At 35.6% G+C, this 72,089-nt stretch overlaps 1 long non-coding RNA gene and 2 other non-coding genes across 3 annotated transcripts; 1 reads left to right on the top strand and 2 right to left on the bottom strand.

The window, feature by feature from the left end:
- Positions 1-9,198: 9,198 nt before the first annotated feature.
- Positions 9,199-9,307, bottom strand: LOC148803556 (small nucleolar RNA R71). Its single transcript, XR_016081675.1, has one exon. It is a non-coding gene; the product is annotated as a small nucleolar RNA R71 (small nucleolar RNA).
- Positions 9,308-32,282: 22,975 nt separating this feature from the next.
- Positions 32,283-35,833, bottom strand: LOC109114150 (uncharacterized). The gene is made up of 4 exons (XR_016081247.1): positions 34,064-35,833; positions 33,838-33,899; positions 32,918-33,023; positions 32,283-32,790 (listed from the first exon to the last, which is right to left on the bottom strand). It is a non-coding gene; the product is annotated as an uncharacterized LOC109114150 (long non-coding RNA).
- A 312-nt stretch (positions 35,834-36,145) lies between these two features.
- Positions 36,146-36,252, top strand: LOC148803557 (small nucleolar RNA R71). The gene has a single exon (XR_016081732.1). It is a non-coding gene; the product is annotated as a small nucleolar RNA R71 (small nucleolar RNA).
- The last annotated feature ends 35,837 nt before the right edge of the window (positions 36,253-72,089 follow it).

Here is a 72,089-nt window from a genome sequence, read left to right on the forward strand (position 1 = left end):
ATATTCACGGCCTTATTTACATCTTTCTTGGGCTTGGTTAGGAGTTCAACAAGGGATACCAATTTAGCGGTGTAGCTCAGGGAATGATACATGGGACCTAGCATTCGAATCAGATACAAAGGTTGCTCATTTATCAGAAAAAATAAAAGAAAAGATATACAGGTTATTCCGTTCCCATTATTGCCGCCACAAAAGGTAACCCTAGTTGCCAGGTGTATCTATGTAAATATGCGGTAGGAGGGAATACTGTCACCAGAATGTGTGATGCAGCTATCCTTCGCAAGATTGAATTTTAGTAGTTTCCTTCAATTTTGATGAAGTTAAAGCATATTCCTCACCCAAACAGCAAAGGAAATCTGAAACATTACGCTAAAGGTGAATGAATTTGTTGAGGAATAATAAATTTCTATTTGTGTTCTTCATCAAAGAGGAGATGCAAAAGCCCATGATAATTTCTCAAAGTTTCGATAAGATGAATCACAAGACCAAACTTGGTGGCGGAAACTGCGAGAGGTGTGCATTGATTTGAGTTTACATAGTCAAGCTGATTCTATGTACTAAGAGCTTTGCCTTTTTTCCTTCTATTTTGAAAAGTAGAAATAGAGAAGTGGTTGTTTCCATTTTGAAAATTGAAAGGTAAAACAATCTTTTCAATATTTTCGTTAACGATAATAAATGATTGTCAAATGTAGCTTAAGGCAATTTGTAAATAGTAGGGGTGAGTAAATCAATTTCTTAAAACTTAGGGTATTACTAAATTTGCCTTAGGGTAATTTAACACAGGGTCATTTACTAAAACATTCCCTATAGTTTCACATATTGCCGAAAACCTATCATATAGTTTACGTTTTACTAAAACTCCCCTTATAGTTTGTAACTAATTTACTTAGTCGACCTTTAATCAAGAATCTTTTATATTGCTATTTGAAAATGGTAACTTGACCGCTTAAATTGAGTGAAAAATATTCAAGGGCATGGACTTATGTTATTTTATTCCAAAATTACCCCTAACACATTATATTGAGTTTTAAAAATGATCCATTGTTATTTTCAAATCTACCACACCATGTTTGATTTCAGTAGAATGAAGAAGAGAGAGCCATGCATACTAGGTTATTAGTTAATTTGCAACAACATGTCTTCCTTCTTCAAATAGAGAATAAAATTGATCAGTTACCCATGCTTTACTAGGGGCAAGAGTGACATTTCCATTTATATTTTCTGTAGATTATATTGGTCCATACAAATCCTAAGGTCCAAATTTTCCTTTTCCATTTCAACCCAATGGAAGGTTGAATAAGTAAATCAGTTGCGAACTATAGGGGTGTTTTAGTAAAACACAAACAATAGGATAGGTTTTAGTAAATCCATAAAACTACAAGGGGTGTTTTAGTAAACGACCCTTTAATATATGATGGATATAAATCATGGTTTTCAAAACTGGACTGGACCAGACGGTCGGACCAGAAAAACCGGGAACCGGTCACATGACCGGTTCCATTTTCCCCCAAAACCGTTGATTTTGGTTAGCAAACCGCTGAACCGGTCGGTTAACTGTTCGAATGGTTTTGACCGTTTTCCAATTTTTTAAATTTCTTTAAATTCTTTTATTTTTTTTTGTCAAAACGGGCTGACCATCTGGGTCGAACAGTCGGACCGTTCGAATCGGTAACTGGACCCCTTACCGGTTTGGTCACCGGTTCGTTTTTAAAAACCATGATATAAACCAATTTGAATTTGAAAATCAAATCTAGGTTTCTTTGGGTGAAATAGGTATATATGGTTTGATCCAATCTATTTGCAACTGCAATAAAATCTTATTCATTTGATTCAAATGGATTAGATTTTCAGTAATAAATTAAGGGCAAATTTCTTAAAATACCCTATGGTTTAGAAATTGACTAACTCTACCTTTACTATTTACGTATTATCTTAAAGTACCTTTAAATTTTTTTACAATTGACATCACCATTAAGTATTAACAAAAAATAAAATATCATATTTACCCTCCACTTTGCGATTCATTTTTTGGTAGGATGCGAGACACTACATCAGCCAATCTAGATTTGTTGTGGTGTAGGACGTGTGTGACATGCTGGTCCTTGCTTTGAGAACTGATTTCTAGATACCTTTCTGATTTTGAATCTTGATCAATCAATCTACACCGTCTAAAACCCAAAAACCACGGAATAGATTGGTGCCTAATGCATTTTGTGTTATTTTTCCCTTCCAATAAAATCTCGGGCATGGTTATTAAAACTGGACCAGATCAGACGGTCAGATCGGAAAAACCGGGAATTGGTCCGTTCCCCCAAAACCACTTTTTTCTCTAAAATCATTGATTTTGATTAACAAACCGCTGAAGCAGCCGATTAATCATTTGAACCATTCAAACAGTTTTAACCATTTTTAAATTTTTTAAATTTTTTTGTCAGAACAGGTTCACCGTTCGGGTCAAACGATCGGACTGTTCAAACCGATAACCAGACGCCTGACCAATTCGATCACCGGTTCGTTTTTAAAAACCATGATCTCTGGTGCCAATCAAATGCAAAAGTTATAAAGAAAGAAATAAAATATGCAACCCCGTATACATGGACATACGTCTCTGCTTTAGTATTGTAAGAAGATAAATAGCAATAGGGAAACACTCCAGGACGCAGACCGGTCGCCACTCGCTCTCTCTAGAGATTAAAAATGAGAAGGGAAAGCATATAAGGAGGGTAAAGAAGTAATGGAGAGAACGGTTTTCTTCAGTCATTATCATATTCTTCGGCCGCCTACAACAGATTCTTCTGTCGGTCGGGTCACTGGTTAACAAGGTGGTCGTCCTCCTCTACTTCCATTTCTCGTAGGCAAAAGTGTTCGTTTTCGTTTGTGAACTACTACCCTGCTCTTCGTCACCCTTGAAGGTTGATTTCCAGCTCTCCTCCCCTCTTCATCTCAATAGATGCTTTTCCTCTCTTACCCCTAGAAATATCGCCACTTCTCCCTAATACGCCTCTCCACACTTTCAATCGAAAATTAGAAGAAAAAAGCTGATTCATTTCTTTTGCCTCTTCTTTTCTTCAAAAGCCCCTTGTGTCTAATGCTCTTTGTATTAGTTCATTTCTATTTTAGACATTGGTGGGAGCCACGATGAAGTCAAAATAAGGGTAAATTACAAAGACCCTCCCTGTGGTCTGTGACAAAAACCCCTCTCTACTATGACTATGAGATGAAGAATCCGCTAGCCTTTCGTCCAAAAAGGCCGTTGTAATATTTTTTAATCCCTATGCTATCTTTGTAAAAACTATTCTGAAGAGAAAAATAATGTTCATTTTCTCCAACCTCACTCTCTCTCCCTGATCTCTCTTTTTCCCTTCGCATTCCGTTCCTTCTACGGGTCTTATTCCTCAGTACCAGGTCAAGACTCAAAATGCTCCACATTTCTCTCGTTTCTCCCCCCTGTTTTCCTCTGAAGTCGTTAACAGTAACAGGAAACAACTGGTTTGGCAGTGACAGAGGTCATGGCAACTGTGGGAAGGAGCTGAAATAGAAAAAGAAAACGAATCCTGAAAATCAGTGACGGGTTTGAAGGCGAAGGCCGTTGTGGAAGTGGAGGAGCCATGGAGGAATCGAAGATCGACATGGGTTGACAGAGGAGTCTTCAAAAGAGGGACGCCACTGCTTTCTACCCTTTGTTTCTACAAGTACAAAAGTAAACAGATACCATACTCACAAGCTGCCGTTGTCGTCACCAACCTTGCATCCATTACCACCTCTACTTCTCTAGGAAAGAAACTCATTTACAGAAAACAAGAGCAGACAAAGAAATGAGAGATTAGTTGAATTGCACAAAAGAGCAGCAGTAGAGTGTGTCTAACATATGGGCGTGGTCGAATGGTCCAAAAGAGGACGTAAGTCTAGTCTAAATAGAGACAGACACTCCTAAGGGCCTCGTGCAAGGCCATCATCCCAACCGCTTCTTTGCTCCTGTCTGATGCTCCTGAACCCACCATCTCTTCCCTCACTACTCCTTTTTTCCCTCGTTCACTTCACAATAACTCCTCTTTTTCTCTTTCTATCTTTCTAATCTTCGAATAATTATAATGTATGTGAATTTCTCTAACCAAGCCGATTTATCTTCTTCAGCAACTCTAACGTAAGAGGGACCACCGTTAGAGCCATGGAGGAATTACAGGGGTTTTCTAGCTGCCACTGCCCAGGAGATGGCAGGGGTTAGAGGGGGAACCGGCAAAGTAATCTTGGGGAAGAGACAAAGACTCGTCGAGGTCGGGGGCATCTCTGTTGAGGAGTTTTCGAGTGTAGGGTTTCTTCATCGGTAATGGCAGACTTACCATTACCGGTTGGGAGCGGGGCAGCAACTGGTTCGGTGGAAGTACAAAGGGGGCAATAACTGGTTCGACGGTGACAGAGGAGTCTTCAAAAGAGGGACGCCGTTGCAATCCTCCGCTAGTGGAAGCGGAGGCGTCGGTGACGGGTTCGAATCCGCCGGCACTACAATCCTCTGATCTCGTGTTTCCTTCCACTCTTACAGCAGAGATTTCTCGCCAAAGTTATCGTTTTACCTCTTCATCGGAGATACTTCTTTTCGGTGTTATTTTCTTAGGGAAAAGAAGAGAAGAAAGGAAAACCATAGGTTAAATAGGTTTTAAGAGAAAAAGGGCAAAAAAGAAAATAGAAAAAGTTTAGTAGGTATTTTGGTAATTTAACGCATTCTGTTATAAGGGGGGTCTTTGTCTCATGGTCATAGTATAGGGGGGTCTTTGTCGCAAAACAAAGTACAGGGGGGTCTTTGTAATTTACCCTAAAAATAATAAGGAAAGTGATAACCCGCATTTTGATGCCTTTAGGTCAGCAAATCAGGGGAACTTTCGGCCTTAGAATAGTTAAAGTGTATCATTTTCTCAGTTAAAATCAATTATATGACCTCTGAGGGTCTTTATAAAAATTATATAGAAAACTGGGAAGTTTTCTAGGCTGAAGTGTAGTTTTTGGAAAATTGGTGTGAAAACCAGCTGAGAGAGGGGGTGTTTTTGTAAAGAACTGAGAACAGGAGGGCGCCTCCTATCTGCTAAACCCAGTTGGCGCCCATCCTACTGTATTACCATGCTCCCCTCTCCTTAACAAACCCTAGGGAGCCTTTTTAACCTAATCTTTTCACTCTTAGCAAACCCTAGCTGCCCCTAGGTGTTTAATCTCCACCCTCCACCTCTTTTGATCTCAACCACTCATTTTAGGGCTCTCCTTTATAGTTTTTAAACCCTAGGGCACCACCTATTCTGCTAATCCTCACCATTCAGCCCCTCACCTCCAAATCTCAGCCACTCCCTCCATCTTATATCCCAACCATTCAATCTAGGGCACCACCTATTCTTTTAATCTTAACTCTTTAACCCTAGATGTTATAACCCTACACCCTCCATTTCTGGGCACCCAAATCTCACCCATACATAATATTGGGTGCCCTCTCCTTCCATTTTCAGCCATAAGATCACCCCAAAACCATCTTAGCCATCCATTAGAAACCCTAGGGCATCCCTAACTTTGTTAAATCCCAGCTGCTGCCTCCCATTTTTCTCCCTATTTCCAGTTGTGTCCACCATTCTCTATAAAAAGAGTCCCAAGGGCCCTGTGGAAGGGGTTGGTCAGTTCACCTAATTAACAAGGCTAAGGTTTCTTGAGGAGTTCAAGAGTTGTAGAAGGGGAGGATGCCTAGATCTTGTCAGGAGGGGTTCCTGCAAGCTGTTCAACCATTTTGCAACTACCGCCATTGGATCTGATCAACCATTTTTTTCTTTTCTGTTATTTTTATTTCTGCAATCTTTTAGATTTAATTCTTATTCGTTTCACTGTTTTGTAGATTTGAATTCGTTCGGTTCAAGGCTAAGGTGTCTCGAGGGGTTCGAGGGTTGTAGAAAGGACGAACGTTCGACTCTTGTTTGGAGAGGTTTCTGCAAGCTATCTGGCCGATCTGCAACTACTGCCACCGGATTCCGATTCTGGATCATTTTTTATTTCTTTTATTATTGTCTTGTTTAAATTTGAAACATTTAATTTCAGCAAAAATAGATTTTATTTTTGCATTTTCTATCATTCTCGATTGCATTCTCTTGTTCGAATCTAAGTATATATTAATTTTTCACTTGTTTTCCTATGGATACGACCCATTCTCACCAATTTACTAGGTTAGTAGTTGTTTCAGAAATAATAAAATTTATAAATGTTTAAACTGGTGTTCCGAGGTGTTTAACGATGCGCTTTCGGACATACCAAGTTTTTGGCGCTTTTGTCGGGGAAGCACGGAGAAAAAATTTTATTTACTTTTTTCGGATCTGTTTCATTATTTTTTCTTTTTAGTTTTATTACTTGATCCATTATCTCAGTTTAATTGTTGTTTCTCTTTGATTCTACAGGACGGAATAGCGAAAGGTGGGGTACCAAAGCGTTGCGGGACTGTGGGACGGAAGAGAAGATAAGAGAAATTTGATTGCATTTCAGGTGTAGTTATTCCGTTTTATTTTTTATTTTCTTATTTTTATTTTCAAACTCCTTTTTTTGGTAGAATAGTGATTTTTGACTTTTTAATTAATTTTTTTTAAATCCGATTTATTTATTTTTAATATTATTTTGCTTCCATTCTGTTTCTAAATCTATTCTTCTTTCCTTATTTTAATTTCTTGTTCGATTTTTTTTGCTTTATTAGGTTTGTGTTTTTCTTTTATTTCAGACTAAAAAAAAAACAAAAAAAAATTTGTTTATTTCATTTTATTTTATTTTTTGCAGCATAATTTTCTTTTGTTTATTTTATTTTCGATTTAAATTTTAGATTTGTTTTTTTCTTTTATTTCAGATAAAAAAACAATAAAAAAAATAAACAAAAAATTTTCTTTTATTTTCTTTTATTGATTTTTTTCCAGCATATTTTTCTTTTCGTACTAACTTTTATATTTGTGTTTTTATTTTAATTAAAAAAAAACGAAAAAAATATAAATAAAAAAATTTCAGCATATTTTTTTCTTTTGTTTATTTTATTTTTGGTTTATTTTTTTAGATTTGTATTTTTCTTTTATTTTATCTATTTCTTACATAATTTTCTTTTTTATCATTTTATTTTCAGTTTAATTTTTAGATTAGCAATTAGTTTGTTAGAATTTATTTTTGGTAGTTGTTAATTCTGTTTAGCATAATTAATTGTTGTTTTATTTTCTGTTTGCAATTATCATTTGTTGCTTTATTTAATTTCTTTTCTTTAAGTTGTTTAATTGAATAATTAATTGCTAAATAGGAAATTGTTGAATTTTTCGAATTTGAGTTTAAATTTCAAATCTGAATTTAAATTTAAATTTTAATTCGAATCTATATCTATATTTGAATTTGAATTTCAAATTTCGAAATTTAAATTTAAAATTTTCGAATTTATAAAAATTGAAAAGAAAAAAATAAAAAGAAAGTTAAATATTTAAAAAAAAATCAAATTTAAATTTTAGGAATTTAAATTTAAAAATCTGAAATTGAATTTAAACTCCCAAAAATTTAAATTTTGAATTAATAAAAAATATAAAAAAATAAAAAAAAAATTGGTTAATATTTTTCTTGCATTTTCATTCCATTATTTAGGGTTTGATATTCTAGAGCATGCATCATAGAGGTTTATTTAATTGCTGGAATTATTTTGTTTATTGTGAATGTGCTAGGTTTCTTTTTATTTTAATTGCTTCTTATGCTTAATTTATTTTATTCTGTTATGTTATATTGCTGAATTGCATTTTAGAAATAATTGTTCATGCATTGTAGTTAGTTGCATTTTCTTTGTTTATTTTGTTTTTTCGTTAATCCACTTAAAGACATCCAACTTAAATAAGATACGGTGGGGATTTCATCACCCTTCCTTGGCCCAAAAATCACCACCCTTCACGTGCGGTTCACACTAACCTTAATTTAAAATTTGGATAAAAAGATCCTTCGGGGAAGCCTTACATATGGTTCAAAGGTGTGTTGAATTTTAGGAGAACTTGAAATTATTTTCCTTAACCGGCAGTTGGTGTCTAAGGAAAGAGGTTAAATGACTAAGCCTAAGTGGGTTTGGTGGTTACATAATTAGGTCCTTGCGAGAGCAAGGGGAGCCTCCCACATCCCCACCTCTTACCTGGCTAACCAAAGGAAGTGGTGTAATTCTAAGTGAACCTAAAAGGATTCACATTTGTTTGCCTTTAAAAAAAAGAAAAATAAATAAAAAATTCAAATTCAAACTTGAATTTAGATTTTAGGAATTTAAATTTCAAAAAAAAAGAGAAAGTTTCAAAAGTTGAGCTCAAATTTCAGAGTTCAAATTTCAAAATCCACATTTGAAATTAAACTCAAAATTTTAATAAGAAGAAAAGGGACTTCTGTGTTGTATGTTGGGAAGGAGATCTCTAAGGAGAGAAACTGTAGAACCTATACCTGAAAAAGAGAGATACCTCCACCATCAACACTGAAATCAAATAGCCGGAAAAAATAATGCCCAACCTAGAAAGTTGAAGGAATACTTCACTCCAACACAATACAACCCTTCATCCTGCATCCAGTTACCTGATACTCAGGCCATACAGTATGAAATTAAGTCAAGTACAATCTAGATGCTCCCATCCTTCTATGGGAACCCAAGTGAGGACCCATACAAGTACATAGATGAGTTTCTGGAAATATGTTCAACTGTAAGGATTCAGAATTTCAATGATGATGCTCTTAGATTGACTCTTTTCCCCTTCTCCTTGAAGGATAAAGCCAAACATTAGTTAGGGACTATAGGGAGATCTATTAGGACTTTGGCAGAAATGCAACAAGAATTCCTTAGGAAATTCTATCATATAGGCAGAACCAATACCATGAAAAGAGCTATCACGGGATTCACCCAAACACCGGGTGAACAAATTCATGAGGCTTGGGAGAGGATGAAAGAGTTAATGAGGAAATGCCCACACTATGAGAACCCAAGTGAGGACCCATACAAGCACATAGATGAGTTTCTGGAAATATGTTCAACTGTAAGGATTCAGAATTTCAATGATGATGCTCTTAGATTGACTCTTTTCCCCTTCTCCTTGAAGGATAAAGCCAAACATTAGTTAGGGACTATAGGGAGATCCATTAGGACTTGGGCAGAAATGCAACAAGAATTCCTTAGGAAATTCTATCATATAGGTAGAACCAATACCATGAAAAGAGCTATCACGGGATTCACCCAAACACCGGGTGAACAAATTCATGAGGCTTGGGAGAGGATGAAAGAGTTAATGAGGAAATGCCCACACCATGGCCTGTCCCAGTGGCAAATTGTCTAGGCCTTCTATGAAGGCCTGACAGATCAATACAGGTAGATGGTAGATGCACCATGCGGGGGGGGGGGGGGGGGGCATTTATGAGCAAGAGCGAGGATGAAGCTTATAATCTTTTCAAAACCTTAAGTGAGAATTCTATCAATAATGCGTCGTTGTAATCCTATGAAAGGTCGGTGGGATCCTCAAAGAGGGCAAGACTCTATGAGGTCAGAAATAATATAGAGCACGAGGCAAAAATGGACTTGAATGCCATTTCTAGAAAGTTGGATAGGGTAGACCTTGCCTAGAAATTCAACCGATTTTTCACTCTTAACCAGCAATCGGGCCCACCTACCTCTTGTCCTGAAGTATGTTCCATTTGTGCCAACCTGGCCCACCAGGTTGATGACTGTCCTACTACGGTCCAATTTCCACCTTTTATCCAAGAACAAGTTCAGGCAGCCCAAAATTTCTTAAGGCCCAATAATGATCTATATTCTAATACCTATAACCCTGGGTAGAGAAACCATCCTAACTTTTCTTGGAGGACACATCAACCCAATGTACAATCCCATCAGCATCCGTCCAACTCCATGGGCCAACAGTTTTAGAGGCCAGTAGTACAAAACCAGTTCCAGCAGGTGTACCCTAGGAGTTAACCGGCCCAACCATATCAGGGCTACCCACAACCCCCTCAATCCCGATCAGTAGATGATCAATTTATACAAGTGCAGTAGTGGATCCTAAGTTAGCAGCAGTTCATTGCTAGGTTAGAAAGCCAAATAGGACAGCTAGCTGAAGCTAATACAAGGAGGGCAATGGGGCAACTACTGAGTCAATCGGTTGCAAACCGTAGGAATCAACCACCGGGTTTTTCTCAACAAATTCAACCACCTCCTCAGAATACCCAATTTGAAATTGCTAAAGTTGTAACAACTTTAAGGAGTGGGAGAATTTTGGAAGACCCGTATGAGAAAGAAAGTAAAGAAGAAGAAAAGGAGTCAGAAAGTCCTAAGTTGGGGGGGGGGGGGCAAGAAGAAGAAAGGGAAAACTTAGAAAAACAACCTAAAGTAAACCAATCTATAGTCCCCTTTCCTATCGCACTCACAACTTAGCTATCACGGAAAAAGAAAGAGATTCGCAATGAGGAGATCAGGGAACTTTTCAAACAAGTATACATTAACATCCCACTCCTCGATGTGATTCAACATGTCCTGGCTTATGCAAAGTTTCTGAAATAGCTATGCACCCAAAAGAGGGAGCCACGATCGGCCCCACAAAAAGTGATGCTCTCGGCAGATGTGAGTGCGATCCAAATGAACCAACTTCCCCGGAAAAAGAAAGACCCGGGTGCTCCTCTTATTAGCTATATAATTTCTAGAATCACCTTTGATAGGGCCCTATTAGATCTAGGGGCTAGTGTGAACCTGCTTCCGTTCATTATTTATGAAAGGTTCAGGGTCGGCGAGTTGAAACCTATCCTAGTAATTCTGCAACTCGCTGATCGATCGGTCAAGACTCCTCAAGGTGTCATCGATGATGTCATTGTCAGGATAGAAAACTGTTATTTCCCTGTAGATTTTGTTGTCTTAGACATGACCCCAACCGAAAAACTGAACCACAACCTGATAATCTTAGGATGACCGTTTTTAGCAACAGCTAATGCAAATATCAATTGTAAATCGGGGGAAATGAACATCTCATTTGAGGAGCAGAAGGTCCAATTGAATGTTTTTAATGCGTCTAAGCATCCAAACCTAGGGGAAGATGAAGGCAGTGTGGACATAGTGGACAATCTTGTGAATGACCTACCTACCCCTTGGTTAGCCCGATCTGGTCCTGGTTGGTATGAAAGTGAGTATGAGAGTTTGGATGAGAGAGATGAATAGTTGCATCTGGATGAAGACGCTAAACTTAGCGCTGGTTGGGAGGCAACCCAACGTAATTTTTTTAGTTAATTTTAGGATTATAGTTTTTTTATTTTATTTTCTTGATTCAAGACAAGGTGGCATACCTTGAACCCCTCAGGAAAACCCTACTCGTTGTTCCCTTTAGCCCAAATCTTCTTTGCATCATTCTAGTTATGCCATTAGGGATAATGGCATTTAAGTTGGGGGGTGAGGAAAGAGAGAAAAATTGAAAAAAAAATTGTGAACCTAAGCCTTTAAAGATGGAGAATTAAAATTTCACTATAATTTTTTAAATTTTCCATTAAAAGAGATTCACAAATAGAAAAAGTTAAGGAAACTGATAAAAGAATATTGAATTCTGAAAAAATTGGTAGCAAGTGATAGGAGTAAAAAATTGGTCTTGTTTGAATATTGTCGAAACCGTTTAGAAATTAGAAAATACTCCCAAGTTTACTCCTATCAAGATAGAAAGAGAAATATTGAGAAATTAGACAAAATTCTTCAAATTGTTAAGAGACAGTGGACTACCCTAAACAGTGTTGCAAAAAGAGAGAGAGAGAGAGAGAGAGAGAGAGAGAGAATAAAAGGTCAATGGACGCCCAAGACTTAGTAACTAGGTCTCTTCACCTAAGTCAAGTGTCGAGATTTGCGTCAAATGCAAAAAGGAATGCCAAAGACACTTACCTAACACTTAGTAACCGGGTCTCTTCACCTAAGTCAAGTGTCGAGATTCGCGTAAAATGGTGAAAGGTAATAACAAAAATAAGTTTAGGGGTAGAAATCTGCTGTCAGAAATAATAAGAATAATACCTGTTTGATTTTAAAAACAATCTCATCTTATCAAGACAGTTTGCAAATGGAAGGGTAAATAAGATTTTTAAGCCATGTTTCGGTAATATTCAAAATAAGACAGTTTTACTCCTAAAGCCCAATACCGATCTATACAGTTTGAGAATGCTAGAATCAGGATGCTTGATTAATTCTGTTAGGGATGACCTTGTAATGGGAATGATCTATATACTCAGTGTAATTTTAAGAATACATTGCTAAGGGACTAGCAATGTTTAAGTTGGGGGTGTGATAATCCTGCATTTTAATGCCTTAAGGTCATCAATTCAGGGGTATTTTTGGCCTTAAAATAGTCAAAGTGTACCCTTTTCCCAGTTAAAATCAATTATGTGACCTTTGAGGGTCTTTGTGCGAATTATGTAGAAAACTGGGAAGTTTTCTAGGCTGAAGTGTAGTTTTTGAGAAGCTGGTATGAAGACTAGCTGAGAGAGGGGGTGTTTTTGTAAAGAATTGAGAACAGGAGGGCACCTCCTATCTGCTAAACCCAGTTGGCGCCCATCCTACTATATTACCATGCTCCCCTCTCCTTAGCAAACCCTAGGGAGCCTTTTTAACCTAATCTTTTCACTCTTAGCAAACCCTAGCCACCCCTAGGTGTTTAATCTCCACCCTCCACCTCTTTTGATCTCAACCACTCATTTTAGGGCTCTCCTTTATAACTTTTAAACCCTAGGGCACCACCTATTCTGCTAGTCCTCACCATTCAGCCCCTCACCTCCAAATCTCAACAACTCTCTCAATCTTATATCCCAACCATTCAATCTAGGGCACCACCTATTCTTTTAATCTTAACCCTTCAACCTTAGATGTTCTAATCTACACCCTCCATTTCTGGGCATCCAAATCTCACCCATACATAATATTGGGTGCCCTCTCCTTTCATTTTCAGCCATAGGATCACCCCAAAACCATCTTAGCCATCCATTAGAAACCCTAAGGCGTCCCTAACTTTGCTAAATCCCAGCTGCCGCCCCCCATCTTTTTCCCTATTTCTAGTTGTGTCCACCCTTCTCTATAAAAAGGGTCCCAGGGGCCCTGTAGAAAGGGTTGTTCAATTCACCCATTTAACAAGGCTAGGTTTCTTGAGGAGTTCAAGGGTTGTAGAAGGGGAGGACGCCCAGATCTTGTTAGGAGAGGTTCCTGCAAGCCGTTCCACCATTCTACAACTACCGCCACTAGATCTGATCAACCATTCTTTTCTTTTCAGTTATCTTTATTTTTGCAATCTTTTAGATTTAATTCTTGTTCGTTTCTTTGTTTTGCATATCTGAATTCATTCGGTTCAAGGATAAGGTGTCTTGAAGTGTTAGAGGGTTGTAGAAAAGACGGACGTCTGGTTCTTGTTTGGAGGGGTTTCTGCAAGCTATCTGGCCGATCTGTAGCTACCGCTACCGGATTCGTATTCTGGATCATTTTTTTTTATTTCTTTTATTTCCTTTGTTGATTCATATACTTTATTAAATTCTGATTTTTATTTATTGTCTTGTTTAAATTTGAAACATTTAATTTCAGCAATAATAGATTTTATTTTCGTATTTTCTGTCATTCCCGATTGCATTCTCGTGTCCGAATCTAAGTATATATTAATTTTTCACTTGCTTTCCTATGGATACGACCCATTCTCATCCATTTACTAGGTTAATAGTTGTTTGAGACATGGTAAAAATTATAAATGTTTAAACTGGTGTTACGAGGTGTTTAACAACGTGCTTCCGGACACAACAGAAGGCAGAATGTATCTTAATAGTAATTGGTTTCCAAACCAAGAAGTTGCAAAATTGTAGTGTTACAGAACTATAAATCTAAGAAATTTTAGAGAGAATGAGGGCTGAGCCATGCCAATTGGTCACTCTCCTTAAAACCACATTTGCCCCTTACGATGCATCCGGGTTAATGCAAATCAATCACCAAGATAAAACAGCCCACAAGCCACTGGTAGGCATGCACTCACTTACTAGACTTCCGCGAACAACAAAGAATGATGCTCGGAGAAGAACAATTGACAAAGAAGAAAAAGACTATGATGAGTGCACTGGTATGTTTTCTGGATCAAACAATACTCTCTTTATAGAGAGTTCTCAGTCCCACGAATGGACACAAAAGTGTCCTTCCAAAGAGATGTTTCTTTAGAATAGTGTACCTGTTCGAAGAGACATAGAGAAGAAGAAGGGACACAAAAAGAAGAAGAAAACATAAAAAAAACTTTGAATTTTTAAAAGTCTAACTATTCAAACCAATCAAAGCCAAAAAGATTTGGTTTAGCATACACGTACACGTACATGACTCGGCTCAGCTCAACTCACGTGTGTGAAAAGCACTCCTAACCCCCTCTCATGCATGTGAACATCTATAGTGTTTTCCTCCTATATGTCCCTACCCAAAGAGAGAGCAAGTATATAGATATACTCAAACCAACTCCTTTCCCATGCAATGTGGGAAAAAGGAGTCTTCCCATGCATTCAAAGGAGGGAAGAGGAAAAGACAAAAACAAAAAACAGAGGGAGGGAGGAGAGATTCTTGAAATTTTGAATCTCCCTCCAATAGGATTTGAGAATATTTCCAAACAAGTGATTCAAGAAGCTGATGATTCAAACCCAGTTTTTATAGATCGAGATCTTGCTCCTATTCTTAGTCTTTCTTTCTGTTCTTCGATCTAATCAACTTTCTTCAACTGGAAACTGGAATGATCTCCCATTTTTTTGTCTATATAGAGTTGCCTTTTCATATTCTTCGGTCTTCCTTGATGATGGGTTTTCATTGAAACAATTTGGGTTGCCAGAGACTGTGTATTTAGCCAATTGGTGAATTAAGTTAAGCAGCTTGGTTTAAGTGGGACAAAAGGCTTGATGACAGGATTTCCATTGAAACAATTTGGGTCACTAGAGATTGTGTATTTAGTTGATTGGTGTATTGGGTTAAGCTGCCTGGTTTAACTGGGATGAAGGGTAATATTAGGTTTTAAAAAAGTTTTATACGTCACGTGGTGTCACATGTGTATGGATTATAACGCTAATGATAGGGGTATAGCTAGCCAATTGTTAGAAAACTTAAGGGTACTTTAGGACAATATGTAAATAGTAAGGGTAGAGCTAGTCAATTTCTTAAACCATAGGGGTACTTTAAGAATTTGCTCTAAACTGAATGAAAAAATTATTAGAAATTATAGGGAATTATGTTGTATTTTGGGGTAGGGACACCTAGACCATCTTTCTTTCTAGGTAAGTTTTTTGTCTATGTTCTTTCTTTAGATAAATTTTGTTATTAGTTTGATCATTTTTTGTTTACAAAACCTATTAAGTCCTTGTTTGGGAGTGCTTAAAAATAAGTGCTTATTTGGGCAAGGACCACACCATTAAGCGCTTATTGGTGTTTGGAAATAAACCCGAACTAAGTGCTTATTTTAAAAATAAGGGCTTATTTTTTAATCCCAAATTTCTAGCTTTTTTTAAGTGCTCATACAATAAGCACTTATTCAAATTTTTACTCCCAAAATTATCCATGGTAAATTTTTAGAATACTAATTTTATCCTTTTACAAAAGCAATTTTACAAAGGCACTTTTATGAAAGTAATTCTATGAAAAGTACTTTTATGAAAGTAAAGTATTTTTGCAAAAGTACTTTTATGAAAACACTTTTAGGAAAGTACTTTTATGAAAGTAGTTTTATAAAAGTGCTTTTACAAAAATACTTTTACGAAAGTACTTTTATAAGAGCACTTTTATAAAAACACTTTTATGAAAGCACTTTTATAAAAGTACTTTTACGGAAGTGCTTTATAAAAACACTTTTATGAAAATACTTTTATAAAAGAACTTCTACAAAAGCACTTTTATAAAAATAATTTTATGGAAGTACTTTTACGAAAGCACTTTTATAAAAGCACTTCTATCAAAGTACTTTTATTCATTCACTATAAAAGAGTCACAATTGCTTATTTAAGTGCTTATTCGAGAAAAAGACCACCAAACGCTCAAGAAGAAATAAGTGCTTATTTTAAAAACTGAGTGCCAAATGCAAATAAATGCTTATTCCAATAAGCACTTATTTTTAATATAAACACTCCCAAACATGGCCTTCATAGATTATTTTGTTAAGTTATTTTTAAAATTTTTCTCTTTCATTACTTGTCTACCTGGGAGATAAAGTTCCACTTTAAATGACATCAGGAATTATCAACATGGTTAATTGTTGAATTGTTCTGCGGTAATCGTCATATGCAACAATTTTATAGTGATATCCTAGGGACATTTATTATGGAACCCACCTTTATTGAAGAAAACTGCAAAAAAATGGCTAATATGACCAACTCCCCCTACTGAAAAATGAATGTGCCCTTAAGGGCCCAAATCTCGCGAATAAATGGAAGGCCCATTTGGTTCACAATTGGAATTGGAACAGTCTATTCCCATAGTATATTTGGTTTAGACAGAAATAAGAATGAAAATTATAATCAATAGGAATGAGATTTCATTCCCAAGAGAGGGGGACGGAATGGCCATTCCCTCAAATGGGGGAATGCTATTCCACCAGAAATGGGAAATTGGGAATGGGATTCCATTATACCCAGCCAAACGGTTGGAATCGAAATAGTCCATTCCGATTCCTATTTTGAACTATTCCCATGAACCAAATGGGGCTTAAATAACTTTAATTGGGACATATGATTGATCCAATTTCAATTAAGGCCAAATGGATACAATTTGCAACTTTATCCACCCCATATAAGAGGAACACCAAATGACCAATTCAAATGGTTTTCTTTACGATTTATACAACAATTAATATTACATTTGGCTTGGTTTTCTTGTTTGACATGAGGGGTGTTGATATTATGGCAGTATTGAGTGTTGTTTATGAATTATGAGCATAGTGGGGCCTATGCTTTGGTGCTTTCTACAGTTTTGAGATAACAAGGCATATTCAATTTCTTTACAAAATTATTATTAAGTGTTTTAAAACTCAAGCTTGAGCTTGAACCATTTTCACTTGTCTTTCATTTTATTATATTCAGTAACGATGATAGTTTGTTATTTATGGAACAAATTTTGTTAGGACTTCAGTGTTGATTGAGCTGTGTTGACTGATTTTAAGAAGCTACCAAAATTAATTTCAGAAAAAGTTGAATTTTTCAATTCAATGTAAGTATTTTTTTTATTTTTTGGCTTTCCATGTAGGGCTTACCTTAGGGGTGCTCACGGTTCGGTTAATCGAACCATATGCCTATTTTTGAAACTGAATCGAGGTTATCGGTTTTTGAAAAACCAGTTACCAAAATTGAACTGAAGCCAATCGGTTAATTGATTGACCGGTTTGGTTAATCGTCAGTTCAATTTGTCAGTTTTTTGGTTTTATATATTTACAATATATATTATAATTTATATATAATAAAAAGCTAGAAATATATAAAATATTATATTTTAAATAGCAAATCACATATTATATTATAAATATATATTTATATATAATGCATATTTATTAATTTATAACATATAGAAATATAATATATATAATATACATAAATATATGTAAAACGTATAGAAATATATGTATACCGACCGATTTAGTTAACCACCGATTTTCTATATTGATTAATTGAAACCGAACCAATACCTTCGATTTTTTAAAAACATCGAACCAAAACCAAACCAACCAATTTGGTTAATCAGATTTTCAGTTCAGTTTTGGTTGGTTTTTTAGTTTTTCTTGCTCACCCCTAGCTTATTTTGTTACACAATATATCACTACGTAAAGCCCTTCCCAAATGGGCACAAAACAGTTGGTGTTGTCCACAAGGTTCTCCCTGCTAGATATGTTACTCAATATACCCATGCCTTTAATATAGATTTGCTATGGCCATGGTTGCAACACTCCTTTGTGAGCTTGCAGTCAAAATAATTAGGGGTAATAATTTTTAGCTTGGCCAAAAAATTTTCGGGTTTGGGCCTATGTTTTTACATATATCATATGTTACATAATATAAAATAGGCAAAATCTATGGTCCATTTGTTACATACAACAAAAGACATGGACCAATGATATCTTTGGTTCATGTCTTGTTAAACCTCAAAATATATCCATGAAAGTACACTTTGTGAAAGGTGAACCAATGTAAATTAAGGTTCTTTTAATGTGATTGGTTGAAATGTGGATTTGATGTGGAGTCAATATTAGAATGCACCATAGGTAAATTGTATCAAATGTTACAAATAGATTTGTTCATGGGCCACGCTCAGGCTTGGCTTTTGCCAAAAGTTGAATGGGCCCGGCCCAAAGCCTGAGCCTGACAAAGTGTAAATTCAGGCTAGAAACCTGACCCGTGAACAAGTCTAATTAGAAATATATCATATTTTATATTTAATGACATTAACCAAAGCCTGACCTAATGCTTATATTTGAGGCCCATGTTTGACCCGACTCCGACTATAGTCACTTAACACCTTAACCTAGTGCTAAGCCTGAACTGGGCCCGGGCCTGCTCTATCAACAACCACTCCAATCAGGGATGTCATTTATGATCCAATCCACTTTGCAAATTTTGGATTTAGGCAACCATATTTCTATCAAGTCCAACTCGGCATTGACCCGCATCAAGACTGCAATACCTGGTTCACCTGATCTAATCCAGAAATTATGTATATATAATATATCTATCGTCATATATTAAAACAAAATTGGCCACATTAGATGATTTCTCTTTTCTCCCCTTCCTCAACCAAGGCTTCTTCTTAATTGTCTCTTTCTCTTTAAAATATCATTCCTAATACTCTCAACTTACCACCTTTTTACCCTTGTTTTCCCCTTCATTAGAGCCCTATAAGACAATTATGCCTTTTAGCTCCCCTTCCTCAACCAAGGCTTCTTCTTAATTGTCTCTTTCTCTTTAAAATACCATTCCTAATACTCTCAACTTACCACCTTTTTACCCTAGTTTTCCCCTTCATTAGAGCCCTATAAGACAATTATGCCCTTTAGCTCCAATCAGATTGATGTACCTTTTTGACATTTACTGTAAATCAATAAAGTAAATAATTGATTCATGTCATTGTGGTGAGTTTCTATGTAATACCCTTAAACTGGACATTTAATGAGACTTGTGTTAGTTTAGAATCTTCACAGCCATTGGATAGATTTAAGGAGATTTATCCTTCCAAGGCTGACACTGATGTGCCGCCAAGTTGGTTGGGGTGGCTTGTCTCAACTTCCAGGGTGAGACCTGAGGTACATGCAGTGTGGGTTTTCTTGAAACCCTGAACTGGACCAAAATTTCAGTATTACCCTGGACCTTGGAGATAGATGAACAAAACTTGAATGTTACACCTGACCCCTAGACTCGACTATGATACTGCACTAGGCGTTGGATTGGCCTGTCTTTGATATGCCAATCAATAAGATCCTTAGAGGGGGTCAAAACCTGGGTATGTTGGGACAGTCCGAGAATTCATCTAAGTGGGAGATCATAGCGATAGGATCAGCCCCTTTGTCGGACAAAGTGAATAATTGGGGATGCACACTCTCTGATGGAAACCTAAACTGCCGGTAGTTGATTTCAACCGTTGAAATTTGTTTTACAAAATATATTTATATAAAGATATATATATATATATATATATATATATATATATATATATTATTGTTTAAAAAGGTTTGCAAAAGGTTTTAATTCCCGAGATCCATGTGAGTAGAGAGTGCAGCACTGTACCTTGCAGCCGAGGGAGAGGTCCTCTCTTGTTGGGTAGTGTTTGATCATTATGGGCTGAGAGGTTAAGTGTAAGACCATTAAGGGTAATACCTGAAGGGCTAATCTTGCATCTGCCCACAGTTCTTAGGTTTTCATAAGGTGGCTAGACCCAAGGACCATTTAGTGTAAATGTTAGGCCCGTTAAGAGCCCATGGTGATGGACTCAGGGGTTCACTGTCTCGTATAGGGAATTCGGCCAGGCCTTGTAACAAAGGCTGGGTTGAACCCATGTGGCTGATGTGTAGATCAATGTTTGCGTCCCACGCCATACAAGGATAGCCAACTGGGCAGCAGGTTAAGAGGTTAAGTGAGCACATAGACGTAATGGGCCTAAAGCCCATTCGAACTGGCTTAATAAGATTAATTAAATAAGGGGCGATTCTGGGATTTGGGTCAGCTAATATGATAAGGGATTATCCCTATCCACTCAAAGAGTCCCGATCCAAATAAAGATTTGGATCAGTAAACTCCTAATTAGATTAGGAAGGCTGATCTTTATCTGTAGATAAGATAAGGGGTTATCCTTATCTCTTAAAGAGAGTCCTGATCCAAATAAAAGATTTGGATTAAGAAACTCCTAAAAGGATTAAGAGAACCTCTCTTTAAGGCTATAAATAGGAGAGAAGGGCGAACCTACAGATACACAAAAGAGACAACAGATAGTCTGCTGAATTAAGAGAGAAGACAATATACAGTTTGATTGCTTCTGTTTTCTACTATTGTTCTTGCTCTTGCCGCCCTACCCAGTTCGATCTTCACCAATGGAAGTGATAAAGAACAGTTCTTGATATTGCCTTTTGCTAGAAGAGGCAACCTGAAGTTGTGCTCACCAGCCCTCCATCATATTCTTGCTAAAGAATTCGGTTCTTGTTGAAGAATCGTCTTGCTGATTCTACTTCACCTCACACCGTGTCATCTTCAGTGGAAGTTGTCTTTGGTTTTCTCCTTGGGCGTGAACACCTTCATTGGGGGTTTACTATTACTCCATATTAGATATATCCCTCTACTCCCTTTTGGTTTCAGATCTGGTCTGGTTTGGCTTCAAGATTGATCCTTGAAAATGCGGTTTTCTAAAATAGGGAATGCGATTCCCACATGTGAGAGAAATTTTTGAAAATTTTCCCAACCTTCCTGTAGGGTTCGGCGATCCATATGATGGATCTCTCATCCCTTCAATCCCCACCTATTTACATTCCTGATTTATAAGAACATTTATATTATCTCCAACCTTTTATTCTCTCCATTTTCCCATAAAAATAGGGCCCTAGCTCAGTAAGATTTGGTTTCCCAAATCAAACAAAATCTATATCTTCTTGATTTGTAACTTTCATTTTCTTACATTCCAAATTTCTATTGATTTTACATCTTTCTTTCTTTCCTAGATTGACCTTCCTCCTGCCATATACTATATCCTTCCAAGTGTTCTTAACAAACCTGCTACACAACTTCTCCTTTGACAATACGACACATGGTTTTCGAGTCACCGTTGATTCAGACGGTTGGATCGTTCGGCCTAGAAACCGTTCATGCAACTGGTTTCGTTTTATCCCAAGCCTGATCCTTGACCAGAAACCATTGAATCAATCAATGACCCGTTGACCTGGGCAGTTGAACCATCAACCCGTTCAACGGTTTTTGCTGTTTTTTAGTTTTAATTTTTTTAATTCTTTGTCTGTAATTAATTTTTTTTAATATTTAGACGGAATGTATAGGAATTTAAATCTGATGTAATATTAATAGAAAATAGGTTTTCTATTTTATTTCATTCGATGATTAAGTAGAAAGCGTAGAGGAGAAATTTTTCGTAGATTTCGGTTCAGCCATCTACGATTTACAGTTTTGGAAACTGCATACTACGATCTAATCTTTGTTTTGTGGGTTAGCAGTCTTACGAACAGCCCTCCTACTGATTCTTGGTTGTCTTTTATCAGTTGTTTAATTTCATATCATCTTCTTGAATTGAATCTTAAATTAAACATCAAACCCTAGACCCATTCGAACTGGATTGGACCAAACTGGTTGGACTGAATATGTGGTTCGATTGGGGCTATTCTCAGCCCTAAAATTTCTTGTATGGGTCGAGGAGTTGATGATTAATTGCAAGATGCAATTCAGCCCACATCTGTAAAACTCAGTTTTAATCTTTTAAAACTGCTTTAGCCCAATTCAGCATAAATGCTATATGGGTTGAACTGCTTTTTGCAGTTCAACCCATATACCTAGATAATATTATTTGATAATGTTATGGGCTTTAATTGTGCTTTTCATATGGGTTTTACAATTATTTAATTGATTGGATCAATTATGGATTTCATGCATGTGATGTATGGATGTGTGATGTGCCACGTTCATGGGCCATAAGTACTTGGCCCATGCTGATTCGGTAGTGGCTCTTGCGCACACCATGGCTAAATGCACATCATTGCCATGGTGTTCTTAAGATCGTTGGATGATCTCCTTTCGTGGTGGGCCCCACACCAGCTTCCTCCCCAAGAGGAACCATGCGGAACCCTAGCTGTTTAGGGCCCATCTAAATCTAGCTTTATGAAAGCCAGTGGGAGCCGCTTTGGTTTGACCTAAACTAAACTAGGGCATAATTATTTGTTCCCCACCTGAAAATATAAGTGCATGTGATAGGGAGATTCATATGATGAACTCCCTGTAGAAGGATGGTCCTTTGGAGATTCATATGATGAACTACCTATAGAAGGATGGTCATTTGTTCCCCCCTGACTTGGCCACATTAATGTAGATCGTATCACAAGGTTGGTAAATGATGGTCCTTTGAATTTTCTAACTGTAGAAGATCTTCCAACTTGTGAACCTTGCCTTCAGGGTAAGATAGAGAAACGGCCATTTACCGGTACGCTTGAAAGATGTACAGGCACACTTGACCTTATACATACTGATGTATGTGGTCTCCTGAATGTTAGGACACGTAACTAGCATGTTTATTTCATAACCTTTACCGATGATTATTCACGGTATGGTTACGTTTACCTAATGAGACATAAGTTTAAATCTTTTGAAAAGTTCAAAGAATTCAAACAAGAGGTCGAGAAACAGTTAGGGAGAGAAATTAAGACCCTTCGATTAGATCGAGATGACGAGTATCTCTCTGACAAATTCGAGGACGACTTAAAGGACAATGAGATAGTATCACAACTAGCTCCTCCTGCTACACCATAGTTAAGCGGTGTGTTAGAAAGGAGGAACCAAACTTTACTGGATATGGTCCGATCACTTCTCGTACACTTGGAGTTACCCACATCCTTTTGGGGTTATGCATTAGAGACTACGACATACATGCTGAACCGGGTTCCAAACAAATCCGTTATGAAAACTACCTATGAGCTTTGGACTGGCAAGAACCCAAGTGTAAGACACTTGAAAAATTGGGGTTGTCCGGCACATTTTAAAAGAACAAGTGCTGATAAATTGGAATCCAAGACCAGTCATTGCCTATTTATAAGCTACTCCAAAGGCTCTGTGGATTACTTATTCTATGATCCAAAAGAGCAAAAGGTGTTTTGTAATCGAAATGCCCACTTCTTAGAAGAAGATTACATCCTGGATAATCATCACCAGGAAGTTGTTCTTGATGAGGACAACCCAGGGGTAGTGGGAGATGTCCCACCAGCTCCAAAAAATAACCAACCTAGGAGATCTACCCGGGTTTCCAAGCCTCTAGTTCGTTTCGGCTATGACCAAGAAAGTTACTTGGTAGAAGCCACGACTAGTGAGGAGGATCTCGTGACTTATACGGAAGCTATGTTGGACATAGATTCCTTGAAGTTCCTTTCAGACATGGAGTGGTGGGTGTCGAATCCAACCAAAGATAAAAAGTCTTGCTCAAAGTGAATAATTTGTATATAGTGATGAGCAAGGTCGTCTCCACAGGGATTGGGTGGATTTATTTCCAAGTATACGAAGCAGGGGGTTGTTGAATTAAGGAAAATAAGATGAAATAAAAAAAAATAATAGAAAGCAATGATCAAATCATGGGAGATAGCTTCCGGTTGAAGGGACAAGTTTAGCTTTGATTCTTATCATTGATCATCGATGCAAGGATGAATTCATATGTTTACGAATAAATTGGTTATAGCCATTAACAAGCTCTAAAGCCAGCCTCTACTCGTATTATTCGACAACCGAAACAAGCACTTTGATTGCTTCTCTTATTAATAGACAATCCTAAACAAACTCTTAGGATTTAATCCATTAATAGCATTAAGAGGGGAGAGAGCCAGTTCTAGTCAGCGATCTCACAAGCTCGGACCGTTTAAACCAGATCATATATCTTCCTAACATAGATCGAAAAATTTTTTGCAATCAATTTATGTTAGTTGCCACCCTGATTAAACCTACCAATCATATACGAAATTGGAGGTTCAGTCGGCCATAGATTATTCTCATTGAATGAACAAGGGGCCCTTCTTGCTTAATCAATAAAAATAATCTTTACAGGAAATCGCAAAAAACATATGAATACCCATAAACAATGAATTGAAATAAAAATCAATTAGATCTCACAATGTTTATAGAATCAAAACTTCCCTAACCCTTCAACCAGAAAATAAAACCTTACAGACACTTCATGATGAAATTGCAGCTTCCAGATGAGAGGAGGTGAACTCTGCTTCTTCCTCCTTGGTTGTTGATTGCTCTCTCTCAAGGCTGAAGCTCTCTTGGAGGATTTGATGATCCCCTTGGGTGCTAGTCTGCCCCCTTTATATAGACTTAGGAGGGAGTTGTCTCCTGCTCCTCTAAGGATTTCTTTCTCCATTGGGAGTTCAGTTCTCTAATAGATAATGCTTAGATTAGATCTAATCCACTCCTATCTCTTAACTGGTAATCTTAATCTCTTTTATCTTTTTAGAAATACAACAGAAAATTGAATCTGATAGAACTCTTTGATGTTTCTTATTCTTGCATGCTAAATTCATATTGGGCTTTCTTAACGAATTGGGCCGCTGCAACACTTCTCTGTGAACTGGGCTTCTGCTGCGAATTGGGCTTCTACTGCTAATTGGGCTTCTCTACGAATTTTCTTGACTTTGGGCCTGATTTTGACATCGATGCAGTTTGAATCTTTCAAAACTCAAAACATGAAAGTTGTATAATTTTTCCCTATCTTTTCAATGCATCTTGAATAATCTCAATCGGAGTCCGGATGGGAGAGTTATACCCAAATTACCACACGGCGCCGAAACTGTGCAAAATTACCCAATTAGCCTTGTTTTTCACCTAACGCCTTGTTTCGTGCCCTAAATTGAAATACAAGAATAGTGAGTCCAATTAGGCACTAAATAAGTATAAAAGACTGAATATTAAGGGATAAAAATATGATATTTTTCATTCTCATCATAGAGTCTCTCTCTCCAAGGGTATGTCTCCCAAGACCCCCAAAGAGATTGAGGGCATAAAAGAGGTTCCCTATGCCTCAGCCGTAGGGAGCATCATGTATGCCATGTTATGCACTCGTCCTGACATTTCTCAGGTAGTGAATGTGGTAAGCAAATACCAATCTAACCCAGGGCATGAACATTGGACCGTTGTGAAAAACATACTAAAATACTTTCGAAGGACAAAAGAGTTTTGTCTGGTATTCGATGGTAGTTCACTACAGACCCAAGGGTATACTGATACCGACTGTCAGTCAGATCCAAATGGTAGAATGACTACATCTGGTTACATCTTCATGATGGGGCCCTGAGTAGTAAGAATAACAGTCCACAACCCAAGCCGAACACATTGTTGTAAATGAGGTTGCCTTTAGAATGAAAGTGTTCATTCTAGAATTTGGAATTCAGCACATCACCCATTCCACTGTTGTGTGACAACACTGGATCTACGGGAGATTGAAAAGGTAGCATCAGCGGAAAATGTAGCAGACCCATTGACTAAGCCACTAACACAGAAAGTGTTCGATAAACACGTGGAAAGTATGGAACTCCGGCTTGTACCCGATTGGACCTAAGTGCAAGTGGGAGCTGTTAGATAGTTATGCCCTTTAGCTCCAATCATATTGATGTACCTTTTTGACATTTATTGTAAATGAATAAAGTACATAATTGATTCATGTCATTATGGTGTGTTTCTATGTAATACCCTTAAACTGGACACTTAATGAGACTTGTGTTAATTTAGAATCTTCACAGCCGTTGGATAGATCTGAGGAGATTTATCCTACCAAGGCTGACACTGATGTGCCGCCAAGTTGGTTGGGGTGGCTTGTCTTAGCTACCAGGGTGAGACCTGAGGTACATGCAGTGTGGGTTTTCTTGAAACCCTGAACCGGACCAAAATTCTAGTATTACCCTGGACCTTGGAGATAGATGGGCAAAATTGGAATGTTACACCTGACCCCTAGACTCGATTATGGTACTAGGTGTCGAATTGGACTATCTTTGATATGCCAATCAGTGAGATCCTTAGAGGGGGTCAAAACCTAGGTATGTTGGGACAGTCCGAGAGTTCATCTAAGTGGAAGATCATAGTGATAGGACCAGCCCCTTTGTCGGACAAAGTGAACGATCGGGGATGCACTCTCTCTAACGGAAACCTAAACTACCGGTAGTTTATTTCAACCGTTGAAATTTGTTTTGCAAAATATATTTATAGATATATATATATATATATATATATATTATGGTTTCAAAATGTTTGCAAAAGGTTTTAATTCTCGAGATCCATGTGAGTAGAGAGTGCAGCACTGTACCTTACAGCCAAGGGAGAGGTCCTCTCTTGTCGGGTAGTGTTTGATCATTATGGGCTGAGAGGTAAAATGTAAGACCATTGAGGGTAATACTTGAAGGGCTAATCTTGCATCTGCCCGCAGTCCTTGGGTTTTTATAAAGTGGCTGGACCCAAGCACCATTTAGTGTAAATGTTGGGCCCGTTAAGAGCCCATGGTGATGGACTCAGGGGTTCACCATCTCCTACAGTGAATTCGGCCAGGCCTTATAACAAAGGCTAGGTTGAACCCATGTGACTGATGTATAGATCAATGTTTGGGTCCCATTCCATACAAAGATAGCCAACTGGGCAGCAGGTTAAGAGGTTAAGTGAGCACATAGACTTAATGGGCCTAAAGCCCATTCGAACTGGCTTAATAAGATTAATTAAATAAGGGGCGGTTCTAGGATTTGGATCAACTAATAGGATAAGGGATTATCCCTATCCACTCAAAGAGTTCAGATCCAAATAAAGATTTGGATCAGGAAACTCCTAATTAGGTTAGGAAGGTTGATATTTATCTGCATATAAGATAAGCGATTATCCTTATATCTTAAAAAAAGTTCAGATCCAAATAAAAGATTTGGATTAGGAAACTCCTAATAAGATTAGGAGAACCTCTCTTTAAGGCTATAAATAGGAGAACAGGGCGAACCTACAGATACACAATAGAGACAACAGATAGTCTGGTGAATTAAGATAGAAGACAATATACAGTTCGCTTAGTTCTGTTTTCTGCTCTTGTTCCTTCTCTTGCCACCCTACCCAGTTCAATCTCCACCAGTGAGAGTGATCAAGAACAGTTCTTAATATTGCCTTTTGCTAGAAGAGGCAACCTGAAATCATGCTCACCAGCCCTCCATCATATTCTTGCTGAAGAATTCGGTTCTTGCTGATGAATCGTCCTACTGATTCTGCTTCACCTCACACCGTGTCATCTTCGGTGGAAGCAGTCTTTGGTTTATTCCTTGGGTGTGAACACCTTCATTGGGGGTTTACTATTACTCCGTATCAGGTATATCATTCTACTCCCTTTTGGTTTCAGATCTGGTCCGGTTTGGTTTCAAGATTGATCCTTGAAAATGTAGTTTTCTAAAATAGGGAATGTGATTCCCACATGGGAAAGAGAGAAATTTTTTAAATTTCGCCCAACCTTCCTGCAGGGTTCGGCCATCCATATGATGGATCTCTTATCCCTTCAATCCCCACCTATTTACATTCCTGATTTATAAGAACATTTATATTATCTCCAACCTTTTATTCTCTCCATTTTCCCATAAAAATAGGGCCTTAGCTTAGTAAGATTTGGTTTCCCAAATCAAACAAAATCTATATCTTCTTGATTTGTAATTTTCATTTTCTTACATTCCAAATTTTTATTGATTTTACATCTTTCTTTCTTCCCTAGATTGACCTTCCTCCTGCCATATATTATATCATTCCAAGTGTTCTTAACAAACCTGCTACACAACTTCTCCGTTGACAATACAACACATGGTTTTCGAGTCACCGTTGATTCAGACGATTGGATCGTTCGGCCCAAAAACCGTTCAGGCAACTAGTTCCATTTTATCCCAAGCCTGATCCTTGACCAGAAACCATTGAATCAGTCAATGACCCGTTGACCTGGGCAGTTGAACCGTCAACCCATTCAACGGTTTTTGTTGTTTTTTAGCTTTAATTTTTTGTCAGAACAGATCATCCTTCGAATCAGACAGTCGAACTGTTGACCCAAAAATCGATGGCCAGAACAGTTCTATTTCCGGATCATTTTTTAAAACCATGATACAGCATTTCTTTCTAAGAAGCCATTCATAAGAGGTGTAGTGTTTTCCTATTGCTTCCTTCGTATCCTTGATTAGATTATTTCTTCTTTTTCTTTCCGAAAAATACTTTAATATTCTTGCGTTCCTTTTACAAATTTCAAGTTTGTGAAGCTTTTACTCACTTGGGCAATGAGCTATAAACAAGCTATGATGCTATAGAGGAACAACTTAATATTCTTTGAAGCACCAACCTTTTGCTCCATTTCCATTTCCGACCATAAGAAGACATGAATCTTTGTAAATATGATCTGAGGTTGAATAAAAAACAATATCCCATAAGAATATGGGTTAAAAAACCATTAAAAAACAAAAGGAATTAGTAATCTGTTACTGAGTAGCACATAACCCATTTTATGCATTCAGAGTGAGAGTGAAGATGATGATTAAAACGGGTGCAAGTTGACTTTGTTTTAGACCATGGTCTGGTATCGAAAAAGTTTTGATCAATCAAAACCAATCCAGAATTTTGATAAATAATTTAGCTATCACATTTATGATTCTAATAGACATTTCTTCAGATATCATATCTTTTCTATATCAAAGATTCATAGTCGAACTCTTAACTGGTTAGCATAATAAACCATTAAAAACCATAACAAAAACACATGATTCAACCGCCAGATTATTACTCAACTAGTATGGCCATGTGGGTCGATGATAATAAGAAAAATGGGAAAAAAAATCACTGGGATGAAGTTTTTGATTTGGTTTATTTCATAAATTAGGTAAGGGTTGAATAGAATAGTAATACATGTAAAAGTTAAAAGTAATTGGTTGTTGCGACTGGATTATCATTACCCAATTATCGGAAAAACTTTGGCTGTTGGGGGCCAACAGTCTTTCCTGTTGAGAGAGTTTTTGGGTTGGGCACGTTATCATGAAAGTAGACAAATTAGTAATTGCCTTCTAATTTATTTTGAGTAAAAACAAAAGCATGCCCCTAAATTGGTGAACTGCCGTGAACGTGCCCAAACCAAAAACTCTCTGAACAGGAAAGGTTGTTGGCCCCCAACCGCCAAAGTTAATTCCCCAATTACCCACTTTTAAATCATTTTCCATAGTCAATTTTACTTTGACCAGCGTATAAATTTGAAATAAATAATATTTATTATTTCTTCTACAACTATTTAATTACACTAACGAAATTTGTAAGAATAATTAGAATATTTTCAATATAATGAATTAAAAATAAATTTAACAATAACTAAATAAATAAAAATAAAATTAGAATAAATCTATCAACTTAAAGAGTTTAACAACTTTAATTAATTTAACTTAATTAATAAAATAATTTAAGTTATTAAATTAATTCAGAAGTAGCGCTTAAGTTGGACATGGATTGGCTTAGTTTAATTAAAAATCTGATAGGGCGTAGCTTCAATTATGCTTAACAAAGTCCATGCATTACACGGGTACCAACTAGTATAGTATTTTTTTATAAGAAACTAGTATAGATTATATCTTATATATTTGGAATAATATATCTTACGTATATGGTATAATCCTATATGACATATATAAATGTAGTATGTATACCATGTATATGTGACATATATGTATATATGGTATTATATGTTTATATTAGTGGAGACCTGTGCAATGCACGGGCTTTGTTAAGCCAAAGTTAAACAATAGAAATACATAGGAATATATAATTGTTTTATATTTTAAATTTTTAATAACCAATTCGATCAAACTCGACCTGAGTTGGTCGGTTTTCTAGTATTTCTGATTGGTTTTAGTTTAGCAATTTTCTAACTCGACCAAGTTAGGTCAGTTTCGATTTGCCCATTAGTAAATCAACCAAAATTGAATCGACTTGACAATAGATATATATTAATATTTTATAAGTTAAATATAATTTTTTAATATGGAAAATTGGGAAATTCTCATATTTCTTATTCTAAAATATTGTATATCATAAATTTAATTTTTTAATAATACCATTGTAATTTATTAAATTTAAATTTTAAGTTAAATCTTTTGAACAAACAAAACAAATAGAAAATAGACACAAACTAATACAACCTGAGTCGATAGGTTTTCACTAATGGTCAATCGTTTCGGGTGACAAATTCCCCACCAACCAGGTCAATTTGGTTGGCGAAACATCCTACAACTAAATTGAACCAATCCTTGAACACTCTTAATTTCAGCTAAATTAATAGTAAAATCTCTAATAAATAACAATAGTTTAATATCCTATAGTTATTAAAAATTTATAGCACAAATACACATTATTGAAATTAAATTTATAATGAAAATACAATAGATATCTAATAAAACTACAATAAATACTTAAAATATATTAAATTAGTTAATAAATAGTATAATCTCAAATAATAGTTTAATCTCTAATAAATATAAAAAACACATAATTACTAAAAATCAATTTATAACAAAAATACAATAAATATGATAAATTAAATTTCAATAGTTAAATAATAGCTATTTAATCTCCAATAATTATTGACAATTTACTTTTAAATAGCAAAACGAAAATAGATTTACAAATAATTATTGAAAACATATTTATCAAAAATATAATAAATAAGTACTGAAAATAAAATAACTATTAATTTTAGTATATATATAAATATATAATGAATGTACACTATTATTGTAAAATTATTACTAATAAATGTCATTTTTTGAAAGTTATTTTCTATAATTATTAATTGACATAAGTAAAATTAGTTATTTACTATATTATTTAGTTATTTAAATAATATTTTTTTTAATTTTTAAAGTATTAATTATTTATTGAATCTAAGAATCTGTAAAATTATAATTGGTACTATTATTACATAATTCATCATTAATTTTGTAAGATATTAAATTATTATTAATGTGAATATTATGAAATCTATTATAATTATTTTTCTACTTTTAAGAAATTTTTTAAATTTATTACATAATTTCGTTATTTTAACTAATTAAAATTTAGTCATGTTATATTTCTACTTTGAACCGTTGTTGACTCAAACAATCGGACTTTTCGACTCGGTAACTATCTAGGCAACCGGTTCTGTTTTACCTAAACCTAGTCCCTAGCCAAAACCGTTGAATCAGTCAATGACCCATTGACCCAGGCGGTCAAACCATTTACCCCTTCGACCCGTTCAATGGTTTTTGGTTGTTTTTATTTTAATTATTTTTTTTAATTTTTTGTTAAAATGGGCTGTTTGTTTGGATCTGATAGGTAAGGAGAGAGAGAAGAAAAAAGAGAGTGAAAGAGAAAGATGGAGGATTCACCATTGCTGATTTGTGTTTGTTCAGAGAAGACAATGAATAATGTTTTTTAACATTCTTCTTTTATTTATTTTTTTATTTTTTTGTTAAGACCCGCAAACTGCTACCTGGGTCAGCATTTCACATTCTATTGTTTTTTAGAAAATAACGGTTCAAGATAAAAAGGAACCGGTGACCTATCCGATTTCCCGGCTGAATGGTTCAAACATCTGGGTCAGCGTTTTTTTACTTTTCAATGCTCTTTTTAGAAAATAACGGTTAAAGACAAAATGGAACCCGGTGAACTGTCTAATTTCCAGATCAAACGGTCCGATCATCTGGATCAGCAGCCTTTTACTTTTCAATGTTTTTTCTTTAGAAAATTGGTTCAGGACAAAATGGAACTAGTGAGTAGTTGTCCGGTTTCCAGGCTGAATGGGTCAAGAATCTGGGACAATAACGACTTTAAAATCTTGTAATATAGATAAAGATAGTCTTAATGGGAGGAAGTATGAATATTTATTTATTTTAGTCAAAATAACTAAGAAATCTGAAACACCATTTGTACTTTTAATAGGTGTATTTTATTTATTTATTTATTAATTTATTGAAAATTAGTAGACTTCAATACTGAAAAATATAAATGTTTTTAAATACAGAATTTAATGAGAAATAATATAATGGCTAATGCATTAATAGGTCTTAATAAAAAGCAATAAGATGAAGTGAAAAGTGGAAATGCAAATTCTATAATATGAAGTGTTAAATTTAAATAGATAAATTGTACAAGCTTTGGAGAAAGATCTATTATCCGTCACTTGAAACCAACTTGGCCATTGTCACACTAAAAGGTCCATCATCTTATTTCTATGGGAAAATTTTCCATCAGTATCTTATATTTGGTTGGAGTGACAATTTTATCTTTAAATTTTAAAATGTGATAATTCAATATTTGAACTTTTAATTTGCGACAATTGGTTACCTGACATTAATTCACATAAAAAGACGTAAATGTCCACGAATGGGTTCTTCTGCTTTAGCTCACAATTAACTTTGTTTTACGTATATACGACATTTGGATTCCTTCATTTCTTTGATCGTCATCAGCTACTCGCCCGGAAATGCCTCCCTCCCATGTCAGATTCCTTACCATTCTTTCTCTCTGTCTTCCATTTCTCACTTCATTTATTCCCTGCACCAATGACAAAATTAATAGATGGAAAAAGATTGAGGGTCTGTTTGGTTCATAATCAGAATTCGAATCGGAATCGGAATAGAAATCCTTTGGAATTGGAATTGGAATGGTCTATTTTTCATACCTGTTTGGTTTAGACAAGAATCGGAATTGGAATAGGATTTCAATTGATGTTGCTTGGTTCATGAAGAGGTTGGAATCAGAATCAACCATGATTTATAATTTTGCCCCTAATAAAATAAAAAAGATGAAAATGCATGAAAATACCAAAAAAATGCAGAAGTTTTTCAGGAAAATGCAAAAATTACAATAATTTTGTAGAAAATTTAGAAAAATGCATGAAAATACTCAAAATTTGCAGAAATTGCAAAAAAAAGTATAAATTTTGCAAGAAATTGCAGAAAAATGCATGAAAATACCCGAAATTTTACAGAAATTGTAGAAAATGCAGAAAATTGCAGAACATTGCATGAAAATCGGAAAATGGCAGAAATTACAATAATTTTGCAGAAAAATTCAGAAAAATGCGTGAAAATATCATGAATGTTGCAGAAATTGCAAAAGTTGCAAGAAAATGTAGAAACTACAACAATTTTGAAGAAAATTACAGAAATTTTATGGTTCAACTACAAATAAAGAGGGGCCACTGATATTCATAAAAAGAAAAAGAGGGGCCATTGATTGGTTCGATGATAAAATCTTGGGCCAACATGTGTGAGAATTTGGGTTTAGTCTGAAAGTTAGCTGTTCCAAGGAACAAGGGGGGAGAAAGAGCTTGGTTTGAATACAACGGCGTGGCATAAATCTCAACAATAAAGAAAAAAAATAAGAGTAGTTTGAAATTAAACTTTTCATGATAACCAATGAAGAAAAAATAATACAACGGCGCAGCATAAATCTCAACAAGATTTCATCACATTGCACCCATTCCTACAATCTCAATAACAATACCTAACGAGATCAAATCGATTATCCAATCTAGTTTGAGTATCTACTGAACTGATTTCTAAATTGTAAAATAGAGCTTGGTTTGAAGAGCAAAACCTGGATTGACTGGTTTGAAGAACTCGTTAATGGCAGCTCCCGAATTAGAGCAGGGGGCGGATCTGCAAAAAATAAAAATCATGTTATAATCGATTAAAAAAAAGGAGAGGAAGCAGGAGGGAAGAAGAAGAAGAAAAAGAGAAGAAGAAGATCCTGCATGCAGTTGATTTGGAAGAAGAATGAGGAGGGGAAGAACCGAAGAAGAATGGATCGGAGGCAATCTTACCTCGTCGAAGGGCGGTTCGGCAACGACGAGTATCCTGGATTGACTGATTGGAAGAAGGAGAAGGGCAAGAACCGAAGAAGAATGGACGCTTCTTCCTCTGGGCGATTAGGGTTGGAAACGATGGGGGTATTTTTGTCAAAAAAAGATAATACCCGGAATGGGAATGGCATTCCTTGGAGTGAGATCGGGAATGGTCATTCCCCCATATGGGGAATCCCATTCTGCGTGCCCTAGCGAATGGGATTCCCGTTCCGTTTAATCAAACATCCAGAATGGGAATGAACTATTCCGATTCCCATTTCATACTCCTATTCCCTCGAACCAAACAGGCCTTAATTGTTTTGGTACATTTTATTCAAAATTCAGGCAGTCGATTCTACAATGCAGTCGAAGTCCCTGGGATCTCCAGCGTGCCCTAGCGACCTGCAATAACAACAATAACAACAAAAACAATCTTATGTGCGGTCATCTCCAGAAAATGTGAAGCATTCCACGCCGGAAATCCGTTCTCCAGTGCCGGAAATTTCATCTGGTGAAAACACCTCTTCCTCTTGCAGTGTTCAATTTCAAGGAAGGTTTACAATCCTCGTGGAAGTTCAAAGAAGCACCGAGGCTTTCTCTGGATAGCAGAGATACTGTTGATGGAAAGGGAAACCTATATCCGAAGGAGATCCGAATGAATGCATCAATTTTCGCTGCGACTCAATGTAGCGTAAACTCTAGAGAAGCGGCGTCTGCCGATGGTAATGATAAGCAGCACCGTTCGCCCAGCATCATCGCATAGCTTATGGGCCTCGAGGTGCTACCGGACTCCAACCGTGAACCTCTCAAGAAAGCTGACCAGCCTAAGCTAAGGAGATCTGCTTTAGAGTCCAGGGTGTCAAGAGATCTGCTTCAGTATCATTTTGTAGACGGAAACAACTTCCAGATGAAGCAGCCTTGCCAAACGAATTTCGGAAGCAACGTCATAAGAAATGCGACAAGAGATAATGCTGCTCGGCAAGATAACAAATCAAACGTTAGTACACCAGATTTAATGGACTTCTGCGTCAGAAAACCGAAACACGAGCAATCGAAATCTCCGAGCGGATGCCAATCTGCATCCACATGGAAAGCGCCCCAGCAACATAAGAGTTGTTTTGATGCGCAAGATTTATTTCCGGAGCCAAAGTAGGCGGGCTCTCTATATGGAGAGATCGAGAAACGGTTGAAGATGTGGGGAATCGATGAACCAGCCCAGGATCTGGAGACGCTGAAGCAGATTCTCAAAGCTCTACAACTCAAAGGGCTACTGCATTGTAAGAAATCGGCAGAGCAACAGATCGGGCATAGGATGTTAATGGTACTCTTATTTTGGTTTTTTCTCGTAAAACTTTTGACGGGTTCTTTTGCTTTTCTCCTTCAATTTCAAATTGTTGAAGGGGATATGTTGCAGAAAAGGCAAAGCAGAGGAGAAGTTGTCTTCTTCTAAACTGTTATTTTCTTGCAGTTTGAGAGAGATAGTTGAAGGAAAAGAAACAACGGAAGTTGTCATCTGAGAATTGGGATGGAGTTTCCACGGATGTAACATCCAAAAAAGCAGACCAGAAGCGACGAATTGTTACAAGTTCAAAGTTTGAGTATTGGATTGTAGCATTTTAAAGTATGGGGATCAAATTGTCACTTGAGCCAAATTACAAGATGAACTCCTGTTTGGTTGGTCGTGGACGGGACCAGTCCACACTATATCGTAGACTGGCCCTGTGCACACCCCAAATTATCGTCAACAACATTTTCCCATGGAGGGGGTCGGTCCACTGTTCATTTCTTATACCCTGCTTCACAGCACCCTCCAAACTTACCGTTGAAGGTCTCCACGACCAAAGATCTCTGCCACTATCCTCCGCCGAAGCTCTCCACCACTCGTATGTTATTAGATTTGTTAGAATCTCTCCACCACCGGTATGTTATTTTCGTTTGTTTATTTTTAATATTTTTACCAATAAAGTAATAAGGGTTACACAACTTAGTTAGTAGGGGTGGACATATCTGACTACCTTGATTTTAGGTTCATTGAAGGCCTAGACAATTTGCCACTGGGACAGGCCATGGTGTGGATATTTTCTCATTAACTCTTTTATCCTCTCCCAAGCCTCATGAATTTCTTCACTCGGTGTTTGGGTGAATCCCGTGATAGCTCTCCTCATGGTATTGGTTCTGCCTATAGGATAGAACTTCCTAAGGAATTCTTGTTGCATTTCTGCCCAAGTCCTAATGGGTCTCCCTATAGTCCTTAACCAATGCTTGGCCTTATCCTTCAAGGAGAAGGGGAAAGAGTCAATCTAAGCGCATCATCATTGAAAATTTAAATCCTTACAATTGAACATATTTCCAGAAACTCATTTATGTGCTTGTATGGGTCCTCACTTGGGTTCCCATAAAAGGATGGGAGCATCTGGATTGTACTTGACTTAATTTCATACTATAAGGCCTGAGTATCAGGTAACTGGATGTAGGATGAAGGATTGTATTGTGCTGGAGTGAAGTATTCCTTCAACTTTCTAGGTTGGGCATTATTGATTCTAGCCATTTGATTTCGATGTTGATGATGGAGGTATCTCTCTATTTCAAGTATAGGTTCTATAGTTTCTCTCCTTAGAGATCTCCTTCCCAACATAACACAGAAGTCTCATTTCTTCTTATTAAAATTTTGAGTTTAATTTCAAATGTGGATTTTGAAATTTAAAATCAACTTTTGAAACTCTCTTTTTTTTGGAATTTAAATTTTTGAAATTTAAATTCAAACTCAGCCTTTGAAATTTAAATTCCTAAAATCTAAATTCAAGTTGGAATTTTTAAATTTTTTTTCTTTTTTTTTTGTTTTTTTTAAAGGCAAACAAATCAACCACATGACCTAGGGGCTAACCTAGGGTTTCCTAAACTAGTGGTTCAACCAATGTGAATCATTTTAGGTTCACTTGGAATTACACCACTTCCTTTGGTTAGCTAGGTAAGAGGTCGGGATGTGGGAGGCTCCCCTTTCTCTCGCAAGGACCTAATTAAGTAACCATAAAACCCGCTTAGGCTTAGTCGTTTAACCTCTTTCCTTAGTTACCAACCGCCGGTTATGGAAAATAATTTCAAGCTCTCCTAAAATTCAACACACCTTTGAACCAAATGTGAGGCTTCCCTAAAGGATCTTTCTATCCAAATTTTAAATTAGGGTTAGAGTGAACCGCACATGAATGGTGGTGATTTTAGGGCCAAGGAAGGGTGATGAAATCCCCACCTTATCTTATTTAGGTTGAATGTCCTTAAATGAATTAACGGAAACACAAAATAAACACAACAAAATGCAACTAACTACAATGCATGAACAATTAATATGCTGAAATTTTTTTATTTAGTTACATTTTTTCTTTTTTTTAATAAATGAAAAAAAAATCTAAAATTAATATGAAAAGAAAAATATGCTGCAAAAATAAAATAAAATAAAATGAATGAAATTTTATTTGTTTTTTAATCTGAAATAAAAGAAAAACAAAAACCTAATAAAGCAAAAAAAATCGAACAAAAAATTAAAATAAAGACAAAAAATAGATCAAGAAACAAAGCAGGAGAAAAATAATACAAAAATAAATAAATAAATCGAATCTAGAAAAAAATTAATCAAAAATTCAAAAATAACTATTCTATAAAAAAAAAGAGTTTGAAAATAAAAATAAGAAAATTAAAAAAAATGGAATGACTACACCATAAATGTAATCCATTTTTTCTTCTCCTCTCTTCTCTTCCATCCCACAATCTGCAATGCTCCGGTACCCCACCTTTCGCTATTCCGTCTTGCAGAATCAAAGAGAAACAAGAATTAAACTAAGATAACGGATCAAGTAGTAAAATGAAAAAATAAAAAATAATGAAACATATCCGAAAAAATGAAATAAAATTTTTTCTACTTGCTTCCCCAGCAATGGCGCCAAAAACTTGGTGTGTCCAGAAGTGTGTCGTTAATCACTTCGGAACACCAATTTAATCATTTATAATTTTTCCGACTCACAAACAACTACTAACACAATAAAGGGATGAGAATGCGTCACATCCACAGTGAAGCGAGGGAAAAATTAATATACACTCAAATCCGGACAAGAAAACACAAGAGGGAAGTGTAGAAATATAAAAATTAATTAATTAAACTAAGAAAAAATATAGAATTCGAACAGCACTGAAAGTTAAAAGTGCATAAACATAAATAAATACATAAATAAATTAACAAAAGAAACGAAATAAAAATTTGTAATCCGATCAGAGGTAGCAGTCTCCAGATCTCTCCTTTGACCCTCGAACTTCTCGAGTTAGGCCTTCCGTCTTACCTGGCCGATTGCAGATCTACAGAAAGTAAACGAAGATCAAACGGAATGAAAATAAATTGCAGAAACTAAATAATGAAACTAGAATTCAAAGAATAGAAATTAAAACTAAAATAAAGTAAAAGTGGTTGGGATCCGGTTCCCGATGTGGCAATAGTGGTGTTGGCGAACTGCAAGTAGAAACCCCTCCTCTTGCCTGGGCGTCCTCCTCTTCCTCTACCCTTGAGCTTCTCAAGATCAACCTTCCATCTTACCTGGAGGCAGAATCCAACCCTTTCTCAAGAGCTCTTGGGTCCTTTTTATAGAAAAGGGTGGACACAACTGGGATTAGAGAGAAAGAACGGGGCGGCAGTTGGGTTTTAGCAAAGTTATGGACACCCTACGATTTCTAATGGAGGGTTAGGATGATTTTGGAGTGATCCTAAGGCTAAGAATAGAATGAGAGGTAGCCCAATATTATGTAAGGTTGAGATTTAATGGCTAAAGGTTGAATGGTGAAGATTAGAAGTTAGGTGGCTCCCTAGGGTTAGAATGCTAGAAGGAGAATGCCCTAGAATGGACGGTGGAGATTAGAAGGGGTGGAGGGTGGAGATTAAACAGCTAGGGGTGGCTAGGGTTTGCTAAGGATGAAAATAATAGGTTAAAAGGTGCCCTAGGGTTAAGGTGTGGGGAGCATGCTAATAAAGTAGCAGGGGCGCCAAACTGGGTTTAGTAGGTAGGAGGCGCCCTCTTAGCTAGACTTCACACCAGCTTCCCCAAAACTACTTTTCAGCCATGAAACCTCCCCAGTTTTCTACAAATTTGCACAAGGACCCTCAGAGGTTAAAATACTGAAATTAACTGGTAAAATAGCACATCTTGACTATTGTAAGGCCGAATACTCCCCTGAATTGATGCCCTTAAGGCATCAAAATGCAGAGTTATCAGGTCTCAACACCTAGGTTTGTTCATCTTACAAGATTGGAATTTGGTCACATTTTCCCTCACTATATATATGGTTTCTGCCAACACCCAAGGCATCGTTTAGGAGGGGACTGAATAGAGTTCAAACTTCATTTTAATCTTGGGTTGCATTCAAGAGGGGACTAGACAAAGTTCAAACTTCATTTTATGCCATGAAACATGAGTCTCCTTTGCATGATGATATCATTTATTTACTGTTATTTTACATTATTTTATTTGTTATGAAATATTTTACTACTTTGGATAGGATTTTTTTTTCAGCATTCTTGCTGCAGAAATTTTCCCTTGAATTGAAGCCTTAGTTTTGTGCTGCATAAGACAATAAGAAATTCATAGATTTAGCTTAGTGCATGGATAGATATGGTCTTGCATTGGGTTTGACAATAAGATATGTCCCTTTTGGACCTTTATGGGTTTGACAATAAAAGCCTAAAGGGGTACCTTAATTAGTGCCCATATGCTTGAAGGGATAAGAGATCCATCATATGGATGGCCGAACCCTGCAGGTAGGTTGGGCAAATTTTCAAAAATTTCTCTCTCCCATGTGGGAATCACATTCCCTGTTTTAGAAAACTGCATTTTCAATGATCAATCTTGAACCTAAACCAGACCAGATCTGAAACCAAAAGGTATGAGAGGGATATACCTGATACGGTGTAGTAATAACCCCCTACGAAGGTGTTCATGCCCAAGGAGATTACCAAAGACTGTTCCCACTGAAGATGACACAACGTAGGGTGGAACAGGATCAAAAGGATGGTTCTTCAGCAAGAACTTGATTCTTCACCAAGAATCTGATGGAGGGCGAGTGAGCACGACTTCAGATCACCTTTTCTACCAAAAGGTGATATCAAGAACCCTTTCTTGATCGCTCCTATAGGTGGACATCGAACTGGAAATGGTGGCAATAGCAAGAGAAGGCAAGAGCAGAAGATGGCGTTAGTTCAACTGTATGTTGTCTTCTCTCTTTAGTCAGTAAGACTGAAGGATGAACTGGGGTTCGCCCTTCTCCTCTATTTATAGCCTTAAAGAGATGTTCTCCTAATCCCATTACGAGTTTCCTAATCCAAATCTTGTATTTGGATTTGGACTCTCTTTAAGAGATAAGGATAATCCCTTATCTTATTTGCAGATACAGATCAACCCTCTTAATCCAATTAGGAGTTTCCTGATCCAAATCTTTATTTGGATCTGGACTCTTCGAGTGGATAGGGACAATCCCTTATCCTATCTACTGATCTAAATCCCAGAACCACCCCTCTTTAATTAATCTAATTAAGCCAGTTCGAATTGGGCTTTAGGCCCATTAAGTCCATGTGCTCACTTATCGTCCAAATCGCTGCCTAGTTGAATATCCTTGTATGGAGTGGGACCCAAACATTGATCTACACATCAACCACATGGGTTCAGCCCAACCTCTGTTACAAGGCGTGGCCGAATTCACCGTAGGAGACAGTGAACTCCTGAGTCCATCACCATGGGCTCTTAATGGGCCTAACATTTACACTAAATGGTCCTTGGGTCAAGCCACCTTATAAAAACCCAAGGACTATGGTCCTTGGGTCAAGCCACCTTATAAAAACCCAAGGACTATGGGTAGATGCAAGATTAGCCCATCAGGTATTACCCTCATAGGTCTTACACTTAACCTCTTAGCCCATAATGATCAAACACTACCCGACAAGAGAGGACCTCTCCCTTGGTTGCAAGGTACAGTGTTGCACTCTCTACTCACATGGATCCCGGGAATTAAAACCTTTTACAAACATTTTGAAACCATATATATATATATATATATATATATGTTTATCTCTATATAAATATATTATGCAAAACAAATTTCAACGGTTGAAATCGATTGTTGGCAGTTTCGATTTCCCTCAGAGAGAGTGCATCTCTGATCATTCACTTTGTCCGACAAAGGGGCTGATCCTGTCACTATGATCACCCACTCAGATGAATTCTCGGACTGTCCCAACATACCCAGGTTTTGACCCCCTCTAAGGATCTCACTAATTGGCATATCAAAGACAGCCCAATTAGACACCTAGTACAATATCATAATTGAGTCTAGGGGTCAGGTGTAACATTCCAGTTTTGCCTATCTATCTCCAAGGTTCAGGGCAATACTGGAATTCTGGTCCAGTTCAGGGTTTCAAGAAAATCCACACTGCATGTACCTCAGTTCTCACCCTGGCAGCTGAGACAAGCCACTCCAACCAACTTGGCAGCACATCAGTGTCAGCCTTGGCAGGATAAATCTTCCCAGATCTATCCAACGGCTGTGAAGATTCTAAACTAACACGAGTCTCATATTTGTCCAATTTAAGGGTATTACACAGAAACACACCATAATAATACGAATCAAATATGTACTTTATTCATTTACATTAAATGTCATAATGTACATCATTCTGATTGGAGCTAAGGGCATACACTATCTAAAAATGCTAAAGTGTGATTGGTACTCCTTTGTGGTCATACCACCATTTCCTACTTCAAGCATGCCAGGATCTGATCCAAAGCTAAAATTTCAGTCATTGGAGAAGTAATTCAGGAATTAACTGTGTTTGCTTATGATAGTGGCAAATCTGTAATTTTTTGTTTTTCTTAGTTCTAGCAGCATTGATCCATCTCAACGGTGCCCATATATATCTGTCTAGAGATAAAAAGATAGACAAAGCTATTGGAATACATTTAAGTTATTTTTAGCATATTATGCTAGTGCTGACTAATGAAAACAAAATTGTATATATTGACAAGTTAAAAATCCATAACAAAGAGAGAATTTTCTTCATATTCAATTGTTTAGAGTTTAGACTGTCTGCAATAAGGACTGAATTGACAAGTCTTTTTAAGTGCACTAGTTGCATGGGCTTATATGATAATTTCAAAAACGACAGTTTTGAGCATATTCCTATTCCAAAGGCTTTAAGTTGTAGGAATTTTTAATTGTGCCATGTCAACATCACATATTTCATTGTTCAAATACTATTGTGCCACGTCATCCCCAAAACAAGTCTTGTGATATGGAATTGGAGAATGCATGGATTTGTCAAATTAGGATGGATCCAACAATCCCGTAAAGTTTTCTCAGCAATTAAACATTGGGAAACAGATTTGGCAGGATAACTGGTCTCAGCAACCAAACACAGGTGATAGGATCGAGAAAAAAATTCCCCTTCTCATCACATCCTTTCTCATCCCATCCCATCCTTTCTCAGCAACCAAACAAACCATTAGTGTCCAATCCTATTGATCTATACCTAGCATCTAAAACAATGGGTCATATAACATTCTTGCAACCCTCACTCGCAAGTCATCGAATAGTTCCTTTCAGAATTTTGTCCATAGTTGGTTTAGGTTAAGTATTTCATTGCATTATTTTAAAAGGCTTAAGCCTTGAGGCGAGACACACAAATTTTGCCTCAAGGCTTAAGCCTAACAACTTTGATGAGGCGTAAGTCGTACCTTGAGGTGTAAAAAAGTGTAAGCCTTAGGTATTGGTGTTTATTTAGCAATTTAATGGCAAAAAAAAGTATTTAATGCATTTTAGTTCAAAATATATGGAAGAAGCATTTCAATAATTATGAGCCAAGTAAATAAATAGAAAAAATGAAAAACCAATCGGGGAAATCAAGTTGTATTAGTTTCTCTTAGTGTTTTAAGAGAGTTCAATGCAAAATGGATGAATCAAGTTCTTATTTTCTCTTGGATATATCAAGTGGTTTTTCTTATTATTCTAATTCTAACATCCTAGCTTTATTATTTTTCCCATTTCTTTTCCTAATGAATTTATTTTCTTTTTATTGTTTTTTTTTTTTGCATAGACCAAATTAATTAAGTTATATTCTTTCTTCTAAATTATTAAATGACCATAAATCTAATATCCAATTATATAGATGATTCTTTATGTTTCCTTTATTCCAAATTTGTCATTTAAATTATTTGAGAACTTTACATTTTTAAACATGAAATGTAAAATGTTTATAATTGTTAGTTGATTCCTTATTATTTTATTTAATATATGTATCCATTGAAGCTTATTGTTTATAAACTTTTATTTTATAGATATCTATATCTTCTATCATTCTAATTTAGTATATTATATGATATATTTATCAATTTATAAACTTCAATTAATTTTATTCTTAAGCTTTGAGGCTTATGCCTCAACTTTTTGGGTCATTATGCCTCAACTACGCCTTTAGTCTTTTAAAACCTTGCTTCATTGAAAAATAAGATTGAAGAAAAATAGCTGACGAAGCTGCGGTGCTAATTCCCAAATAGAAACTTCTAACAAAGCATAATCCCATTCATTATCATCTTCGAGAACGCCAAGAGCAAGGCAATCAACTTTATAAGTATAATATCTTACTCCATTGATGATCTATAATTCTTTAAAGTTTCTAGGACCACACACAATGTGGAGTAATATATCTTACCAAGTCATTTCATAAACCTTACAAAATTGGTGCAACCATGGTCCACAACATGGATAGCAAAAGAAGTGAAAAGAAAAATATGTAGTTAAAATCGGAATTTCAAGCTAATACCTCACACATATAAACCAAGGGTTTAAGTGATACAAATGCCCCTTGCATCATGGTTATGTAAATCCAACAAAGAAATATGTTTGTACCTAATGCTCCTAGAGAAGATGATGAGTATATCCACTATGGTGCCATCATTTTTTATCCCCTCCCTTGAAAAAACACATTATTAAAACTTTATGTTAAGTTTCAAATTTGCAACTTAAAATACAAAGTCAACACATAACTAAACACCCACTCTATTCCATCAAAATACAGAACAATAAACATTAAAAAATCATTTTAACATAGAGATTGGTTTAGAGTATGCCCTTCCTGAATTTGTTCTAGACGGCAAGTATAGCTGTATAGGTAGAACAGTTTGCAATATGGAGTTATGGTAATGCTCTATTCAGATCCAAGAAGGAAGTTCAATAAAGAGAATTATTTGTATCACAATTATACAAGTTCCAATTTGCCTCCTCTATTCATCCATATAGGCTAGAGACTCAAGGTGATCTCCAAATTGTTGGGTGGACTAGGACCAACCCAATCAAATGAATACTCTAGACCATTTTACACTAGTCCAATCGTATGGACTGTCCAAGATGTTTAAAGTGGTTTTAATTTAGATTAGTTCCAACCTAGATCTGGTCCATTGACACTTGTTTTCTTATCTTTTACCAATGGACCAGATATTGGTTCAGTTCAATTCAATCCAATTTAATATAATTACACAACAGATGGACCAGGTCCAATCCAATCAAATAAATACTCTGTACCATTAAGTCTGGATTGGTCAAATTCAATGTCTTAAGGTCAACATATCCACTGACACACCTAGCCCCAAACTTTGATATGAAATTAAGGTCAACATATCATACATCATCCAAAATTAGGTTATCACCATATGAATTACTGGTGAAGTTTTGAATGATAATACTACTATGTCAAAATACTTTATTTATAACTTAATATCTAACAATTTCTAAAACCCAACTTTAATAAGAATCATAGATGATTGATGCTTCTGTTGTGTTGAGGACAAAGGCTTTAATGTTTATTTGTAAACTATGGGATATGCATGCCTATATATTTAAATGACATAGATAGCCATATAGACCTAATGTGAAACTTCTGAGAGTTATTTAAGGGTCAGTTTGAATACAGTTATCAGGACCAATGGTTATCAAGATAAGACGGGATCTGCTCCTCACACAAGGGTGCCTCACATGCACATCCACCGTGCATTGGGAACATCTCCCGTGAATAAAACTTATAAGTACGGGAGATGTTCCCAATGCATGGTAGGATGTGTGTGTGAGGTCGGTGTGAGGCACCCTGTGTGAGGAGCAGATCCGGTCTCTATCAAAACTATCAAATCTAGCAACACCAAGCTGCCAATAATTGAGGGAAATTATTATTTATATCCTTGTCAGCAGAATAATCCCTTGTTTGTGCAATGTATTATATTCAAGGGTGCAACATGGGTAGTTTGGGCCCAATATTGAATAGGGATGCAAATAGATTGGATCAGATTCAAATCAGGGTATATTCAAATCCGATCCAACACTGTTCATGTTGGATCCGATTTGATCTGAAGATCCAATCAATCTGATAGGACTCAACTTGAATTTGAATCCTATTAGTAAGTCGGATCTTTGGATCTGATCCAATCCGACTTGTTTTCTTTAAAAATTAATAAATTATTAAAAGAAAAATAAAATATACTATTCAAATAAAGTAAAAACAAAAAAAATACAAGTATTTTTTTAATTATTTTCATCATATATATACATGTTTTTATAAAAAAATAATATAAAAATATATTTATAAATAAATAACATAGATATGTAATATATATAATATTTATAAATATAATATATATCAGATCAGATCTTCTTGGATCGGATAGGGGTGATTCACATCCGATCCAAAGATCCGAACATGGGTGATACGAATTCGACTAAATAAGATCGGATTGGATCATGATTTGATCCATTTGCACCCCTAAAACAGAACCTAAACCCAATGTAGTTGAAATTCTTCAAATCAAGCAATTTGTACTCCTAGCTGTATTTCTACTGCATAGACTTTTCGTTCTATATGATAAGGAATGAATAAGAAAAAGCAATCTATTAAAAAAAGGAGAGAAAGATAAACAATTACTTCTCCAACATAACGATACTCTTTATGTAGCAGAATTTATTGGACATGAGACTTATTGTCAACAATGTTACAAACCAAGACATTTGTGTGAGAATGCAAAGATATTGCCTATCAAATGAATGACAAAAAATAGAATTTTATATGGTTCTCAAAATCAAATTGAATAATCCCTTCCATTAATATTGAATACAAAGAAAATACTCACATTTTGGGCAATTCTCTATGTAGATAGGATCCCATATCCTCCTAGTTGATGGTCCACTATAACTAGTGTGACGTTTAGGATTCAGCTAAAGATTTACATATGTCAGCTCAGCTTCAAACATAAGAAATCAATTAGTCTTCAATTTTGCCCAGCATGCACAACTACAAAATTTACATGATTCTTGCATTGGCCAATGCCAAAGTTTTCATCAATAAAAAGGACAATAAAAAACAGTGAAATCTAGAAATATAATTAAAATCTTATCTAAGACTTACGTAAGGAAGAGGCTCATGCATCAGTCCTAGTTAAAGTCACTAACATTTAGGTTTCCTTGGTGACAACTATGATGGTTATAACAACAATGGCACACACGCTTCTATAAGAAGCCAAAAGGATTATCATTATTAGTCTCATCATCGTTTGTCTATGGATTGTCAATATCTATCCAGTGTGAGACAGTATATGCCTTTAGATCCAATCAAATTGATGTACTTATTGTTATTTATTGTAAATGAATAAAGTGCATAATTGATTCGTGTTATTATGGTGTACTTCTGTGTAATACCCTTAAACTGGACACTTATGAGACTCATGTTAGTTTAGAATCTTCATAGTTGTTAGATAGATTTGGAGAGATTTATCCTACCAAGGCTGACACTGATGTGCTGCCAAGTGGATTAGGGTGGCTTGTCTCAACTGCAACGGTGAGACCTAAGGTACATGCAGTGTGGGTTTTCTTGAAATCCTGAACCGGACCAAATTCCAGTATTGCCTTGAACCTTGGAAATAGATGGGCAAAACTGGAATGTTACCCCTGACCCCTAGACTCGACTATGGTACTGCACTAGGTGCCGGATTGGGCTGTCTTTGGTATGCCAATCAGTGAGATCCTTGACCATGTCAAAACCTAGGTATGTTGGAACAGTCTGAGAATTTACCTGAGCGGGTGATCATAGTGACAGGATCATCCCCTTTGTTAGACAAAGTGAATAATCGGGGAATGCACTCTCTCTGAGGGAAACCTAAACTACTAGCAGTTGATGTCAAACTTGTTGAAATTTATTTTGCAAAATATATTTATATAGAGATATACTTATATGTTATGGTTTCACAAAATGTTAGCAAAAGGTTTTAATTCCCGGGATCCATGTGAGTAGAGAGTGCAACATTGTACCTTGCAGCCGAGGGAGAGGTCATCTCTTGTCAGGCAGTGTTTGATCATTAAGGGCTGAGAGGTTAAGTATAAGAACATTGAGGGTAATACCTGATGGGCTAATCTTGCATCTGCCCACATTCCTTGGGCCTTCACAAGATGGCTCGACCCAAGGACCATTTAGTGTAAATGTTGGGCCCATTAAGAGCCCATGGTAATGGACTCAAGGGTTTACCGTGACCTACAGTGAATTCAGCCAGGCCTTGTAACAAATGCTAGGCTGAACCCATGTGGTTGATGTGTAGATCAATGCTAAGGTCCCACGCCATACAAAGAAAACCAAACTAGCTAGCATATAATGGGTTAAGTGAGCAATATGACTTAATGGGCCTAAGGCCCATTTTGAACTAGGCTTAAGTGATTTAACTAAAATGGGCCATTTTGGGTTTATAATCTGACTGGGATTAGCAGTTGGATAAGATAGGTCTTATCAACTTGAGAGTCCATGTCTAAATACAATATTTAGATTAGGAAATCTCATTCCTAATCAGATTAGGAAGCTGATCCTAAAAGGATTATAAATAGAGGGCAAACTCCATAGAAAGAACACATTCTTTTCTGCAGTCTTTTCTCTCCCTCAGCTCTTGGTGCCATCCCAGTTTGATCTCCACCTTCTAGAGTGATCAAGAACCATTCTTGATATTGTTTATTGGTGAAGAAACAATGTGAAGTCGTGCTCACACCACCCTACTAGATTCTTGTTGAAGAATTGCAGGTTCTTGTTGAAGAACCCTTCTTGTTGATCCTGCCTCAATATATGTTGTGTCATCTACAATAGAGGCAGATTTGGTATCATCTTTGGTCGTGAACACCTACATTGGGAGTTCCTTTTGATTCCGTATCAGGTATATTCTTCTCCTTCTTTTGGTTTCAGATCTGGTCTGATTTTGTTTCAAGAACAAACCTTGAAAATGCAGTTTTCTAGATCAGGGAATACGATTCCCGGATGGGAGAGAAAGGAAATTTTTCAAAGTTTCACCCAACCTCCCTGCAAGGTTCAGCCATCCATATGATGGATCTCCCATCCCTTCAGTGGTATCAGAGGCAAGTTCACATTCTTGAACCAAATCAGACTTGATTGGAACCTGTGCAAATAGACAGAATCGTTCTACCCTATTTGCGCAATTTATAGTTTCTCTGGAAATTGGTTCCCAGCTTTTGGGCAAATGATCTGAAAATAAAATTTTTCTTTATCTGTGATATTTATAAAATTGTTCTATTTATATTTCTTGATTTTTGGGTTGTTCGTATGGTGGAGATCGGAATTCTTATTGGTGCCAAGAAATTGCGCCCTGCTGTACTATTCTATTCCTTCTTGGTCTGTAAATAATTTTTTTTAGACGGAATGTATATGATTTATTCTGATGTAATTAATAGAAGATTAGATTTGTCTATTTTTTTCTTTGGAAGAAATGCTGGAAGCGCGTGGAGGAGAAGTTTTGCAGAGTCGAGTTTATCCATCTGCGTTTTACAGTTTTGGAACCTACAATCTATGAACTAATCTTTGTTTTGTAGGGTTGCAGCCTTACGAATAGCCCTCTGATTGTTGTTTGCTGATTCTTGATTGCCTTTTTTTCAGCCTTTTAATTTTTAGATCATCTTCTTGAATTGATCTTCCAATAGACACCAAACCCTAAGCCCATTTGACACAGATTGGACCAAACTAGTTGGACCGAATCTGTCGTTCAATAGTGACTATTCTCAGCCCTAAATTTTGATTATGGGTCAGTGGTTTGATGGCCCATTGCAAGATGCAATTCGGCCCTCCCTGTAAAGCCATAGTTTAATTAAGTTAAATCTACATCAGCCCTAATTTAGCATATGCTATATGGGCCGAACTGCCAATAATGTTATGGGCTTTAATGAGCTGACACTAATTTAACCTAATTAATTTAGGGTTTTACAGATGATTTAATTGATTGGATCAATTGTGTTATTATTTCATGCATGTGATGTATGACGTGTGATGTGCTACGTACATGGGTCATAAGCACTTGGCCCATGTTAATTCGATAGTGGCTCTTTCGCACACCATGGCTGAATGCACATCATTGCCATGGTGTCCTTAAGATGATTGGATGATCTCCCTTCTTGATGGGCCCCACATCAGCTTCCTCCCTGAGAGGAACCGTGCGGAACCCTAGCCGTTTAGGGCCCATCTGAATCTGACTTTAAGAAAGTGAGTGAGAGCCACTTTGGTTTGACCTAAATAAGAACTAGGGCGTAATTATTCGTTCCCTCCAGCAAAATATAAGTGCATGTGATAGGGAGATTCATAAGATGAACTCTCTAAAGGCCTTCCATCATTAGCATGAATATGGGTCCTTCAGTCATGAGAAGATGCACCATAAAATTGGGCTATCCATTCGCTATTGGGTCTGTTGGATTATTTCATAAGATGATAGGGGCATCATAGACCAATGTGGGAGGGGCCTATCCTAAAATGGAAGACTCTCTCACGGTACCTTAGTGTTCACGAATATGATGGGTAAGCAATTACTGGACAAAAAGGTTAAACCTAAAATCGCAATGAACCTTGTTTGACAAAGGCCAAAGGGAAAGCTCATAAAATGAGTGGATATGATCCTTCACAGAAGGTGGTAGGGTAATGTAGTTGAAACAATTGGCTCCATGCACTGTATGTGATTTCCCACATTTCCAGAGACATACTTCGCAGTCTCCGTCACTGAGATAGGAGGGAAATCTCAGAGATGGACAAATGGAAATGGAACATAGGTTAAAGGTCATATTTATGTAGTAAACATGAATTAATTTAGGTTGTGGACTAATAATCTGCCTTGCCTTTATTAGAAATGGCAAACATACAATTCGTCAAGTTGTTGAACGATAATAAGCTTAAGGGCCCAAACTATGCTGACTAGTTCCATAACCTTATGTTGGTATTAACGTCTGAGAAATTGGACAAGGTTCCTAAGAACCCAGCTCCGGATCGTCCGGGTGATAGGGCTTCTGAGGCACATAGGAAAGAGTATTAAGAATGGGAAGAGAAGTACTCTCTTGCTTGGTGCTACATCATAGCCTCCCTCAACAATCCGATACAGAGATAATTCGATCAGATCGAAGTGTTCACGGATATCCTGGATAGTCTGACGACCATGTACGAAGAGCATAATCATTATACTCGGCAAAAGGTCTTAAAGTTGTTTATGACCACTAAAATGACCGAGAGTTAGATCGTTCATGACCATTACCTTAAGATGATGGATTACATTAATGAACTGGAGGCACTCGGGTCAGGGCTTAATCATGTCACCAAAGTTGATGCCATCCTAAACTCTTTGCCTCCCTCCTTCAATCAGTTTATCATGAACTATAATATGAATAAGCTAAATGTTAGCCTTTAGGAACTCAACAATATGTTGTAGAGGGCTGAAGAACTGATAAAGAAGGACAAACTGATAGTCATGCTTGCTGAAGGTGGTAATTTAGGTAAGAAAAAGAGGAGGGCAAAGAAAAGCCTCAGAAAAATGTTAGCAAGCATAAAACGCAAAAGAAAGACAAGACATCGGATGCTTGTCACTTTTGCAAACAGACCGGCCACTGGAAGAGGAATTGTCCTCAGTATTTGGAGACTAAGAAGCAAGGTAGTTTTGAATCTTTTATCATAGATACCAATTTGTTGGTCACTTCTGCTTCCTAGTGTATTGACTCTGAGGCTTCAACTCATGCATGTAACACATTGTAGGGGTTTAAGACAAGCAGAAGATTGAGTGACGGAGAAGTAACGCTCTACTTGGGGACTTCTGCAATAGTTGCAGCTACAACCATAGGAACTGTAAAATTAGTTTTCAGAGAAGGAATCGTTGTACTTAAAGATTGTCTTTATGTACCTACTCTCAAAAGAAATTTGATTTCAGTTTCAAAATTGTGCATGGATGGTTATTCTATTTTGTTCAGTAATGTGATTACTATTAAATGGAATAACAAGTTCCTCGCATATGGTGAATTTGAGAATGGTCTCTATGTTCTCCATCCTTCTCTAGAAACAAATATAACTGAAACTACGTTAGAAATGATCCCCAATAAGAGAACTCGTGATACAGTTAATCCCACGTGCCTGTGGCAATTCCGACTTGGCAACATTAATATAGATCATATCACAAGGTTGGTAAAGGATGGTCGTTTGGATTTTCTAACTGTAGAAGATCTTTCAACCTGTGAACCTTGCCTTCAGGGTAAGATGACGAAGCGGCCATTTATGGGAAAGCCTGAAAGATCTACAAGCACGCTTGGCCTTATACATACTGATGTATGTGGTCCCATGAATGTTAGAACACGTAACCAACACGTTTATTTGATAACATTCACCGATGATTTCTCATAGTATGGTTACGTGTACCTAATGAGACATAAGTCTGAATCCTTTGAAAACTTCAAAAAGTCCAGACAAGAGGTCGAGAAATATTTGGGGAGACACATTAAGGCCCTTCGATCAGATCGAGGAGGCGAATATCTCTTTGACGAATTCAGGGACTACTTAAAGGAAAATGAGATTGTATCATAACTGGATTCTTCTACTACACCACAATTAAACAGTGTATCAGAGAGGAGAAATCAGACTCTATTAGATATAGTCCGTTCACTTCTCGTCCACTCAAAATTACCTATATCCTTTTGGGGTTACGCATTAGAGATTGTGATTTACGTGTTGAACTGGGTTCCAACCAAATCCGTTCCTAAGTCTCCATATGAGCTATGGACCTGTAAGAAACCAAGTGTGAAACACTTGAAGATTTGGGGTTGTCCAACACATGTTAAAAGAACTAGTGCTGACAAATTGGAATCCAAGACCAGTCGTTGCCTATTTGTAGGTTACCCCAAAGGCTCTATAAGTTACTTATTCTATGATCTAAAAGAGCAAAAAGTGTTTTGCAGTCGAAATGACTACTTCTTAGAGGAAGGTTACATCTTAGATAATCTTCATCAGGAAGTTGTTCTTGATGAGGAGAGTTCACGGGTAGTGGGAGATGTCCCACAAGCTCCAGATAATAACAAACCTAGAAGGACTACTCGGGTATCCAGGCCTCTAGTTCGTTACGGCTATGACCAAGAAAGTTACTTGGTGAAAGCCACGACTAGTGAGGAAGATCCTGTGATTTATACAAAAGCTATGTTGGACATAGATTCCTTGATGTAGTGGTGGGTGTCGAATCCAACCAAAAATAAATGTCCTGCTCAAATTAAATATTTGTATATAGTGATGAGCAAGGTCGTCTCCACAGGGATTGGGTGGATTTATTTCCAAGCAAACGAAGTAGGGGGGTTGTAAAGATAAGGAAAATAAAATGAAATAAAAGAAAACAACAGAAATCAATGATCAAATCGATGGGAGATAGCTTCTGGTTGAAGGGACAAGTTCAGCTTTGATTCTTATCATTGATCATCGATGCAAGGATAATTTCATATGTTTATGAATAAATTGGTTATAGCCATTAACAATCTCTAACAGCCAGCCTCTACTCGTATTATTCGGCAACCAAAACAAGCTCTTTGATTGCTTCTCTTATTAATAGACAGTCCTAAACAAGCTCTTAGAATTTAATCTATTAATAGCATTAAGAGGGGAGAGACCCAATTCTGGTCAACGATCTTACAAGCTCAGACCGTTTAAACCAAATCATATATCTTCCTAACATAAATCAAAAATTTTTCTATAATCAATTATGCTAGTTGCCACCATGATTAAACCTACCAATCATATATGAAATTAGAGGTTCAATCGGCCATAGATTATTCTTGTTGAATGAGCAAGGGCGCCTTCTTGCTTAATCAATAAAAACAATCTTCACAGGAAATCACAGAAAACATATGAATACCCATAAACAATGAACTAAAACAAAAATTAATTAGATCTCACAATGTTTATAGAATCAAAGCTTCCCTAACCTTTCAACCAGAAAATAAAACCTTACACACACTTCATGATGAAATCGTAGCTTCTAGATGAGAGGGGGTGAACTCTGTTTCTTCCTCCTTGGTTGTTGATTGCTCTCTTCGAAGGTTGAAGCTCTCTTGGAGGATTTGATGATGCCCTTAGGTGCTAGTCCGCCCCCTTTATATAGACTTAGGAGGGAGCTGTCTCCTGCTCCTCTTAGGAGTTCTTTATCCATTGGGAGTTCAGTTCTCTAATAGATAATGCCTAGATTAGATCTAATCTACTCCTATCTCTTATCTGGTAGTTTTAATCTCTCTTATCTTTCTAGAAATACAACAGAAAATTGAATCTGATATGACTCTTTGATGATTCAGCCGAATTCTTATTCTTGTATGCTAAATTCGTATTGGGCTTTCTCAACGATTTGGGCCGCTGCAAGGCTTTTCTGCGAACTGGGCTTCTGCTACGAGTTTGCTTAGACTTCGGGTCCAATTTTGACCTCGAATAAGTCCGAATCTATCAAAACTCAAAACAATAAAGTTGTAGGGTTTTTCCTTATCTTTCCAATTCATCTTGAATCATCTCAATTAGAGTCCGGATGGGAAAATTACCCAAATTACCACGCGGCGCCGAAACTGTGCAAAATTACCTGATTAATCTTGTTTTTCACCAAACGCCTCCTTTCGTGCCCTAAATCAAAATATAAGAATAGTGAGTCCAATTAGGCACTAAATAAGTATAAAAGACTGAATATTAAGGGATAAAAATATGATAATTTTCATTCTCATCAAGTAGGTAGACACCATGAAAGCCAAGATGGACTTGATGGAGACCAATAAGGTCAGGACTCTTGTAGAACTGCCCCCTAAGGTGAAAGCAATTGGTTGCAAATGGATTTTAAGAGTAAGAAGAGCCCGGATGGTAATGTTGAGACCTATAAAGCTCATCTTGTGGCGAAAGGGTACACTCAGAAAGAAGGAATCGATTATGAGGAAACCTTTTTGCCAGTGGCCATGCTTAAGTCTATTAGGATCCTACTAGCTGTAGCAGCATACCATGATTACGAGATTTGGCAAATGGATGTCAAAACTGCGTTCCTGAATGGAGATCTTACTAACGATATCTATATGCAGCAACCGCAAGGTTTCATAGCTGCAGGTCAAGAACACATGGTGTGTAAACTTAATCGATCCATATATGGACTTAAGCAAGCTTCTAGGAGCTAAAACATCCGGTTTGACTCTACTGTCAAACAGTTTGATTTTGAGCAGAATCCGAATGAGCCCTGTGTTTAAAAGAAGACAGTGGGAGATAAGGTTACATTCCCGATTCTGTATGTAGATGACATCCTACTCATTGGGAATGATGTATGGATGTTAACTACGGTGAAAGTGTGGCTTTCACAGCAATTCTCCATGAAAGATCTTGAAGAGGATAATAGGATTATCCAAGTCTACTTACATTGACAAAATTGTCAAAAAATACAGTATGGAGAACTCCAAGAAAGGAAATGTTCCTTTCAGGCACGGAGTCACTCTCTCCAAGGGCATGTCTCCCAAGACACCCGAGGAGATTGAGGGCATGAAAGAGACTCCCTATGCTTCAGCAGTAGGGAGCATCATGTATGTCATGCTGTGCACTCGGCCCGACATTGCTCAGGCAGTGAGTGTGGTAAGTAGGTTTCAATCTAACCCAGGTCAGGAGCATTGGACAGCTATGAAACACATACTAAAATACCTTTGAAGGACAAAAGAGTTTTGTCTGGTATTCAATGGTAGTTCACTACAGATCTAGGGGTATATTGATGTTGATTTCCAGTCAGACCCAGATGATAGAAAGTCTACATCTGGTTACATCTTTAGGATGGGGTCCTGTGTAGTCAGTTGGAAGAGCAGCAAATAGGGGTCCACAGCAAATTCCACAACCGAGGCCAAGTACATTGCCGCAAGTGAAGCTGCCAAGGAAGCCATTTGGATGAAGAAATTCATTCAAGAATTAGGTGTAGTTCCATCCAACACATCACTCATTCCACTGTTCTGTGACAACACTATAGCCATTGTTCAGGCTAAGGAGCCACGAGCCCACTCGAAGTCAAAGCACATCGAGATGAAGTACCATGTACTACAGGAGATTGTTGGTAGAGGAAACGTCCTGATTCAGAAGGTAGCATCAGCGGAAAATGTAGCAGATTCATTAACTAAGCCACTAACATAGAAAGTGTTTGAGAAACATGTGGAAAGTATGGGACTCCGGCCTGTACCTAATTGGACCTAAGTGTAAGTGGGAGCTATTAGATAGTGTATGCCCTTAGCTCCAATCAGATTGATGTACTTATTGTCATTTATTGTAAATGAATAAAGAGCATAATTGATTCATGTTATTATGGTGTGTTTCTGTATAATACCCTTAAACTAGACACTTAAGAGACTCGTGTTAGTTTAGAATCTTCACAGCCATTGGATAGTTATGGGGAGATTTATACTACCAAGGCTGACACTGATATGCCGCCAAGTGGGTTGGGGTGGCTTGTCTCAGCTAACAGGGTGAGACCTGAGGTACATGCAGTGTGGGTTTTGTTGAAACCTTGAATCGAACCAAATTCCAGTATTGCCCTGGACCATGGAGATAGATGGGCAAAATTGGAATGTTACACCTGACCCCTAGATTCGATTATGGTACTGCACTAGGTGCCGGATTAGGTTGTCTTTGATATGCTAACCAGTGAGATCCTTGACCGGGTCAAAACCTGGGTATGTTGGCACAATCCAAGAATTCACCTGAGTGGGTGATCATAGTGACAGGATTAGCCCCTATGTCAAACAAAGTGAATGATCGGGGAAAGCACTCTCTCTGATGGAGACCTAAACTGCCGGTAGTTAATTCCAAACTTGTTGAAATTTGTTTTGCAAAATATATTTATATAGAGATATACTTATATGTTATGGTTTTACAAAATGTTTTAATTCCTAGGATCCATGTGAGTACAGAGTGCGACACTGTACCTTGCAACTGAGGGAGAGGTCCGTTGGTAGTGTTTGATCATTAAGGGCTAAGAGGTTAACTGTAAGACCATTGAGGGTAATACCTGATTGGCTAATCTTGCATCTGCCCACAGTCCTTGGGCATTCACAAGATGGTTCGACCCAATGACCATTTAGTGTAAATGTTAGGCCCATTAAGAGTCCATGGTGATGGACTCCGGGGTTTACTGTGACCTATAGTGAATTCGGCCAGGCCTTGTAACAAAGGCTGGGCTGAACCCATGTGGTTGATGTGTAGACCAATGATAGGGTCCCACGCCATACAAAGAGTACCAAACTAGCTAGCATATAATGGGTTAAGTGAGCAATATGACTTAATGGGCCTAAGGCCCATTTCAAACTGGGCTTAAGTGATTTAATTAAAATGGGTCATTTTGGGTTTATAATCTAATTGGGATTAGTAGTTGGATAAGATAGGTCTTATCAACTTGAGAGTCTAGATCTAAATACAAGATTTAGATTAGGAAATCTCATTCATAATCAGATAGGAAGCCGATCCTAAAAGGATTATAAATAGAGGGCGAACTCCACAGGAAGAACACACTCTTTTCTGTAGTCTTTTCTCTCCCTCGGCTCTTGGCACCATCCCAGTTCGATCTCCACCTCCTGGAGTGATCAAGAACCGTTCTTGATAAAGAAACAATCTAAAGTCGTGCCCACACCACCCTACTAGATTCTTGCTGAAGAATCACAGGTTCTTGCTAAAAAATCCTTCTTGTTGATCATGCCTCAACATACGCTGTGTCATCTTCAGTGGAGGCGGATTTGGTATCCTCTTTGGGCGTGAACACCTACATTGGGAATTCCTTTTGATTCTATATCAGGTATATCCCTCTCCTTCTTTTGGTTTCAGATCTGGTCCAATTTTGTTTCAAGAACGAACCTTGAAAATGCAGTTTTCTAAATCAGGGAATACGATTCCCGGGTGGGAGAGAAAGAAAATTTTTCAAAATTTCGCCCAACCTCCCTGCAAGGTTCGGCCATCCATATGATGGATCTCCCCTCCTTTCATCTTGCCTCTGAACGCTTTGGTATATAAGGTACGATCAACAATAGCATGTGGTTTGTGTTGTTGTCAACATATCCGAAAAAACAAAAGGTTGTCTTCGTGAGTACAACACATGAGAAAATATAATCAAAATTTTAAAAGTTCAGCACCAACCCATCATTAAAAATTTATGCCCACCTTTCTGAGTTGATTAAGAGGATAGCCATAGCCTTAGGGGTTGTTTAGTAAGAGTTGATGATGCTGAAGGGATTGAACACGAAAAGGATTGTGCCTCACCCAATTTGCCATCACAAATTCCAGGTCATTTTCCAAATTCCACCCAGAATGGTAAATCTATAAAATCTAATTATAAATTCTAAAAAGGCCATTAGAAACAAACATGACTAACCAGTAGTACTAAGTGAAAAAATACACCCTCGAGATTATACTTACAGGAACAATCCCCACAAACTTAAGGTCCAGAAGAAATAACTATTACCTAAGAGTTTCTTATATCAAGTTTGGGTTGACTCTAGTAGTTAAATATCAACAATCAATTGGATTAGTGGAACCCTCTACACATGGTGGCAAGAGTGCATCCAAGAAAGGTCAATGGCACTAAATGAGTTCTATACACTCACAAAACCAAACAAAGAGCAGTAATTCTTTAAAACCTAATAGGACCCATAACAAATTTATAAAACCAACAACAAGAAAAAGAAGAGCAGTAGTCATTTTAAAAAAAAACAAGCATAGAACTAGAAGGATAGAAATTAACAATTATTTTCTAATATATGGCACAAATTTCCATGATTCATTCTTAATAGCACTCATAGAAAATATACAAAATCTAATTATAGCACTCCTAAAAGGGTCACCGACTAAATAACCAAATACAAAATATCAACTTCTACCTGCACTAAGCAATAAAATAAGAACAAATCACAATACAATAAGAGAAAAAATAGATTGAAGAACAAGAGTAGGCCCCCATAAAACCAAGAATTTACAAAAGAAGAGTAATAGTCATTTAGAAAAGCATGCATACAATTGCAAGGATAGAAGTTATTCTTAAGTCAAAGTTTACATTTGTTTCATTCATGGCAGAGAATCTCCTCCCAACACTAGGTTGACAACCCTTGTAATACCTAGTTGCCCGATGTCTCAAATCCTTGTTTTGCTCAGTCAATTAAAGGTTTCCATCCCTCAACCACAAATTCTCATTCCCTAACTCTTCACATTTCTTATAATAATACTTGTACTCCTCATAATTGCAATTATCAACGTCAAACCAAAACACATGCCCAAGCATCGAAATCGCTCTTTTTGGATGCTGCTATTTGATACAATCATTGCTATAAATGTAACAATTATAGAGGCACGGTAAAGTACACCCTCAGATTTAATGCCCCACCAAGGCGAACCCAAAGGTTCAGGTATTCTACTATTTTGTTAAGGGCACCTCGTAACTCAATAGAAACAACTAGCCCATTATCATAGTCCATTATGTAAAAAAAAAGTAAAAAATATAAGAAAAGATATGCAAGCAAAGAAGTAAGCAAAAGAGAAACCCATCTGTAGATATAGGTAGAACAATAGAAAAGAATAAAACATTTCAAAACTATCAATAGAAAAAAAATAGAACATTTAAAATATAAACACATCCAAGGATTAAATTATTGATATCGGGTATCGTACCAAACAATTTGGATATGAATATGAATGCGGATATGCTTTGGAAATGCATGGATACGGACAAAAAAGTATGGAAACACATGGATATACTAATGAAATACATACAAATTCCACAAATACATTAGCGATACTAAATTTAAGATTAAAATAGTCACAAATAGTATATAGATACATAAAAATATATCTTTTAGTGGTACATATGAAAAAATATATTACAATTAATATATCGGGATGCATAGATATCATATAATTTTATTTATAATGCATCAATCAAGAGTCCAAAATACTAAATATATGCACCTATAATATTTAAGTATTACATCAATTTTTTATTTTAATATTAACAAAAAATCAAATAAATATTAAATTCTCAAATATAAATTAAAATATCAATTAACAAGTTGTAAAAGTGTAATGTTAACTTAAGATATATCAAATTTGTTAACATTTCAAAGATACATATGATATACAAATTCATAATTTTTAATTACTAAAATATTTATTCCATTACTTATACTTTTATTTCTATAAATTATATAAAATAAAATTCATTTTTTGAAATAAATGTGGATTAGTGGATTTGATAGATTCAATTTAATATTATATTTTATAAATAATACTTTTATTTTTTGTGAATAAAAAATATGTTGTTATTACTTATTAATGTAAATTAAAATATTAATTAATTATTTTTAAAATGTATAAAAATTTTAAGATGCATATGGTCATGCAAATTTATAAATTTTAAGTATTAAATTAATAATTCTATTATTAATATTTTATTTGTATGAATTTCTTGATATTAAAAATTATCTTTTTATATAAATATAGATTTGATAGATTATTTGTTCTATTAGTTTATAAAATATTACCTTGCATGTGCTTTTTTTGTTAAATATAATTTATTTCATTTACTACCACAAAATGAAGTGTGGTTCAATGGTTGAAAGACGTGTTGAAAGGTTAACATGTTTTAAGTGACCTGGGTAGTGTTGAACAAGGAGAGGATTAATCGCCACTGAGATCAAAGCAGTTACAAGAAAAGAAGATAAGTTTTCGAGGGAGGAGTAGATAGCTTGCTGAGACAAGAGCAAATGAACAAAGTTGCAACTACAAGATAAGAAGATAATTTGCTCAACAAGCCTTTGCAAAAGGGCATGCTGATGTCGGTTTTCAAGAGCGTCACCAAACATGTTGTGAACAATCCTTATTTATTGTTGCTCTATTGGCTTTCGATCAATTCACTCAGCATCATCACTGCAACCAATGAGGGTTGTGTCTAATCACCTCAAGCAACGAGTTAATCAACATCAGTTATGCTCAGCTTTAGTCAATGTTCTTGATCATCAAGAAATTCCCCACCCTCCGAGGAACTCCATTGTGTGAAACCTCTCTACACCGACTTTGTAACCATTTCAATCAGGTTAATGAGTGTTTTCGACCAATGAACCATTTACCGCCGTCGAATTGGAAATGTGGCAATCCATCATTCGTAGATCTAAACACTTTATGCTTAAATGGAATAAATTTGATTCTTGAAGGCATTTAGGGAAAAACTTTAAAAAACACTATTAAATTCCAAATGTTGGCTTCTTAGCATTTCCCTGTACGTCTTTCCTTTTAGTGTGTGTGTGTGTGTATATATATATAGATGATGTTATAGAACTTCACAAATAATTAAATGATGAAAGGGTGACTATTTTTACTAGTGTAGATTGTGATGTTGGTCGAGTATTTCAACATTGTTCACTTATCTATTATAATTCTTTACTTTCTTACCCTAAATGTCATTTTGTATGGTTTAAAATGTATCTATCTATAATATACATGCAATATATATTTTAGTTGAAGGTATTGTAAGTTATAATTTACTAAGTGTTTCATCAATTTCCGAGATCTAAATTATCTTTATATACTTTATAATGGGACATTGATAAATCAAAATAGTTGAGCAATGATAGTTTTCAAACTGTAAAATATAAACTTATAAAAGATAACTTACAAAGTTAGGCATTGCAATGGTTTTAATAGAAAATATAGTAGATTAGAACTAACGTTTATCATGATATATAGCGACTTTGACTATTGATGCCAAAAGAATTGTTTAATCATTTCTTGCTTGAAGAAGAATATCCTTATAAATGTCTTTGTTTACAAACCAAAGGGCTAAGGTAATTTGAATCATGCTTTGAAATAATGTCATGCCATAAGTAGAGAATTATTAAGAATAAGCATACGGTAAATGAGCACATAATAAATTGCATTTGTACCTATTGTTAATTAGTAGAACATCACTTTTTCTTGAGTTTGATGTAATTGTTGTTTGTAGTGTTATAAAAATAACTATTCCGGTCACATTTGTAAAAGAATTTTATACTTGAGACAACACATTTTAGATAATTTATAACATAATTTAAAGAAAAAATCTTATAAGTAATCACTACACGAAAAATTTGTTTTAGTAACGAACAAAACCGTTGCAACAAGCTCCCAAAAACCGTCACTAAAGGTTATAGCAATGATTTAGCCATAATTTTTTTGTCTGTGGCGAATATTAGCATAGCTAAAAGTTATAGCTATAGATATTGTACACCATGACTACAAATACACATACAGCCACGGTTTTAACCGTTAAAAATTTTATTGTAATAGATCGTTTATGAACCGTTACTACAAATTGATATAGCAACGGATTTAACCATGGCTATAGAATATGGGGTATTGTTACAATAGCAACAGCTTTAAATAAAACCGTTGCTAAACGTATTAACTGATTTTTTCGTATTGCCTCAGTATTTTATATTAACAATTGTTATAACACTTATAGCAATGATTAGTGTAGGAAAAAAATGATGCTATAGAATAGTTGTTACAAAATATAACAGTTGCTAAAACCAATGATTTAAATATCGACACGATATGGGGCGTATTGTCTTGGTATCGACTTTACCCGACACACGGCATGTCACAATTGTAAGTGTATCCCGCCAGTCATGTGTATTGGGTCAATATGGGTGCGTATCGACTTGTATCAATGTGTACCGGTCCAATACATTGAGCGGTTACACTTTTTTGTTAAAAGTGGATTTTGACGAATGAGCAATTTGAACCTAAAATCTCCTACCATGCCACGCACTTGTTTTTAAATTAATCCCTAAACCACTAGTTCAACTTAATTCTTGTGTTAATTAGTGAAATAAAATAACTTTTATTAAATGTTGTATGTACATACTACATGTAATCTAAATAAATAACACAAATTTATGTTTAATAATTCCTACTAAAAACTAAAAGAACAATATTCAAAATTGTTATTTTATAAACTAATAGAATAACTGAATAAATAACCTATCAAGTTCACATTAAAATCAAAAAATTATTTTGATCTCAAGAAATTTATGTAAATAAAAATATTAATAATAGAATAGTTATTTCAGTACTTAAAAATAATATATGTCAATTATTAATTAATAATCTAATTTACCTCACATTAAATGACAACATATTAAATACTTACAAATATTTGGTAATATAATATTAAATAGAATTTATAAACTCTACCAATTAAAATTTATACCAAAAATGGTTTTTAATTTTAGAAAAATGTAGAAACAAAATACTAATAATGTAATAATTATATTAGCAATTAAAAAATTGCAACATATATAATATATTTTTTAATTTTTAATTTATATATATATCTTACAAATTTTAACAAATTTGATATATTTTAAATTAAAATTATATATTTTTATAAATTATTAATTGATATTTTAATTTAAATTTAAGAATTTAATATTTGATTGACAATGTAAAAAAGTAAGAGATAGTAAAATATAAAATAAGTGATATAATAATTAAAATATAATATGTGCATACTTTATGTGTCTTAGACTCTTGATTGATGCATCATATATTACTATTAAAATATACATTTCCTAGATATTTATAGATTATTTGTGGTTATTTGATTTTACATTTGGTGTTATTGATATATTTATGGAATTTGTATGTATTTCTCTAACGTATCCAAATCTTTCATTCGTATCCATGCACTTCCAAAGCGTATCCATATCCAAGTTGTTCGAGACGATACTCGATATCGATACTTTAATTCTTAGCTAAAACTACTACTAAATGACACTTTTAGCAATGGTTTTATCAAATCATTGCTAAAAGTTTAACTCATTTAAATTTTGAATGGACGCCATTACAAAAAAAAAAAAATTACTTTCACTTGTACTTGTATGAGAAAGGAAGTTTTACAAATAAAATTTGTACATTTACACAAAATATCCATAATAGTCTTTGTTCTATATACTCATTTAATTATTTTTTTCATCACCAAAAAGAAAAAATAATTAACAAAATTATCCTCATTGCATCTAAACAATTGTTTATATGCACGTGCATCACTCAAGACCTTCGCTTTGGATCATAAACTTAGACCTGTCAAGTTCAACAAAAATTAGTACATAATGATTGGTGTCAATAATCAACTATATAAATTAAATAATGTAAGAGTTTTATATGCATTATACACTTACCATTGATTTAACCCATGCACTATGAGATCCAAGTAAATCTCTAAAAGTTACTATATTACCACATTTTCTCAACAAAATTAAATCATTAATCATTACTGATTTTAATCCATGACCAAGTATTTCATTGCCCACCACCTTTTTAGGATCTTCACTAACAAGTATACCTCTTGCCACATCTTTTTTATCATATCCTAGGTAAAGGAGCTTCACATGCTTTAATGTTTATACATTAAATGATTTTAGGATAATAATCATATTTTTCAAGAGAAATAACATTTATTATATCATACTAAGAATATCTCATCCAAATTTTCATATACATGTTGAATGAATTGATTGTTGCGCACACACGAAGGAATGCTCCCAACTCGTATTTCCTAATAGTTAATAATATAAATATTAAATATTATTTACTTATAATAAATTAATATTTTATAACCATACATTTACCTCATGGGGGATTACCACTACATTATAACTATTAGTAGAGGAATGCATTTGGTGCGGAGAATCTAAAGGAACATTTTCAACATTTTGGGCCTAAATTACAATAAACAATTATCATTATCATTATAGTCAATCCAATTGGTATATGTATAATTATTCAGGTATTGTAATAAACAATGCTTACTTATCTACTTAGCACAAGATTCCTTAATTCATAAAAGTTTGTAGCCATATCCTTCATTTTTCCCTTTAAGTCATTGATTTTATCTTTTAATTATCGATTTTCAATCTCTAATTCAATATTTGAGATACGTCTCCTTGGTTTGGGTCCCCATAAATTTGTTGGAGTTGGATCCAATCTAGGGTGGCAAATGGGTGGGTTGGGTTGGGTTGGGTTGGATAAGGGTTGAATACCAACCCACCCATTTTGACCCACTAACCTACCATGACCCATCATCAATGCTTGTGTTAAAAGGTCATAACCCACCCTAACCTGACGCACCCATATTGACCCACTTGACCCATTCATATGACTCTTGCCCATCCTCACCCATACTAACCCACCTACCATCGTATATAAATACATAAACGGGTCAACCCGGCCTATTTACCCTAAACAACAATTTTTGAGAGAATCAACTCTCCCGAGACTGTCAAGTGGTATACACGGGTTGGATTGACCCATGTACCCAAAAATAACATTTTTGATGAAACACCTCTCAATGATGCCACATGGCAGAAATGGGTTGTGTCAGGATGTATACAAAAAAAACAACTTTTTGAGAGAAACAACTCTCCCGAGATTGTCGTATGCTATAAACGGGTTGGGTTGACCCGTATACCCAAAATAATAGAAAATACCAGAAAATGCAGAAATTAATCAAAAAAATGCAAAAAAAAATCACAAAAATGCAGAAAATTGCAAACAAAATACAAGAAAATGCAGAAAAATACGAGAAAATTTCAGAAAATGTAGAAAAAGCAGAAAAATACCAGAAATAGCAGAAAATGCAAAAAAAATAGTAGAAATTTTCAAAAAATACTAGAAATTGCAGAAAAATAGTAGAAAATTGAAAAAAAGTAGACATTTGCAAAAATAGCAGAAAATTCACAAAAATTGCAGGAAATTGTAGAAAATTAAAGAAAATACCAGAAAATAGCAAAACAAAGCAGAAAATTGCAGAAACTTCACAAAAATTGCAGAAAATTGTAGGAAATGCAGGAAAATAGCAGAAATTTGTAGAAAAATAGCAGAAATTATAGAAAATATAAGGAAATAACAGAAAATTGTAGAAAATGCAGAAAATACCAGAAAATGCACAAAATATAAAAATGTAAAAAATACAAAAAATGTAGAAAAATACCACAAATAGCATAAAATTGCAGAAATTACAGAAAATTGCAGGAAATGCAGAAAATATCAGAAATTTGTAGAAATTTGCAGAAAAACACCAGAAAATTGCAAAAAAATGCAAAAAATACAGAAAATTATAGAAAATGCAAAAAATTGCAGAAAATTGTAGAAAATTGCAGAAAATAGCAGAAATTTCAGAAAATACCAGTAAATTGTAGAAATACAGAAAATAAAAGAAAATTGCAGAAAAGTACCAGAAAATACTAGGAAGTTGCAAAAATGCAAAAAAAAATCAGAAGTAACAGAAAATTACAAAAAATACAGAAAAAATTACAGAAAATACCAAAAATGCAGAAAATAACAAAAAATAGCAAAAATTGCAGAAAAATAGCAGAAATTTTCAGAAATAGCAAAAAATGTAGAAAATACCAGAAAATTACATAAAATGCAAAAAAATAGCAGGAAATTGCAGATAAATAGCAGAAAATAACAAAAAAAATGAAGAATTGCAAAAAATAGCAAAGAATGCCAAAAAATTGAAAACATTATGCAGACAAATAACAGAAAATTTAGCATGGTAAAGATGGATACATCATAATTGATAACTAAGTAAACAAAGAGATAAGTAATGGTTGAAAGAAAAACCATATAAGATATTACAAATTTCTGTTTAGTTAGAATTAAATGGAAGAGATAGCTCACCAAGGAGCTCTTCTAAGGAGTGCAAAATGATTGGTTTGACAAGGAGTTCTTCTATCAAATATCACTCTCTTTGTTGTCGCCATCTTAGGGAGATGCTACAAAAAACCACAATTGTCAAATAGTTGTAAGTTAAAATAAATATAAATGGCATTCAAATAATCTATAAAGATAAATTGATAAATATATAAATGATACTACCTTTCTAGTCAGATTGAATGGATATGCTTTCAAAATTGGAGATATCAACCTCTAAATCAATGTTTACATCATCCTTTTCTGCTTTATCTACATTTACAAAAGGAAAAAGTAAAAAAAAAATGAAATAGAGGAAGAAAATGTAATGTGTAATATTTACCTTCAGACCCAAATAACTAATCACGAGTGCATATCAATGTCTCAACCATTCTTGGGGCAAGAGAGATACGGTACTGATTTAATAATCTTCCCCCTCCACTAAATGCTACTTCAGAAGCCACAGTCGAAATTGGAATGCTCAAAATATCACGAGCCATCAGAGACAACTCGGGAAATTGTTTTTCACATGACTTCCAATATGCTACGACATCTAGTTCAGTTTGTCTCTCAACATATGGCTCCTCCAAATACAAATCAAGTTGCGACTTCATTTCATTTGTATAAAAGACTTGACTTTCGTAAGCATCATAATCCTACATAACACAAAGAAACATATAATTAAAAATGCAAACCAATATATAATCATCATTTTGCATATGACTTATTATTTATCAAGACAAAAATATAAAATAACTTTCACCTTCATAAAGCCATATTCATTGTAACATGTTGCGTTACTACCCTCAGATGGAATTGTGGAAGCACTTAGATCAATGGATGAATAGTGATTCATGTATTCTTTGAATAATTCATACAATGTGTCTCGAACATGAACACTTTTATCTTTCCCATCCTCACCATATAACCTTATAAATGCATATTCCACAATCTTTAACTTGTATCGAGGATCCAAAACTACAGCAATGGCCAAAATAGTACTATACTCTGCCCAATATTTGTCAAAATTTTCTTGCATGGGTTTAGCCATCACGCTTATAAACCAATCTGTGCTTTCTAATGCTTCTCTTAAAGTTCCTTGGATCTGACAAACTCTATGGAAAAACAAGTTTGAAGTTGGGTACTTTGTTGCAGAGAAAATATTTGTAACTTCATAAAATGGTCTAAAAAAGCCCATAATCTTTTCAACCTTTACCCATTCATCTTCAGTTGGACAGTTACGATAGTATGGGTCCACTAACTTCAAGTGGAAAAACACCTTATAATACCCAATTGCTCTTTCAAGCATAAGATAGGTTGAATTCTACCTTGTAGGAACATCCAAGCCTAGCTTCCTTTTGTATTACATTGAAAATTGTTGGACGCATCCCATGAACTTCATCAATCATGATTCAGAACCCTTGACAAATTTTACAATGTTACGTATTTTTATTACAGATTCATCTATCATTTTCGACCCATCCTTCACTATTAAATTCAAAATGTGTGCAGCACAGCGCACATGAAGGAATTTGCCATCATACAAAAGTGCCTTTTGAAAATTCAATCGAGACCTATAAACATTAATAAATGCTTCATTAGCTGAAGCATTATCCAATGTAATTGAGAACAATTTATTCTCAATTTCCCACTCTTTCAACACTTTTGAAACCATATCTGTAATGGCAGCACCAGAGTGAGGGGGTGGAAAGTGGCAAAAACTGAGTATCCTCTTCTACAAACACCAATCAAAATCCACAAAATATAGTGTAATGCAAATATAGGACTCTGTTGTGATAGAAGTCCACATGTCCAATGTAAGATTAATTCTACCATGGATGGAATGCAACAAATCATATAACCTTTTCTTCTCTCTCTCATATAATCTTAAAATATCAGCCTTAATGGTGTTCCATGTAATATGTTGAACATCAGAATTCAAAACACTATGAACATTTCTATTTCCTTCATGCTCTACATGTGAGAGAGGATAGTCATGCCTTATTATTGCCATTGCCATCACTTCCCTATATGCAACTTCATCAAATTTTTGAATCCTACTTCGAGGACTACGGGTCTCGACTATCCTTTCTTTACATATTTTCATGTGCCTTCTCAAATTGGATGTGTCGTAACCAGAATCTATAATGTATGTTTTCTCACAAAATTTACACTTCGCTTTTGGTTGTCCATCATCATCAATAAACTTTTCAAAAACCCCCCATACATTTGAAAAACCCTCTTTTTTCACTAGTAGAACTTGAGACTTCTGACATTTTCAACAAAATCTAGAAAAGAGCATGCAAACATACAATTTAGGTGTATGACAAAGAGACAAAAATACATATTTCATATTGTAAGTGTATGAGAAATAAGAGAAATAATACAAAAATAACATTCATTATATGTAGCCATGAGGAAAATCAAGTACATAGCATAAAAACATTAAGTTGAAGTTGACAATTAAACTAGTTTGTGGCATAAGTGAAAATTTTCATGGATAGCGCTGATAGATAAAGATAAACTCCCTATCAAATAAGAGATAAACATGGGATGAGTTAGAAATAGAAATACTTTAGAAAGATGAAGAGATCATCTCATTGAAGGCAACCTTACTTCTCATTTGGGGAAAAGCATACCATAAATATGAAGAGATCATCATGGCAATCCATATTCCAAGCTAGTTGGAGAAAAACTAAAGTTTGAACATTCCTTTGGAATCTAAAATGAACAATTTATGAATTATGAATTCTTTTCACATCAAAACAGCTATAATTGCAAATTGGATAAGAACTTTTCATATGAATCCTTTATGTCACAATTAATTTTATATGATAATCTAATCAGGCGTCAGGCATCCTTGGTTGCATAACAAAACAAATGGAAATACTAAATCAATATTGGCTTATATTTTCTGCATTGGATGTTAAATTTTGAAAAATCTAGTAAGATGCCTTCCATTATAGACATCAGCCTAAATCCTTTAAGTTCTGCTTCAGCATGGTCCACTCTACAATTAAGTCATAAAGATTAATTCTCGCCATCTTTTCTAAACTGTCGCATGCTCAACACCTATAAAATTTCTTTGAGCTTGACTTTCTTCTTTAGTCTTCATCTTTTATTAGTTTTTAAATGGAATCACAATAAATGAACATAGAAGCACATGTATTCACTTTATTATCATGTTGTCATCGCATAAGGATATGACTAATGTTCCTACTTCCTAGGAATGATGTTGTACCAAGTAAAATCAATGTAATTCCCAACAAAAAATAAAATCAATTATTAATAGCGACATAATCACAGAACTAATTAGTTAGTGAAAAGGGGGTTTCAAATGGTGCTGGAGATTTATTGAGGAGTTGGGTAGCCTAAGTCAAATTTGGTGCAAGGGAGCTGGATTGGGAAGCGGGTAGCAACTTGCAATCTTATGGCACATTGGTTTGGAAACATATTGAAAAAATATATCCTCAATTTTCTTAAGGTGTGCCTTATAAGGCGGGGAATGGTAATAGGGTTAAAGTTCTGGATGACTGGATGGATAGTTGGTGTGAACAACAAGCTCTGTTGGAAGTGTACCCATATTTATTTTTGGCTGCTTAGAACAGGGAGACTTTGGTCAAAGATTGTTACCTATTGGTCAATGGTATTGTTACATGGGCCCCAACTCTTAGAAGGAATTTGAATGATTGGGAGGTGGAGCAGATGGTGGATGTGCTTCAATCTATTCGGCAATTTTTTTTTTATCAGTAAAATCTTATTCGGCAATTCATTCCCTAGGTGGGGCAACCTAATTGCAGAAAGTGGAGGTGGGGGAATAGTGGGTGACTTTCTACACCACTATTGTTAGATCTTTCTACACCAAGTTGGACCAATGCACTGTGGGTGACTTCCCTGCTAGCAGAATCTCGAAGTCTGCTCTGCTGCCCCTTCAAAAATATATTTTTGTTTGGACTGCAGCTTTGGGGAAGTGCCTGACTAAAGACAAGTTGGTTAGCAGGGGAATGCAGCTGGATCAGGTGGAATTTGTCTTCTATCCTTGGAGTTGGAGTCTGCTAACCACCTTTTCTGCACAGTCCTTAATGTACCAAGATCTTGAGCACTTTTTTTTTTAATGCTCTTGGGTGGAGTCTGCTAACCACCTTTCCAATGGTTATAATACTTTGTATTTGAATGAAGAGAGGTGTTGGAATTTACTTTATCAGAGAGATAAATAAGAATAATCTGCAATTTAGCAGGGAGAAGAATCAGCTTCTGAATTGGAACCATGGATCCCTCAATACACATAATATAGGGAAACTAAAGTCTTCATTACTCAACATCAACATTGTTCAAATACAACAGGTGGATTTCCACAAGTCTTTGAGTTCATGACCTCTGGAGATTCTAAGTTTATACTGTAGCTATTAGATCACTTTTCATAAAGCATAATAAAATAATTGGGAATACAAAGTTGTGGTCTGTGTAAAGCAGCACATAATTTAACTCATATAAATTAGGTACAAATAAAATCAAATTAAAATTTTCATGTTTTCTGATATACAAACTCCATTAGGCTTGTAAGCTAATCTTCATTTACCAATAGTTTAATTAACATTTAAAAGCTTGCCTTTTATCTTGACCTGCAAGATACCATTGTCACCAAAAGAAGAATTATGTTGACATTCTAAAACTAGCAACAAGTAAATAAAAGCACCAGAAACATGATAATTATGTCATTAAAAGCTTGGCCCACTATTTGGGTAGACCAATTAAACCACTAAAAGCAACCAAGTTCAAATCTATTTCAGAAATTTTGTTTGTGAAATGAAGGAAAAAAATAGACAATATGAGAAGAAAACTAGAGGGAAATGATGGAATTCTGTAGCATTATTATGCATATATATATAATAGCGAGGTTCTTTAATATGAGATGCACATGCTCATTGATTTCTATCGACCAATTGATGGACCCAACATAAATGATCCCCCCTGACCCAAAATTAACAAAAGCTGGCCCAAAATTAACAAAAGCTGATGGACCCAGCATGACTATTGTGTATTTTCTTTCTAGATTTGTTTCTAGTAATGTTTCTTCACTGTCTACCCAAACAATCTAATTGCATATGTAGCTAATTAAACTCAAATAATTAAGCAGAATGATAAGCATGAGATTATAAGTGGTGGCTTTTATGTTCAATTAAGAATTATTCCTATAAAGAAATTATTAACGTGTGTTAATACTGTCAATCTCTAAAACTGAAACTAATTCAAAGGAAATTAATATAATTAATAACATGAACCAAAGTTATTAAATATTCTACTCATCACTAAACAAAGTCTATATACTATGCTCGATCAGCTATACAATTCTAATTCCCTTCATTAATATTCATTCACCGATCTTCAGTCTCAAACGAGTCTTTTCATTTTAATAACGTGTTGGTTAAAATGCCTCTTTTCTCTAGCCTATCTAAAGCTTTGATTGAGCTTTGACTGAGCTATTTAAAGCTTCAATTGAGCTTCGATAGCGTGTTGGTTAAAATGTCTCAAACGAATCCCAGATCCCAGAGCCGCAAAATTCCTTTCATGTGAGTGATTCCTACTTCACTATGCCAATCACAATATAATATCTATGATATTCAAGAAGATGAAAAATGTTTAAAGACTTACCTATCTAAAGCTTCGATTGAGCTCTAGGAAATAGTAGCGATGAGAACAGAACTGAGAAAAAACTTCAATGGTGAGAAGCTTGAAACCCTAACAGCTTTCGACCTGCCCTCGATTTGGTGACCGGTGGAACAAAGAACAAAAATAAGAAAGGGCTTAATCTTCAATGGTGGAACAGATTTCTCTTTGACTGTTCTGGCTTGCAGTTGTAGCAGATTTCACTTCGACTGTTATGGCTTGCAGTTGTAGAGTTGCAAGTAGACCTGT

The sequence above is a fragment of the Nelumbo nucifera genome, chromosome 1, assembly GCF_055504915.1.
Source record: "Nelumbo nucifera cultivar China Antique chromosome 1, China Antique-T2T, whole genome shotgun sequence".
NCBI classification, from domain to species: domain Eukaryota; kingdom Viridiplantae; phylum Streptophyta; class Magnoliopsida; order Proteales; family Nelumbonaceae; genus Nelumbo; species Nelumbo nucifera.